At 37.5% G+C, this 72,089-nt stretch overlaps 3 protein-coding genes and 1 long non-coding RNA gene across 6 annotated transcripts in view; 1 reads left to right on the plus strand and 3 right to left on the minus strand.

Annotated features, from left to right (window-relative positions):
* Window positions 1–781: 781 nt before the first annotated feature.
* LOC581644 (KRR1 small subunit processome component homolog) lies at window positions 782–19,481 on the minus strand. 2 transcript variants are annotated; one of them, XM_030989156.1, is made up of 9 exons: window positions 19,397–19,481; window positions 8,122–8,341; window positions 7,080–7,214; window positions 6,367–6,492; window positions 5,277–5,417; window positions 4,106–4,276; window positions 3,672–3,749; window positions 2,299–2,454; window positions 782–1,136 (listed from the first exon to the last, which is right to left on the minus strand). In XM_030989156.1, the coding sequence occupies exons 2-9, from the start codon at window positions 8,296–8,298 to the stop codon at window positions 1,062–1,064; spliced, it is 1,059 nt and encodes a 352-aa protein (XP_030845016.1). In that variant the 5' UTR covers window positions 8,299–8,341; window positions 19,397–19,481; the 3' UTR covers window positions 782–1,061. The 2 variants fall into 2 exon arrangements, with proteins under 2 accessions (XP_030845016.1, XP_030845017.1); XM_030989157.1 differs by lacking the exon at window positions 19,397–19,481 and adding an exon at window positions 9,201–9,256.
* An 8,866-nt stretch (window positions 19,482–28,347) lies between these two features.
* LOC576563 (putative ammonium transporter 1) lies at window positions 28,348–45,737 on the plus strand. Its single transcript, XM_776861.5, has 11 exons — window positions 28,348–28,799; window positions 31,886–31,975; window positions 37,402–37,632; window positions 38,246–38,346; window positions 38,671–38,805; window positions 39,530–39,760; window positions 40,711–40,849; window positions 42,674–42,771; window positions 43,485–43,611; window positions 44,754–44,861; window positions 45,561–45,737. Exons 1-11 carry the CDS (start codon window positions 28,688–28,690, stop codon window positions 45,677–45,679), a joined length of 1,491 nt encoding a protein of 496 aa, XP_781954.2. The 5' UTR covers window positions 28,348–28,687; the 3' UTR covers window positions 45,680–45,737.
* A 4,878-nt stretch (window positions 45,738–50,615) lies between these two features.
* Window positions 50,616–54,380, minus strand: LOC115925406. The gene is made up of 2 exons (XR_004064693.1): window positions 54,339–54,380; window positions 50,616–50,952 (listed from the first exon to the last, which is right to left on the minus strand). It is a non-coding gene; the product is annotated as an uncharacterized LOC115925406 (long non-coding RNA).
* Window positions 54,381–58,668: 4,288 nt separating this feature from the next.
* LOC587925 (MOB kinase activator 2) overlaps window positions 58,669–72,089 on the minus strand; it is a 28,322-nt gene continuing 14,901 nt past the window's right edge. The window contains exons 1-5 of one of the 2 annotated variants that reach the window (XM_787632.4): window positions 65,575–65,682; window positions 62,954–63,123; window positions 61,465–61,564; window positions 60,718–60,842; window positions 58,669–59,360 (exon numbers count right to left, since the gene is read on the minus strand). In XM_787632.4, the coding sequence (XP_792725.2) occupies window positions 59,002–59,360; window positions 60,718–60,842; window positions 61,465–61,564; window positions 62,954–63,123; window positions 65,575–65,663 (843 nt within the window). In that variant the 5' untranslated portion in view covers window positions 65,664–65,682 and the 3' untranslated portion in view covers window positions 58,669–59,001. Of the gene's footprint in view, window positions 59,361–60,717; window positions 60,843–61,464; window positions 61,565–62,953; window positions 63,124–65,574; window positions 65,683–72,089 lie in introns of those variants that run through there. The other variant, XM_011683279.2, reaches the window with a different exon arrangement.

Consider the following 72,089-nt stretch of genomic DNA (forward strand, 5'->3'; position numbering starts at 1 on the left):
ACTCTACATACTTGATCTGTTCCATTTGCTTCCAGACAGTCTCTTGGACTATGCTATCTAATATCACCAGGGACCTGTTTCACAAAGCCTTTTTTCAATGACAAATGACATAAACCAGTAACAAATCTGCTGATAACCAATCAGAAGCAAGGATATCACTAGCTTATGACAAAAACTGTCATTTGTCACTGATGACAAGTTGTGTGAAATGGGGCCAAGAACTCAGCTGATGCCTAGGTCACATCAAAACTTTTTCATTTCAATGTCAGTTCCTTTCTAGATCTGTGAAATGCATGCGTTTCCATGCATTTCTACCCTATAATGCATTGTTGATTTCTTGGTTTTAAAGCCCCACTGAACTACTTATAGCTACTTGCACCCTCTTAGCAAACAATACCTAATCGGTGACCCTTTTTCATATGTTAATTGAGAGCTGATTTGATGAGATTACCACCTGTCAGTGACCTTGCAGGGAGGTCTAATCCCCCTGGCCAAACTAGTGCAGACAGGCTTGAAGTATGCAATTTAATTTCAATGTCACTTCCGTACCATCTTGATGCCTGTATGATGTGGAGAAAAGAATGGATACGCAGCAGCAAATTTGAAATTCAAAGATGTCCCAAACATTCAATGGCCTTTGCGTTGTTGATCCGTTTTGTAGCGTAGCTATATCAATGTCACTTTGGATCCAATTCAATTCATGTATTCCCAGAATGATGTGGGTCATTTCTCCAGGTTTCAAATCGAAATAGAAATGCATGGGCTCAGTGCATTGGGCTAATCTCATGGTGGACGAGCTGATGACTTTTCCTTCCCAAAATTCTGCTCAGAATCTTGTAATCCCTGAAAAAGACTTCTGTATCTAGGCATGTCTCCATTTCATTCTCCTTCATCTCATGGTTTCATCTTCTCTCATTCTTTCTATTGATCAGCAAAGCCAATACCTGAATGACTGAATGAGAAATGATGATAACTGTTCCTTCTCAAAATTCTTCTAAAAACAACAATAAAGTCTTATATTCCACATTATATTACAGTTTTCTGGGTCAATCTTTCAACGATCACTTTTTCTTCTTCTTTGTACTCCCTGGAGTTGTTAACGTTGACTTGGTTACTGATTGACGGAACTTCTTGGACTGTTGGAAAAAGCATAGAAAGTGCACTCATGTGTTAATTACGTACATGTGTACATTCAAACAAAATTCTCATTCCATGCAGACATGTGAATGAAAATTCAATGTATTACAAATTTAAGTTGGTTTTAATAGAAGTGGAAATGAGAGAAATGGGTCAGTGAAAGTTTGAGCAAAAACAGACTATAAATAAGAAAGTTATGAATTTTTGAAAGTGCGATCAATCTAACACAAATTTGCTCTGTACTAAAAATAATTCTAAAAATAATTGTTTTTTTCCCTAATGACAATTTTAAATCATACATGCACCCTAAATATAATTATTGCAAAATATATTATTATACAACCCCTGCATGAAATACATCTATTTCGTCATCAATAATTAAGAAAATGAAAGTTATGAAATTTCTGTACAGCACAAATTGGAGAGGATCTCGCAAGATACGTCGGTGTGTTGCCACTTTGTGTTTCAAAATGTTTAAATATTTATCCATCCTGACCAAATATGCCTTTATTGAGATCGAACTGAAAACCACAGCAAGCAACTATTTGGTGGTTTATTGGTGTCTGGTCGTATATGATCCAATGCTTTGAGAATAACCTGTGAGTGCTTGATCATCGCTTTAAACGCATTCATCCAATCATTGCTCTCTGGTTCTCAGAAAATGTATTCAAATGCTATTTAAAGTGGACTACATGAGACCGATTGATGTTTGATGAGAATACATTCATACTCTAATGCATTCTGGTTCTCATCAGATAGTATAATCAAACAATAAGCAGACTACATGAGACCGATTGATGTTTGTTTTGAATACATTCATACTATGAATGCTCTCTGCTTCTCAGAAAGTATATTCAAATGCTAAGCGAATGACATGAGACTGGCTGATGTTTTATTTGAATGCATTCATACTATGAATGCTTTCTGGTTGTCATCTGACAGCATAACAATCTAATGCTACAAGTATTACCTGTGATTGCTTGATCTTTGCTTTGAATGCATTCACGCAATCATTGCTCTCTGGTTCTCAGAAAGTGTATTCAAATGCTATTTAAAGTGGACTACATGAGACCGATTGATGTTTGATTTGAATACATTCATACTATGAATGCTTTCTGGTTGTCATCTGACAGCATAACAATCTAATGCTACGAGTATTACCTGTGATTGCTTGATCTTTGCTTTGAATGCATTCACATCAATCTTGCTGTCTGGTTTGGGTGCTGGTTTGGTCTCCGATATTGTAGGCTCCTTAGGAGGTATGAAAGGCTTCTCACGTTTGTCTTTTCTCTTCACTTCCGCCTCAGCTTGCTTTATCTGTGACAAAACAACAAAAAAGAAATCATATTCAGGATTCAAGTTTTAATGTCCATGTAAAATATAGAACCCCCCCCCCCCCTAACTAGGATTACATGCAGTGTAAATCCAAACAAATTGATGGTATACAGTAGGCTTGCGGGTGCACCATGTGTGAGAGAAGAGAGGGTTGAGGAGTCCTGAAAAGGACTCTGACTCTGTAATCTTTCTTGGGGGTGTGTGTAGTCCTGAAAAGGACTGTTTGTTATCTTTCTTGGCTTATAGTTCTAAGCAGAAATATAGCGCTTGGAGAGGATGAGTGGCTCCACGTTTCGAACAGGTTTACTATCCGTCGTCAGGAGACACTTACAAGCAGCATCCAAATTGATGATACAACTACATGTACATACTATTAGTTGACAGGCTATGTGAATATGAAGGGCACATTGCGTGGGCATGTCCACAAGATCTTACAGACCCTATCCAATGAAAGTACAACTTTATATCACTGGAAAGCTGGATAAACTTAGAATACAAATATAAAAGAATGACAAATATTGTTCCTTTCAATATTGCACAAAAGCAAATTAAAACTGCACGGGTCAAATTCACCTTTAAAGCTGAGGTGATCACTGTTCAAGTTTTAATAGTACTTCTATTAAAGACCGTCACCACTACTGGGCCAGAAGGGATTAGACCACACAGAGAGCCATCGAGGTCACTGTGACAGGTGGCTATCTCATTAACTCAGCTCTCATTTAACATAAGAAAAAGAGGATCATGGGGGACCAACATGCACCGATTTGGGAAGTTTTCTATATAGAGGGAGCAAGTAGCTACAAGTAGGACAGTGTGCCTTTAAAGCTGAGGTGATCACTGTTCAAGTTTTAATAGTACTTCTATTAAAGTGCTTAGATAAGACCCAATATGAAGTGAAATGACACATATGACGTCAATTTATGTTCAGAACTAAATTTGGTTATATATATATATGAGACTTCAGAAGAAAAAATACTGCATTACATCACCAGTAAGTTAGATATTTGGCATAGCTTTGAAGCTAGGAAAAATAAACTGTCGCTTAGAATAAACATATCTGGAAGATAACCCTAGAAAATGGTGCTTCTGGTTCTGTTTGTGACTGCAATCACATCAAACTCTCATTGGAGTTTGATTGCAATAAAAAGCAGAAGTTCATGTAGATACCTTGATGGTTCTTATCGTGGAGTTGAACTTACCCTTTTCTCTTGCCTCACTTTGGCCTTCTTTTGATTCTCTCTTAGGAAATATTCCCCTGTAGCAAGCTCCTTGTCAATCTGAAAGAGGTTTGGAAGAAGAAATAAAAGTTTGAGTTGATAAGTCAATTTATTGTACATATTGACGACAACACCAGATACATATGATTACAATTTGAACTATAAACCCCAAAATAGTTTCTGGTTGTTGTGGAGGGAATGGAGTAAAATCTTTCTTTGTCTCTGTCTCTCTTCTCCTCCTCTACTCTGTTTCCTTCTTTCTATCTTTGTTTTTATCCTTTTCTCTCCTTTTACCCCATTTCCATCCCTGCCTATCTCCCCCTCTCTTACTCTATCCCCCCCCCCCTCTCTCCCTCTCTCTCTCTCTCTCTCTTCTCTCTTTATATACATCCACCTATCTTCTCTCTTTCCATTACCTTAGTTTCTGGTTGCTGTGGAGGGAATGGTGTATACTCCTTCTTCTTTCCTATTTTCTGCGGGCGTTTCCTCTTCTTCAGGTTCTTGGTCCTGAACTTGGGGAGGAACCTATCCCACGATTCACTCTTCAGTTTATCGTCTTTCATCAGCTCTCGTTTTATCATCAGAACCTTTAAAAAAAAAGAGGAAAATTGGGATACAGTATAATCAAATAATATCCAATTACTTCTATGATATACCCTTTCCTCGCAATATGTTGCTTACCGTATTTGCCGGCGTAAAGGCCGCAGTATTTTTGGAAGAATAAAAATCAAAAAGTCTAGGTGCGGCCTTATCGCCGGCAAATACGGTAGTCCAGTACTAATAATGGGGATAAGGGAGGTCTTAACCCTATAAGTGCTAGACAAAGCTTAGTCCACTTTGTTTTCGTACTTGATTTTACCCAAATGGGCCACTCTCCACCTGGCATGCTTGAGCACTAGTTACTTTCGCAGTTTGGTTATAATCCATAAAAACAATCATTACACTTTTCTGGATTTAAATAGCATGCAATACGTTTGTAATATCTCAAAGTGGTTCACAGATACGTATACTATAATCCTGGTCATATGATTCAGGCTTGCCTACATAATGTATGCACATTCTCACTCCCTGGGTAGCATTCCAGCCAGGCACATTTTCAGAGGCGCTCACAATGCTGAACGAAGTACAAGGACTCTCGCATAATAATGTTGCAGTGCCATAAACATCACAGTGTGATGGACACAAGCGCGATTGAAGAAAAATAAGTACTTCTCATATAGCGCTTTGGCCTTAATACCTCGGTTATAGCCAAGCTGCCAACTAGCTGTAACCAGCAATCACGTATATCAGGACTCCATGTACACCTGGGTGAGGAGAGGCAAATGCAGCTTAATGCCTTGCCAAAGGACATTAGTGCTGAGCTCGGATTCAAACCCTGTATCTTGTGATCTTCAATCCGGAAACTTATCTACCAGGGCAGCACTTCACGTAACCGTCACAAGTACAAGTTAGCTGACATCCGATAGAATCATGTTTTAATTTGAATACACACGTCTTCATAGGATGTCGGCGAACTTGTGCTTTTGACAGTTTCGTGAAACACTGCCCTCAACACAAAACCTCTACTAGAAGTCATCTTTATCTTGCCTTTATATTATATATAGGATGGACATTGTTGAGTGTGTCTGTGACTATCTTGTTGACGTCCCGTAAACCTTTGTGAGGTCCGACTGCCGATACAGTGTTCCCCTGCACCATGATGTAACAGTTGGTGAGCAACTCGATCGCCTGCAATAAAAAGGAGAAGTAAAATTTGTTTAAAGCCTGTCTGCACTAGTTTGGCCAGGAGGGATTAGACCACCCGGCATGGTCACTGACAGGTGGTTATCTCATCAACTCTCCTCTCAATTAACATAAGAAAAATAGTCATGGGGGACCAACGGGCAGCGCTTAGGCATTGTTTCTAAATAGAGGGAGCAAGTAGCTATAAGTAGTGCAATGGGGCTTTAATACAACTACTACACTGTACTACTTCTAATACTAATACCACTAAGTAATGATGATGATGATGATGATGATGATGATGATGATGATGATGATGATGATGATGATGATGATGATGATGATGATGGCGATAATAACAGCAAAAACAGCAAAACTAACAACAACATCAACATTTTCTTTAAAAATCATAATTTGTTGTTGCTGATTGTTTACATGTACATGACTTTTGTGTTCTAATTTTTGTTTGGAGTTAACAGCTGAAGAAAATCCAAGGGCCTATGTTGACCCCTCCACTACATAAGTAAATAAATGTCCTTTGTTTAATTCACAACAGTAGGAGTAGTATTTTAACAGTAAATCTAAGGATGTTCCATAGTAATGTTTGAGTGCACCTAACTGCACATGGCCAGCTGATCATGTATTTGCTATGAACAATACCAGGAACTCCAGCAGTGTGCATGGTGAATACATAACCGGCTAGCTCTGCACAGCAAAGGTGCACGGTGCGCACGGACATTACTGCAGAACGACCTTAAGCACTCCCTCTTATCCACGTCATCACAGCGTTAGACATCTTGCTTTTGTCATTTATGCTCTAAAGGTCTATGTGGTTCTTTACATTGGTTATTTCTGCATGCATGGTCATTTTTTGATTGTGAAATAAAATAAAGGAATAAAGGAATGGATGAATCAATGAATAACTGAATAAATGAGTAAATGAAAACCAACACACCTTAAGTGTAGAGCCATTGGGTCCAATAAGTCTCTGTCTTCTTTTGACGAATCTCTCTCTGTTCCTCACCATACGACCGATCTTAATCACTTCTGCAGAGACGTCGTCCTCTAATATTCGCATTGCCTGAGAGAAAACAAGAATGGAAAATTTTAATAATAGGTACCATTCACTTTAAAAAAAACGAATTTGTTTACATCTACAGTGTATAAACCAATCTCAAAATCTGGACCCAAATTGTATGGGATAGGAAAGGATTAATGAGAATGAAGAAACATCAAGATGATAAGATAAGGTTCCTTCCAATTTCCACAGAGAATGTACAGCAGTGTCAATTAAGACCTTTTTTTTTTACTTGACTATTGTTCAGGTTCCATGAACTCCCCTGATTATATGATGAGATCAATGTAGGCACCATCATAATCTGTTAGCTTATTAGTATCTAAACTATCATTTCTATCAGTTCTAGATCCGTCGTAATTGTATGGGAACTAGGGCCCCATCTTACAAAGAGTTGCGATTGATCCAAATTAATCACAAATTTTGCAGTCTCCTATCTCCTATGTACATAGTTGCGATTGATATCAACTCTTTGTAAGACGGGGCCCAGAAGTGCCTTAGCCAAAAACATCCATGGGCAGTGCTGCCCTCTATGGCAAAATACCGTAGTTGAGGTAGCGAGAATTGCAAGAGGTGAAATGAGTTCTCCTTACCTGTTCAAAAGGTACACTCCTGGCTAGAAGCTTAATCATGTCCCTGGCTTTGATGATGATGAACGGATCCCACGTCTGTCTCGTTGTTTTGACCGTCATACTGCCCTCTATGAGGTCAAGGTTGGCTTTGATGCCCTACAAAAGAGTGAGATTAGATAGTGTGAATTGTCCCATATTATTCAAATGGGAGTGTTCTCATTACATTGTATGATTTAATTATGGAGAAAATAAAAAATCGCAAACATCAAAATAAACAGAGTAACGTAACTTCATTGTCTCTGCATAGTACCTCTCCTTCGTATCACATCAATCATTCATGTAGACATCCAAGTTGAAACCCAAGATCATCCATCGTGAAATGATCAACATAACAAATCGAATCAGTCTTTCTAAAAATCAAATACAGTCAAATGTCCTGCATAAAGAGTTGGGATGATGAGTGGCATTGCCAGATATAACAAGGCTTCAACAAAAATTATTTGATTTTTCTTCTAAAATTGCATGAAAATATGAACTCTCCAATCAAATTTGTACAGGCAGTGACACTTCTGTTGGCATCACATCCGCCAGCCCCGCTTCCAGCACCACGCCTATACCTCCAAATTAGAAAGATGTGATTCCAATTGCATCATATATATATAATTGTTTGGATAGCTTAACAAATGATCATAATACTAATTAAGAATAACATGTACAGTCAAACCTGCTTTAGTGACCACCTGTCTACAAGGACCACATTTTTTGTTTTCCTTGAAAATGGTTTCTCATTGAAACATGTACTAAAGGAACCTGTTTACAAAGACCACCTGTCTACAAAGACCACTTTTTGTGTTTACCTAGTGGACAGGTTTTGACTGTACTTGCATGAAAACAAAATATGTACATGCAACAGCACAAATTCCTTTTTTTTTGGGGGGGGGGGGGGGGGTTCGGGGAGGGAGGCCAGGGACGTGCAAGCTCATCACACAAGACCCTGACGATAATTGGTAGACTGGTAAAAAAGTCAAAAAGAAGAATGCAAGAAATTTGTTGGTGAACTCACATGTTCGTTTAGAGTCTTCTGGACCAACGGCCAGCATTCCTTGAGGTACTTCTCGCGATACTTTGGAAAGAGAGTGGCGAAGGAGCTCTCTCCTGCCAAGCCGTGGGGGTTATCCTCCTTGGTGAATGAATCCTTCCAATCAGGAGGCACCTCTAAATCATCCTCCTTGGTTGCCATGGTAATGGGATGCAGACTGAAGGGATTGGCTAAGACCAGTTGCCTGTGTAAATAAAAAGGACGGACATGATTTCACAATTGCAATTTTTTTTAATTAAACACATTCCTGAAAATTGAATTTAGATGAACAAATTGAAGATAAGTGGTATCACGAAGGGAAACATCATGGTCAACAGATGATCTCTCTTTGATCTCTCGTAAAATTGCATTGTAATGTACATGCATTTCACGCATTTACAGCTAAGTTAGCTGGTCATCTAGGTTAGATGGCGCTTCTAGCAATATTCGCAAGCTTTCTCCTCACACTAATATCTTATAACGTCAAGCGAATGGCAGCCAGCAATAGCCAATCAGAAGGGCCCTTGTATCCAAAAAGCGCCAGTGTTTGAAAATGAGGTCAAGATTGGTCGATCGTAAAGGCTAGAGCGCATGCCAACTGGACCAAAATTGTAGCGTGTCCGAGCGGACATGCTTTTCAGAAGCTCACTAGGAGCTTGTAGATTTCTTCTAGATTTTTGCCAATATTGTTTAAAATTGTCTCAATACCGAGGCTGCGTCTCACGAAACCGTCTTAAGTAAAAGTTGAGCGACGTCCCATTGAAATGCGTGTATTAAGTTTAACACGTGTTTCAATGGGAAGTCGCTCAACTTTTACTTATGATGGTTTCGTGAGCAGAACCCGGATATTTTGGGACTGTTTTGCTTCTTTATACTGATGAATTTAGGATTGAATTATAGTGGATTCATACAGGCCTATACTTAGGATCAGAGTCAAAAGGTAAGCAAGTCTTGTGGGCTTTACTAACACATACCGCACACTTAATTACACCGTAGACTGCACACAATTGAATTTCTCGCCCTTTTCAGGCAACCAACCAGGGCATGGCCTGGGTAACACTCACCGGCCAGGGCGAAGAAAGAGCCACCTCTTTTACAATCCAATGACGAAGATGAATTCCGAACAGTAAAACACTCCTGTAGGGAGCAGAAACCCGAGAAAAATACGCAGGCACGAAGGAAGCATTGCAATTGAAAATCTTTCAATGAGAACAGAATCTTCTTCCTCAGAAGACCAAAATACAACCCAGAACCGCCAATCGGAACTCAAAATATTAATTACCCCCATTGATAAATCAAAATCGCTAAAGAATGTGAATCCCATTACTATAGCTAGAAATATCTGTGAAGCATGTCTGAACCCTGTGGAATTTATCAAACCCACAGCCAAGGTCTCTTTATCAAATGTAAGAACCACAAACAAGTAAAAGCACTATCTCAAATTAGTAACATAGGAACCACCCCAGTAAAAGTTGCAGAAAAGTAGCAGGTTGTGAGAACCCTGGTCATATATGGAGTACCTACAGAAATGACAAATAACGAAATTCTCAATGAATTGAAACACCAAGGAGTAATTGATGTAAAAAGAATCATGAAAAGGTTGAAATTGAATGTAAAATCAATTGAAAGTGAAGAAAACAGACCTAATTTATTCCAATGAGAAGTGTTATCATCGCATTCAACCGTACAAACCTCCCCAGGAACATAACTATGTGTTATCAAATGTTTGAGGTTAAACAATACATTCCCCCCGTTTTGAGATGCTTTCAATGCCAACACTACGGCCACGGGATAGCTCAATGCAGAGCAAAAATGAGATGCGTCAGATGCGGAGAAGACCATAAATTTGAGGAATGTAACCGAAAAGATAGACCGATATGTATAAATTGTGGAGGGAACCATTCGGCAGCCTTTGACGGCTGTCTTGAAGCTAAGAAAGCCAAAAAGATACAAATAGTAAAAGTCAAAACAATCTTTCATATGTGAACAAGTTGCAAAAACACAGTTGGAGCAAGAAAAACCACAGCAGAAACCACAAGCCAACCTCCCTGAATCACATCCCTCCCGCGATGTTAACTCAGATAACCTCCCCTGTCACCCTGTCACATTAAACGTTAAGCCCAGCTGGCAAATGGAACTTTTGAAGCTTTAAAAGAATGAAAAGCCATTTGGATGCAGAACAGAACTAATGAATCATTGTGCTATCGAACCTTACACTATACAAAGTTATAGAATTAAGCAAAATAGTGAACAAACATGAAAACCCATCTTATATACATCAACGCAGTTTAGAATTGATCGGCACCAAATGGCCAATACAACTACACATCTATACAGATGGGTCAAAGGTTCCAAATCTTGGAATAAGTTCTGCTTCTTTTTATGTACCATCCTTTTCCTTTCAACAAGCCAAACGATTGGCGGATCACACATCATCTTTCAGAGCCGAACTGGCTGCAATCGTCCTTGCACTCAATTGGCTAGAGAACATTAATGTGTATGTTGGCATTGTTATTTTTTGTGACTCCGTAAGCGCCCTGCTCGCCATAAAAGATGAAAAAGATATTACATTTGTAACTGAAATTATTAATTAAAGTACAAAACTATTGTATCAAGGAAAACACTTATATTTAGAATGGATTCCTAGTCATTGTGGTGTACATGGAAATGAAATGGCAGATTTTTATGCAAAATCTACTTTACAAAATAACGTTGAAATTTGTAACAAATTATCCTTTTCTGAAATAAAGAGTATTATTACCAGCAAATATATAAAACTCTGGCAAGACAGATGGAATAATTCTTATAGTTTTCTTAGACAGATACTGCCTACAGTAAATCAACCATATGTAAGTTGAACAGATTTGAAAAATGTGTTCTCCATAGATTAAGAATAGGAGTGATAGGTTTGAACTTGATAGGATTAATCTTTAGTATTTGATAAAAACCAAACATCAAATTGGCAATGAATTGATTGTAAAGCACTCAGTAGTAGGGTTGTCACCCAAGTGCTGATTTTAGTGCACTCTGATTTTGTACAGTGGTGTTGAGAATCAATAATTCAATTCAATTCAATTCAATTTATTTTGCCAAGCAATACAAAACATACAGGGTAAAAGTAAAACAGAAGAAGCAGTATACAAAGTTTCACACAATTACAACTACTAACATAGATAAACACAGAAATACACAGAATCAATTTACAAACATGAATAATACAAAGGAAATTGCTAATGCTGGTGGCAGCCAGAAAGGAGGTGGTCCTTATATGCGGCTGACCAATTATAATCAAATATAAAAAATTAGGCTATAATAACAAGTAAAACAAATAACAATTAGTCAAGGAGGGGGGTTTCAACCACTTAATACAAAATCCTATTTTTGGAACTCTTTACTTCCTATTTATTATCATTTCTTGTTTAAATCATGAAGCAAATATTATTTAAACAAAAAAAGAATCCCAGAAAAAAAATCACGAATTGCCATGAAAACATTCATTTCAATTTCCCTGTTTCGGAGGCAGTTATCGACATAGCGAGCCAGTTTTCGACTGCATGTTCAAAGTCAATAGGAAGCGGCATGCGCCGCGCATTTCCGTGCAGATCTATAGCACTAGCGGGTGGAGCAGGTATCCCACGCCGGAGCTCCCCGGTGCTCACCATGTCGAAAACTAGCACTGCGTTGATCGGAAATTGGAATCTGAATTAGACAGATATATTGTGTGTGCGTTGCGGTGTCCGGCTGCATTGATTTAATACATGCGATGAGATACTTTTGAGCTCTAAATCTGAAAAATACTTGAAATAAAGCTCATTTTATGGTACCCATATTTCTTAAAGACACGTGTAAGATACTCGATTTTTCAGATTCGGGTAGCGCGATCGCCGATTACATCGCTAAAATGTGATATTTTAGGATATATTTTCCATTGCAAATGTGGTTCTTCAGTGACTCTGGTATGGTATGGTATGTGTGGGATATGTGATATGATATTATGCGATGTATTTTAAAGGGATTTTACCATGCATCCAACCAATCGGCCGAAAACTGGAGATGGTCGATTACCCCCTCCTTTACTCTAGACTACAAGTAAAACTAAAATATAATGAATTTAACAACGGTACAAATCTGTAGCTAATATCAATATAGGTCCGTCAAGTATTTTTTATATTTACGTTTAGTCTTTAGAACAGAACTCAGATTCAGAAGTCTAAAACTAGGGTGTCTGAACAATTTTTCAATTTTCAATTTGGGATCGTTTTTCACCATTTTTGTTTGATATTTGAATTAAAAATGTTATCAGAATAATACATTTCAAATTTCAAGTCTCACCAATGTTTCTATCAAAAGATTCAGCCCCTTCGAAACGCTGCAATATTCATAGCATTTTGATCAGAATCGACGAAAGAGACGTACACGCAGAATTATGTTGTTTAGCTAAATTTAGCCAAACAGCTGTATCACGCGATATGCAAGCATATGCATAGCGTACGCATGTTATGCGCAACTGGCAGCTTGAGCCACGTTGTCCCCGCGCTATTTGCCATTGACTAGTATGGATAGCCATTACGCACAATAATACCCGAAAGTGAATACACGTAATAGGCAATGGCAATATTGCGGAGACAACGTGCACGTTGTCTCCGCAATATTGCCATTGCCTTCAGGATCACAACAGATAAAGGTAGGCAAATTCATGCAAAAAAATATATTCAAGAAATTGACTTGAAAACACATCAGACAATTAGTCTGAACCGAGTCAGAAGCAAATTTAAAGAAATTATATTTTTAAATGTTGTAAAACCAAAGATAAAAGAAGAAAACTGACCAAGTATCTGTACTAAAAATCGTACATGTAAAATTGGTCGTAGACATTCGACAGCTGAAAATGACGCGCACGGTTGTGGTACGTGCGTTTTCGAATCCAAAATCGTATCTCACACACACACTCTCGCCATACCGCGAATGGTCCGTCGTGGGGAGCTAGCCGCCCGAGAGTTTGCCAGCGATACCAACGCACCCTCGGAGCTCCGCAGCGCACAATTTTAGCGGAACTTGAAAGGTTCGAGGTGGGAAGGTGGCGGGCTAGCTTTTTGCCAAAACCCCGCTAGAACGTCTGCTGGCAAAGTGAAAATAACTACGATCGAGAACATCGTCGGTTTCAGTGAGATAATTCTGAATTCTAATTGAGACTATATAATAAATTATATCGAGAAAGAAACCTCGGTAGATCTCTTAAAACTATACAAAAGCTTGTTTATTTCTCTTTTTTGACATTTGTTTTCGAGCCATTTTTTCGTGCGCGAGTCAATGCAAACTTTATATTACCAAACTTTCAACATGCAAGGAACGGGGAATACTCGCGGACCCCGTATCAAATTCGTTGCAAAAAAAAATTTCAAGGGTGATTTTGAAGCAGTGAAGAAAATTTGCGCTGCGATGCGCAGAAATATACTTGAAAGAAACTTTAAAAAATCACACCTGAATTTTCAGAAAATCGTATTTGCATTACCGAGCCTAGTTGTGAGTTGTTTATAACTCAGATTTTATGAAGATTTGTCGGAAAAAAATGTCATTTTTTTCCGTTTGGTGGTCATTTCTAGGCTAATATTTAAAAAGTTGCATCAGTAATGGGCCCGATGTTTCTCTTATCGTACTCGCATGTTATTTCTGCATAGATTAAACATAGGATGGTTAGGGGTAAGACCGGATAACATTATAAAAAAGATATATCCTTCCACCCTCCCATATCCAAGTTTTGGGCTGATTATTGCCGACCCACCGCAGCAAGGCCATTCAGATTTTCGTACGCTTGCGAAGCGCCCTCTAGTGCCCCATGAATGTGCCTAGACTAATAAAGGTTTGAATCTCAAATTGAAAAAAAAAAACTTGACTTTTTTTGCATGGTCGCGTAATGAACGTAGACTGCATAGGGATGCGTGCAGTCTCTATGGGAAGAATTTTAGCACACAACATCGGGTGCGCGATCAGACACCCTACTAAAACTGTTAACAAATTTCTATTCATGTACGAGGTACGGTACTCCATAAGCAAGGTCCATTATATATTACTGTACGTTTATATCAAGTTGTATGTACAAGTGGCAAGTGAAAATTCTCAGCATTTCTAGTATTCATTATAAAAGGGTGACTTTAATTCAAATTGTTAATAACACACAAAGTAATGTTGTTGAGTGGGTGATGACATAGGTCTACACAAATATTAGACCGAAAGCTTCAGTTTCTATACCGTCGGTTGTTCCACTGAGACTACGTCTGGCTCCACTAGACCTCCGGTTATAGAGACAGAACGATCGCCTATGCCAGCCTATGTTGAAGATATCACGGCTAGATTTTAGCCGTTAGGCCCCTCCCACAAACATGAACAAACTTGCCACGGCCGTATTGTTATGCCCCCAAAATCCCCCAAAATGTCATTTTACCTCGTGCATATCCAATTTTACATTAGGCCTAGGCTATAATACATCGGTTCCACTTACTAACTTGATTGAAATAATCCGTTTAATGGTCCCTTTTAAGGAAATTATGGGTCAAAATCGACATCCATGTTGAAAATCTTGCAAGCCGTGTTAAACTCTCGCTGCCGTCAATCTCATCCCTTCTAGTCTACGCCGAAGGCAAAATGATTATGAAGGAAAAACTGTGCGCCATCTACACGTTCGTAATGGCGTTATCACAGTTTTTCCTTCATAATCCTTTTTGCCTTCGGCGTAGACTAGAAGGGATGAGATTGACGGCAGCGAGAGTTTAACACGGCTTGCAAGATTTTCAACATGGATGTCGATTTTGACCCATAATTTCCTTAAAAGGGACCATTAAACGGATTATTTCAATCAAGTTAGTAGGGTCTAAGTGGAACCGATGTATTATAGCTTTTGGTGTGCACCTCTATAGGTAGCCTCTCTCATTTTGAGCTCTGTAATTTGTTTCATTTTTTACCAATTTTGGTTGGATTTAGTATTTGTATTTTCAACATTGTGTTTGATATTGGTCAAGGAACAGAGGTAATCAATTTGTAAGGTGTATTTTGGTGTGAATTTGCAGTATTTCTGTTAAGTTTAATGTTTGATGTTCTTGTTCAATTTTACTGTACAGGCATGTGCATTAAGCTTTACTGGTACTTTGCTTGTATACCATTTGAATGTACTGACATTCACAATAGTCTCTTTTGTATGCTCCTTTTGTGTAAGCTATTCCTGCTTGTACAATGGATGGAAAGCCATTGAAAGTGTTGTTTTCTATAGGGCTTGTTTTTTCTATTCTGTACACTTTGAATCAGCCCTATATAACCAAGGAATGTTTCACTTGTACTGGCTCACACATGAAGAGCCTCCACTGTAAACATCTCAAATATTGTAGTCAACCTATACTATATTACTGTAATTCGACAGCTACATTTCGATGTCTCCTTAATTCTGGAGATATCCAGCCCAATCCTGGTCCAGTGAATTGCACTGAGAATGTTTCCAATATTGGCCATACCAACTCACCTCCTTATTCAGCTGATTGTACAGCTTTACATATTTCATACAACTTGAATGATCTCCATCAGATTAATAACCAGCCGCTTAATTTACTACCCATGAATGTTTGGAGCAGGATCTGCGATCTTGGCATCGGTCGCCGACGTCGAACTCATCGCGGACGTGGGCGGCGTACGATGCCAAGGCCGGATTTCCCTCCACCAATGTCGGTATCATCCAATAGCCTCAAACTTGGCCTTTGGAATGCACGTTCCATGACCAATAAAACACACGCAATTACTGATTTGATTGTTGAACATGATCTAGATGTTCTAGTCATCACCGAGTCGTGGCTCTCTGGAGACAGTAAGAGGGATGGTCTCATATTAGCTGATCTAAGATCTGGTTTGCCTAATTATGATTTCACCCATCGACCCCGGTTATCTTCCAAGGGCGGTGGGATTTTGCTTCTCTATAGATCCACGGCTCGCTGTACCTTGAACAACAACAATGATTTTGCATCTTTTGAATTACTGGATGTCACACTCAATCTGACACCTTCATCTGCTGTAAGGTTGTACTGTATTTATCGACCACCCCCGTCTGCCAATAATAATCTCTCCAACGGCACATTCTTGGATGAATTTCCAACTCTCCTTGAAGGTGCTGTTGACTTGTAGATGATCATTTTCCTCTATTATTGGGTGATTTCAACATACATGTTGATGATCCCAATGATAATTTTGCAAAATCTGTTATGACATGTGTTGATTCGTTAGGGTTCAAGCAACATGTTCGTGAACCAACCCATCGCGCAGGTCACACTCTAGATTTGATTTTCACAAGGAATTCGGATGATGTCTGCAACGTGAACTCGCTATCTTCCATGCCTTCCGACCATTGTGCACTTGTCACCACTGTCAATATCGCAAGGCCGAAGAATCCCAAGAAAGAGGTTTCCTTCAGGAAATATCGCAGCATTGACAAGGACTCTCTACGCAACTCTATTGACACAATGTTCCATTCACTTCCTGATCTATCTTGTCCATCTGCTTCCGCGGAGCATTACAACTCATCTTTGCGGACGTTGATTGATGAGCACGCTCCAATCCAGGTCAAGACTGTATCAATCAGACCTGATGCGCCATGGTTTACCGATGATATCCAGGAAGCCAAGAGGCGAAGGCGTCGTGCGGAACGTCGTTCGATCAAGTCTGGACTTTTTGTTGATAGAGAGCTGTACCGCCGTGAATGCGATTCATATTATGAGTGCATCTTCAATGCGAAGTCAGCGTATCTCAAAGATCTCATCAAGAATGCTGACACTAAAGAACTGTTTCGTCTTGTGAAGACACTCTCAACGCCCACTCAATCTTCACCTCTTCCAGATCATTCTTCTGATAGTGAACTCGCCAACAGATTTGCTACATTCTTCAGGGAAAAAGTCGCCAAAGTTGTATCCTCTTTCCCTAATGTAGTACCAGCACCAGCTTCAAGATCTTTTGCTCCAGGCCCTCGTCATGAACTCTCTGATTTCTGCCTTGTATCCCTCTCACAAGTCAGGAAGCTCATCACTTCACTTCCTTCTAAACACTGTAAGCTAGATCCGATTCCTACCTGGCTTCTAAAGGAAGTCCTCGATGAACTCCTTCCTCACATAACCAAACAGTTCAATCTCTCGTTATCATCCGGAATAGTTCCAGAGTCTTTTAAGACTTCTCTGCTTCTTCCCCTCCTAAAGAAGCCGAGTCTCGACACGAATGGACTTAAGAACTACAGGCCCATCGCAAACCTGCCATTCCTTGGGAAGGTTTTGGAACGTATTGTGTCACTACAGCTGAAAGCCCACATTGACAATCTCGGTTTGTTTCCAATCCACCAATCTGCCTATCGGAATCATCATTCTACTGAGACTGCAACTGTCAAGGTCCTAAATGACCTACTTCTAGCTGTAGATAAGGGTAATGAAGCTGTCCTCATCTTGCTTGATTACACTGCCGCATTTGACACTATCAACCACGACCTGTTACTCCATCGCTTAGAGAACGACTTCTCCATCACCGGCACCGTACTTCAGTGGATTCGCTCCTATCTCATGCACCGAACTCAGAAGGTGATCATCAATGACACCAACTCGGAATCATTTCCCCTCATCTGCGGCGTTCCTCAGGGTTCCGTGGTCGGCCCCCTCCTGTTTATTCTTTACACCAGCCCTCTCTCAAATGTTATTAACCTTCATCAGAATATTCAACACACTATGTATGCAGACGACACCCAGATTTATGTAACTCTTCACCCAAACAGCAGGACAGTAGCCGCGAACAAACTCACCAGTTGCCTCAATGAAATCAAAACCTGGTCTTTTCAAAACTGTCTCTGCCTTAATGATTCCAAATCTGAAATGATTCATATTACTTCTAAATTTCGGAACTCAGACCCCTTTCCTGATCTTGTTATGAGTGATGGCTCTCTCAGTTGTTGTGCTTCTGTGCGTGACCTTGGTTTAAATATTGACAGCAATCTTACTTTCAAACAACACATTAGTAATATTTGTAAGTCTGCTTCCCTTTGGTATATATAAGATCAGTAGAATCAGGAGGCTACTTGACCGACCCACAACTTCAAAATTAGTGCATGCTTTTGTCTCGACCCATATCGATTACTGTAATTCTTCTCTTTCTGGCCTCCCTCAGTCACATCTAGTTCCACTTCAAAGGGTACAGAATAGCGCTGCTCGGCTTGTGACTCTCTCGCGTAAATCAGAGCACATAACTCCAATATTGAACTCACTACATTGGCTTAAAATTCACCACCGCATATCCTTCAAAATTCTTCTCCTGTGCTACAAAGCTATCAATGGCTTAGCCCCCTCTTACCTTTCCGATCTCATATCCTTACGTTCCCGTACGTCGTCACGAACACTTCGTTCATCTTCCACATTACTGTTAACACCTGGACCCCGCACTAACACCCGGTATGGTGACCGCGCCTTTTCAGTTATTGCCCCCGCTCTCTGGAACAAACTGCCCGCCTTTATTCACTGCGCCCCCTCTGTATCTCAATTCAAATCTCTACTCAAAACCTATCTTTTCAAATTGTAAATTGCAGTTGTGCGTCGGTCAATGGAGGTGCGCACCATATTTGTCTTTATTTAGTTGATTGCCACTGTTTTTCTTACCTTATCTATGTTACTTTTGTATCTTTGCTTTTTCTTCTAATTTAATTCTACGGGTTATAGTCTTCTCTTAATCAGAACACTGTGCGCTTAGAAACATCAGTATTAAGCGCCTAATAAATGTTATGTATTATCATTATTATTATTATAGCCTAGATCTAGGCCTAATGTAAAATTGGATATGCACGAGGTACTAAAATGACATTTGGGGGGATTTTGGGGGCATAAGACAATACGGCCGTGGCAAGTTTGTTCATGTTTGTGGGAGGGGCCTAACGGCTAAAATCTAGCCGTGATATCTTCAACATAGGCTGGCATAGGCGATCGTTCAGTCTCTATAACCGGAGGTCTAGTGGAGCCAGACGTAGTCTCAGTGGAACAACCGACGGTATAGAGACTGAAGCTTTCGGTCTACACAAATATATGCAGATGGGACCGTTGACAATTCCCCTCAGTCACTCATGACACGATTTGTAATTCACGTTTTACATCAAGCCAGTACAAATTCACACTCATAAAATGAACAATCCCAAACGCATATCACAAAATATATCCATCTTATACATCAAATCCATGAAACAAATGAATAATATCAAACTTACACAAATAATTGACGGGTGAAGCAGACTCATATAGCTCATGCACGTGTGAAAATAAAGCGCCCTCTTTCTATATGTCGGTTCCAGGGCAACAACCACTGAACTCATCCAACTTGCACGAATTTCCGTCAAGTCGGGAATTCAGTTGCGCTAAAATTCTTTGAGTTGCGCTTGAAGTTTGAACGCAATTATTTTTTTTAATACAAGAGCACCCTCAGAGGCGGCGCTGGGGGGGGGGGGGGGGTCGCATCCCCCCCCTACTCTTCCTAGTAGGCCTACCCCAAAAGTACCCCTTTACTTTGACAAGTGCCCCTTTTCCTTCGAAAAGTGCCCCTTTTCCTTTGCATAAGTGCCCTGGTTAATATGGTATGGTATATTTCATTTATTCACGGTTAAAAACATAATACAAATTTGCCCGCATTCAGCAAAAGCTGTTTTTCAGCGAGGCCGTGATTATATATAACAGAATATAAAACAATGAAAATATTTACAAACAAATATGCAAGTTATAATAAGTGAACATATTTACAGAAATTTAAGTACAAAATAGAATCATAGTGATAAAGTGAGGGGGAAAAAAATTATCTACGAGTTGAAAGAAGTGAGCAAATATCTTGAATTTTACTTATCTCAATGTTGTAAGATTTCAAAAACATTTATTATTCTGATATCGTTGGGTAGGTATAAAACAGTTTTGATGCATGGTATAATGGACTATGTTGAAGAAAATTTGTGTGAGGTCTTGGAAGGGGGATTTGTGAATTTGCATAACGGAACATATATAGCCTACTTTAGTATTAAATTGGATCAATGAAGATAAAACAGGTGGACCAAGATTATGTAACAACTTAAATACAATAAAAGCCTGTTTGACCCATTATTCTTTTAGCATGTCAATTTCAAGGGTTTTATAGAGAATTTCAGTGTGATATCTACTATTCACTCCAAGTACAGATCTCAAACACCTATTTTGTAGAGTTTGAAGTTGTTTTAACCGAGTTTCTCTACCGTTCATCCAAATCGTGCTGCAATAAGCGAAATGAGGCTGAATTAAGGTTTTGTACAGTATTAATGCTCTTTTCATCTGTGAATTGTCTCATTCGCTTTAGTGCAAAAGACGTCTTTAAAACCTTTTTCTTTATATGGTCTATTTGTGGGTTCAATGAGAAATTGCAATAAAAAAAACCCCAAGATATTTGCATTCCATTACTCTAAGTAATTCTTTGTTATTCAGATGAATATCAACATTACAGAAACGACTCAAATTGGACTTTGAGCCGGTTAACATGACCTGGCATTTGTCAACATTAAGCAACAATTTATTATTCATTATTTGACATTTGTCAACATTAAGCAACAATTCATTAATCTCTAGCCGTGCCCCTTTTTATGTACGAGAAACGCCCCTTTCGCGTTTTGATAAGCACCCATTTCACCTCCGATAATTGCCCTATTCAAATCTGAGAGGTGCCCCCTTTTGCTTTGACAAGTGCCCCTTCCCCTTTTAATATCTAACCCTTTCTAACTCGGATAAGCGCACCTTATATTTTCACATGTGCCACAATTCCTTTCTAATAAGTGCCCCTTTTCCTCACGGTTATTGTAAATGACCCTATTCAATTTTGAGAGATACTCGTTTTTCTTTGACAAGTGCTCCTTCCCCTCCTGATAAGTGCTCTTTTCATCTCTACTAAATGCCCCTTTTATTTTGACACTTCCCCTTTTCCTTCTAAATAAATGTTCTTTTTTCTTTTTATAAGTTCTCCCTCCCCTTCTCATAATTACCCCTTTTCATCTCTGATAAGTGCCCCTTTATTTTAGCATGCGCCTCTCTTTCTTTCTAATAAAAGCAATTCCCTCTTCTCATAAAAGCCCTATTTCACCGTAATCACCTCCGATAAATACCCCTATTAAAATCTGATCGGTGCCCATTTTCTTTCAACAAACATTTCCCTTTATTATGAGTGCCCCTTTTTTATTCTCATAAGTGCCTCTTTTCATAATATTGCAGTGCACTTTTCACCTCTGATAATACCCTTTTAACAATGATTCGTGCCCCTTTTCTTGCTAATAAGGAACCTACCCTTGAGCGCTAAGGGGGGGGGGGGGCATCTCCAATGTGTTTTCCTCCTTTTTTGCCCGGGTCCCCCCCCCCCTGGATCCGCCACTGCCTACGTGTGTGGCGTTTTTCTTCTCTCGCTCTCTCCTATTTATAAAGCTCCTATATAGTTTCCATTCATGAGTGTAAGATTTTTCTATATTCATTCTATTAATTTATAATGCAGTTCAAGTATAAATCAAACCGGAAAAAGAAAAGTCACTTTTTTGTTTAAATATATTGTCTTCGTTTATGTTGTTATAATACAGTCAAATCTACTTTAGTGACCACCTGTCCACAAAGACCACATTTTTTGTTTCCCTTGAACGTGATTTCTCATTGAAACATATTGTGCTAAAGGAAGCTGTCTACAAAGACCACTTTGTGTGGTTCGCTTGGGCGGTCGCTATAGACAGGTTTCACTGTATCGGATTTGTTGAATTTACTGTGTTGGGTTAAATTAGTGATCACATATATGAATTTTTTTAATTTTTGGTATTGTTATCATTATCACAACTCTTTGTTGAATATATATGTACCTATTGATATGTACAACTCGTGAATAAAGGAACATAAAACACCTTGTAATACAAAAAATAAAAAATGATATTCATGATCATGCTTTGCTAATTCCCATCCAAACAACAGGTTCGAGGCAGAGACACAAAAGCTTTCGGCCGTGATGACGATCGTTATATAAACCTCATATTCCTGCTTTCAAATTATTTGCTCTTTTTCATTGAAGTAGTCGAAGGCCGCATCTCCAACTAATAATAATAACAATAATAACATGAATCAAATCAAATAATGGAATTAACGGATGGAAATTCGAGTCAACTTTCACCTTTGATATGGCAATTAATAGAAAGCCAAAATAAACTATTTCTGCCCCACCCCCCCCCCCCCTCCTGCACAGTCTCCTTTTGGGTGTCGATTCATTCGTTTCTCTGACTTTTCGTTTGATTTTTGTTCTGAAATGAAGAAAAAAAGAAGAAAATTTGTCTGACATCAAGCCATGTAACTTGGAAACAAATACCAGTAATAAAATGCCTTCCAACTTGTTATGCACCTCTGGGGTACATGTAAAAATGTAATTAAATCAAATTTATTTTTGTTCTGAAATGAAAAAACAACAGATTTGTCTGACATCAAGCCATGTAACTTGTAAACAAATACCATTAATAAAATGCCTTCCAACTTGTTATGCACCTCTGGGGTACATGTAAAAATGTAAGTTCAATCAAGAACATGTATTATCTTATAATAGTAGGAAAAATATCAAATATCAACTAACATGGCCCCTCCCTATTACACAAAAAATAGACGATGTATGAAGAATCGATTACACAAAAATGAATGAATAGAAAGAAGGAAAAAAAAGTAAGAGCTTCTCAGTCACGTCGAGCAGTAACTGGTACAGATTAGCACGACATTTCTTTTCATTCACTTTTTATTCAGTGATGAAGATTACATACAGTCGGATTGTTGTTCTCTGGTCGAACGATGATTGACATTGAAAAGAAAATGACACAACTAAAATCTTGACACGAAGGATAGCGACGACAGTTGTAAGCGTTTTCCTTTTCTTTCTTTTGGACGGAGGATATAGCAATGAGAGTAGAATTTCCTTTCTGAGTTCTGACCTGTCAAAGGAATTAAACTGCAGAAATATAATAGCACAAAATAACTACGAAGGATATAGGGCGGGTTGGACGATTCTTTTATTCATTTCTTTTCTTGTTTTTTATTTTTATTCAACGATGAAGATTATGAAAGATTTTATTCTCTTACAAATGTAATATGGTATGTAATGAATGATAAGCTTTGCGCAAAGTAGTATACAAGGTCAACATTACTCTTGTTTAACTCTTTTTTTCTTTTCTTTGTATTTCAGGAAGAAGATTGTGATCCTCGTACCGGTTTAAAAAGAAAAAGAAAAAAAAAACGGCACAAATATTTGTGATGATACAACCGAGTTCAAATTACAACCTTTATTGACTGAAAAGGTTTGATGGCCTTCGTATATGACTGAACTGCTTACATAATTCGTATATCAAACAGAAACCTCAGGTCTTCCCAAAAGTCTCTCCTTAATATCCCTTGGATAAAAACAAGTTGTGTGGGTCACGCTCTTTTCATGTTGCATAAGCAGAGCTTTTGAATAAATTGCCAGAACAAAATATAAAAATGTGAGTGTGGGCAACTGTAAAATACGGCTTAAAGCCAGTCGCTGAATAAGCGGGGGGGGGGGGGGGGGGAGGGGAGTGGGTGAAGAGGACATATTTTATTTTATTTTTTTGTCACGAAATTTGTAATTTGACATTTTGCTCCGTTGGGGGGGGGGGGGGGGGGGGGGGGGGGGGGTAAGGAGGTCACCTTTTTAGGTCAGCCATTGGCATATTTTTTTTTAATAAACAATTTTATTTATTTTTTTGGCCGGGGGGAGGGCACATTCCTGTTTTCAGTACATTTTGGGCGAATTTAGGGCTGATTTTAACATCTCTTTTTTTGGCGGGGGAGGGGGGCAACCACTGTTAAACGCTTTTGTTGGTAGCCTAGTCGGGAGTCTGGATTTGGGAATACTTTAAAGCCCCACTGTACTAATAGCTACTTTCTCCCTCTATAGAAAATAATGCCTAATCGGTGCCTGTTGGTCCCCTGTGATCCCTTATTCTTATGTTAATTGTGAGCTGCGTTGATAAGATAGCCACCTGTCAGTGACCTCGCTGGGTGGTCTAATCCCTCCTGTCCACACTAGACAGTCTTTAAGTTTTTTAGTCAGCTGTTGAGCGAAGGTAGAATCCTCTCTGATCTTGACCTTCTCACCGTATGTTTGTCAAAATTATAACAATGCACATTGAGTATATAGCGAGGTTTAAAAAAGAAAGACTTCGGTAAATATTGGATACAAATCCGATGGGACATAAAATGTTTATTAACCTCATAAGCTTTTGTGTGGCTTTTGTAGGGGAAACCCCGGTGTAGTGGTCCACCTGCACACCCCCAGTATAGTACGATAATACTTTGTAAAGAGGTCTGTACTCAAAAGGAAGAAGAAGAAGGGCCCTTGGGGTGTTTCACAAAGTTCCTAAGCTGAACTTATCTCCAAGTTGGAGTAACAATTATGGAAAGCCGTTAGCATCTATGAACATATTTTATACAAGTTATTTATTTTAAAAGGCATGAAATGTTGATTAAAATCATTCATATTTTCATTATCAAGGACAAGGAGATTTCATGTTCATTAATAGAAAGCCTACAATACTTAAGGTTTCGCTTTTGAATATATTTTATTTTATAGCTACACAATAATTAATGGCTCTCCATAATCTTGAAGTCCAGCTTAGAGTTAAGTTTGACTTCGGATCTTTGTGAAACACCCCCCAGTTCAAACACCTCCCTGGTTACATGCTTGCTGCATGAGCATGACTGATCACGCCAAGAGCACGTGGTTCTTACTTAGATCCTCACTTAGATCAGCATTGTTGGAACAAGGTGATTTATCGACCATGCTTTAGACCGATCATGACACTCACGACTCAGCCATGCGTTAGCTCCATGGTTCAGCTAACAATGAACAAAACAAAAACATGAAGGCCCAGTCACACCGGAAGGAACTTTTAGGTTTACACGCCGACATAGTGGACTGCTACGTGTGACATCCTTTTAAGGCACTGCCTGGCACTGCCAGTACCTTAATAAAATGACGTCACGTTGACATTGCCCACACAGCAGTCCCCCGGTGGGACACTCACCCGCAGACGGTGACACGTATGACCGTTACCACAAATGCAAATAACCCCCTTTTGCGGTCAATTTCAAGGACATTTTGTGGAATTTAACCCCCTTTTTTACGTCAAAACAAAGACAAAATCGTACTTTGGAATACCCCTATTTATAAGATTGTAAGGACACTTTCGCAAATTTACCCCTATTTTACCATATTTCAAGGACAAGACTCGGCTCCGAGAATTTTTCTTCACGGTTTTCTCTTTTCCCTTTTCCTGACCCCTGTTCATCAATTTCGAGGACACCTGTGCACCCCTATTTTCTATATTTCGAGGAATATTTTGTCCGCGGACATTGCTTAAAGCTTATCTGCCATAGTTTACAGGAGGGATTACACCGCCCTGCAAGGTCAATGGACAGGTGGTTATCTCATCAACTCAGCTCTCAGTTAACATGAGAAAAAGAGGATCATGGGGGACCAATGGTCACCGATTAGGCATTGTTTGTTATATAGAGGGCGCAAGTAGCTACAAGTAGTGCAGTGGGCCTTTAAAATTGACCCCTATTTCCGCGATTTTGGTAACGGTCATGCGGTCCGGAAGTCACATCGAGGCAAGTCCCTAAAGAGCTAGCTAGAACAACAACACCGTCGATAGACAGAACATAAGAATGCTTTAGGCCCAATCCCCACGCATAGCCAATGTTTTGTTGGTTATCGCCCGGTGTAGCTAGAGTCGGTCTGGCGATGTGACTGAGGTTTTATGGAAAAGTTCAAACGACAAACATCAAACTTCTCCTGCGCTGGTCCACAAGATGGTCAATACTAGAGCACCAGATTACGTTCAGGAGTGTCTTGAGGAGTGTCTTGTGCAACGCTCTCCTGTACGTAGACCTATGGCGTCCTCGATCGTCGATCTTTTAATTTTATCATCATTTATGTTTTACAATATCACGTGATTTTATGTAAGATACACACTGTCATGTCTACAATGGTGAAGTGAATTGACTAATTTCTTTTGCTGACCATTGCATGAAGTATGGACTTGAACTTTCAAGTACATTTTGATGTTACCGCAAGAAATATATCACAGACCATTTCGAATGAGGCTTGCCGGACTATAGATTAGGAAACAAATTAGCCAATATATGTTTTTTTAGATTTCCAATGGAGGTTAAACATTTTTATTCCGACAGCAAAAAGAAAAACAGGCTAGGAGATAGAGAGAGAGAGAGAGAGAGAGAGAGAGAGAGAGAGAGAGAGAGAGAGAGAAGTGCTGGAGAGAAGGAGAAAAATGATGGTAATGATAGTTGCTATAATAATAATAAACAGAATAATGATGATAACAATAATGATAATAATGTTAATAATAATTATAACGATGATGATAATGATTAAAGAAATAATACTAACAATAATGAAATTAAGAGGAAGAAGAACATGACGAAGAAGAAGTTCAGTTTTTGCGATTTGTGGATGAGGCTGAGGAAAGATAATACTACTATGTACGTTGCCTATGAAGCGCATATCATTAACATGGAGAAAGACCTTACGCGCTTAAAGAAAGGAGAAAAGGGGCAAGAATATGCGCCTGGTACATGGGTACAATATCAAATAATTAAATTACCATTTCAGATTTATAAAATAAATATAATAATCATTCATAAGCATGTTTGAATTAATTAGTTTTACACAATAAAGAGATTAATAAATGTAGTATTAGTATTATCATAATATACTGATAGACAGTAGCAAATATTTCAATTTTATAACGCTAGATGGAATTATCAAGAGGCATGGATTGCAACTCTTTTGACGGATTAATTCGAGAGAGAGAAAGACAGAAGCTTCTTGAAAGGAATCATTAATTCTCGTTAAGAATAGAATGAATGGTCCTGTGTCGGAGCAAATCAGCTTTACCAGATCCCGGATCTTACAAAACTTTTTTCTTTTTCTTTTGAAGACAAGTAAAAAGTAAGGTCCGGCATTGCGTCATATTTAATACCCATGTGTATACATGTGTCCTTATTAAGAAGTGCTTTGTACAAAATCCAGTGGGTATTGTCTGATAAGTAAAAGAAATTGTTAATGTTATCTTGAGTTCTAATTGCAATTTTGTAGGTTAAGTCTAACGTTTTAAAATGTATACAGTCATTACGCCCTAGACCCGGTCCCCCACTCAGTGTTATTTAGGGTACGCATATGCGTGTTCCAACCGACCCCCCCCCCCTTTTCAGCAAAAGTCCGGTGTGTTAAGTCAATACGGCTCGACCTTTTTCTTTTGTATACGAGCCTTTTTCAGCACCCCCCCCCCCCCCTTTCAGCAAAAGTCCGGTGTGTAAAGTCAATACGGGTCGACCTTTTTCTTTCGTTACGAAAAGGACATTTTGGCAACACGCATGGGGTCCGTCCGTTCTCGGAGTGGGGGGGGGGGGGGGCCCTAGATAACAATTATTGCCATCATTGAAGAGTGGCTCCAAGAAAGCGATAATTGATGAATGTTAATTATTGTATTTCGATAATCATTTTATTTCTTTTCTAATGAGGACAAATAGAGAATCTCTCTCTCTCTCTCTCTCTCTCTATCCCTTTCCTTTTTTCTTTAAGCATTCTTTTAAGAGGTTATTAAGCATCAACAAAATATCACTTACACACACACGCGCGCACACAATACTACTAATAATGATAATAATAACAAACAATTAGCCTAAATGGACATTATACCAAATGATACGTATACGAAATTATTATATTAGACCTAGTGGATAGTAGACGGGCTGGGTGTTAGAACATAGGAGATTAGACCACTTGGGTAGTCGACGAACTGGTTGAAGACCAGTCAGTTCACGGTTGCAGTCTGAGCATCATAGCAGATAAAGATCATTGCAGAACAAATTTTGAAATACACGGAGACGAAATACTGGATACGTGCTCATAAAAGTTATGTATCATTATTCATTCATGCACATTCAGTGCACTCCAGCATGATACACAGCTGGAAGTATTCTTTGAAAAGGGGAAATAAAGGCTGTTCATGTAGCACCTCCATCGCTGTAGGAGTGATTCTTTCAAAATGTACTGCATGTTTTGAAGATCTGTGGATATTCGTGGTCATCGCACTGCACTGCACTTCCCTTGCACGTGTTCCTGCGACCGCGCACCTTTTTTCTGCACAAAGTACGAAAATACTCTTTTAGAGAGACGTACTACATTGGAAGAAGAAGAAGAAGAAGAATGTGAAAACCGTGAACTGGTCTATTCACCAGTAAAACTCTTCTACCCGTGACCTTGTGAACACGCAGAGAGCAGCAATACGCACGCACAGTTCGGGAGAAGGTGTACGGTCTGGCGTTTTGTTCGTACCGCCAGAAGCGAACGAGGCGCCAAACGTTGCGCATGGTATATACACGTTAATTATTCGGACTCACAATATTTGTTTTTGGTCCTAGATTTGAGGAACAAAATTAAAATGGCGTCGAATGAAAGTGATCTTGTCCTGATGCAGCTTCAGGCTGAATTCGACTATCTCAAGGAAAACACGGACCACTTTTTCCTCGTCGTGATGTCCTGCATTATCTTTTGTGAGTACCCACTTTGTTGTAGGTGAGAGAGAGAGAGAGAGAGAGAGAGAGAGAGTAAACGCGAAAGAAAGATATATATTTTCAAATCTTATTAAATTTTTCTTTTTTTATTTGCATTAATATCTTCTAAGAGTATCAACCTTGTGTAGGTATGTGCATGAGAGAGAGAGAGAGAGAGAGAGAAAGTAGGTAGTTGGGTAGAAAGAAAAGTGCGAGAGATACAGAGTGGGTGAGAAGAGAAAGAAAGAAAAGAACAAGATCGTTAGAGAGAAAAAATGAGAGAGTGATAGGAAGAGATCTGTTTTTTAATATTATATTAGTCTTCGTTAAAACAAAAAATTAATGTTTTTCTTTTATACTTTTGAACTGCAATATATAGAGAAAAATAAATAACAAAGAGACGTAGAAGAAAAAATATATACTACGTTGTAAAAAGAAGGAGAGAGAGGGTGCGTGTGACAGAAAGGAGACACAAATGATAGAATGAATACCCTCTACTTTTAAGTAAGCAGACACGATTTTGTAAGAAAGCCCTATAATATTGCAACAAGGCGTAATAAACGACATTTTGTGTGAGTATGATAAGTGGAAAGGGAGCAAAGGTGTTAGCCGCGAACCTGAGGCATGCTATCGAAAATTAGGATTATGCATCAAAACGTAATGTCCTATTTTTTGTAATGATATTTGTACAAATTTCATAATTATATTGTGTTCGTGAAAATGGCTAGAATAGCAGAGATATATCTGATATTACAGTCTTTATAAATGGTGTTTAAAAATAATTAACTTCTGAAGAAAGAAAGGTAGACATCTGTTACTGGAATATAAATGCAGGTGTGAAATACAAATATGACTGAGTAAGGTCCTCACTGAAATCAGAGTTCGATTAATTAAAAAAATCTACCTGATAACCAGAAATAAAATGAATGAAAGTGTCAAATTTTCCCTACTATATCAAGTGAATATGGATTGGGAAACTTGAGAAAAAGGCGTTTGAAATGAGTGACGGTATGTTTATCCGTTTTCTTTATATTAATCCAGAAAACTCAAGTTATACATCTCATACTGATGCTATAGAACAAATACAATTTTGACGTAGCTTCAAAAATGAGATTGGGGTAATGTTTTTAAATGGGAGATTTCAAAGGTTATACAAATACTATACATTTAGATCAGACTAATGCGATTTGCAATGATAATTCGGATACAGATGATCTTTTCAAGATTTTCGAGAAAATTAATCAAATTTTCCGGGGAGAAGAAATCTATATATAACGCTTCAAATAATGGAGGAAAGGATATATTATAGAACTTAGTAAAATGTGTGACCTTGGCATTTTAAATGGTCGTAAACTAGGAGATAGTATAGGTAACTTTACATTAAGTACAAAACGGTTTAACACCAAGTGATATTAATGAAGCAGTAGCTGACAGTGAATGATCAGATTACTTGTTGTCATGTATTACCTCTTAATATGTACTCAGACCATTGCCCTACACTGCACAGAGTTAAAGATAAAGGCAATGTACTATCGTGATGATGGATATATTGAAAAGGAGGGAATATCATTGAGACTATCGAACGCCGCCTTTAGATGGCAAGGGCTTGTTAGTAAGCAACAGTTTGAAAGGACATTAAATCAGCCTCAAAATAAGGACAAGATACAGTTTCTTTTGTATGAGGATTATCCACTTGATGACAGTAGAATTGATTGTGCGGTAGAGGGGATTAGTGAGTTCAATTAAATTGTGGGTAAGACAGCTAGAATACCCAAGAAATTGTATAGGAAAAAGACCGTCACAAGTACAAGTTCAGCGGCATCCCAACGCGTGTTAAACTTAATACACGCATTTCAATGCGCTGTAGCTAAATAAATACTTATGATGGTTTCGTGAGACGCAGCCCTGGAAGAAAGAAACAAAACAGAATGCACTGTGATAGAGAGACTGAGGCAACAGGGAAAAGAGTCAAGAAGCTATGCCAAGCGGTTTGCAGGAAGCTATTCGATATGAATTTAAGAAAGTTGTGTTACACATGAAGAAAACTATAGAAAAATGTAAAGATAATGAAAGAGAAAAAGGATTGGCAAGTTAGAAAATTTGCAAAGTACGAATTCACGTGACTGGTGGAATATAATTGTTGCATTTAATGGACTACATTATTATGGAAAAGGACACATTTCTGAAAAAAGTACCTCAAATAGTATGGTATGATTATTTTGGAATTCGTAGATTAATTCATAACGGAAAACGTTTTAATTAATAATGCTTATTTTATTAAAAAAACTTTGTACATGTGAAGAAAAGAACAAGAACTGCTATGATTACATTTGGTTTGTTAATTATCTGTAACAAAACGTCATTTTGCCTTGTGACGATGTTATTTGAATAACTTCAAGTTCAATATAATATCTCCCTCTTTCTCTCTCTCTCTCTCTCTTTCTTTCTTTCTCTCTCTTTCTATGAACAAATATTATATCTATGTTCTATCCATACAGAGAGAGAGAGATAGAGAGAGAGAGATAGAAGGGGGAAAGAGAGAAGGAGACAGAGAGAGATAAAATATCTCCGGCTATTGCTAGGGGGCAATTCCACGGTAACGGAAGGACACTCAGACAAGATTTTTGAACTTCAGGTTCATACTAAAAGAAATGTTTTATAGTATGTATTAAACTATGGGGAACAAAATGTGTTTCAGTCAATTGGGAAGCTTCATCACCTTCACAAAGTTTGGATAAACACTAATTAACTGGAAAAACCATGTCCATTTTTATGTCCTTCCGTTACCGAGATAATTAATATGCACATTCTTAAACTACTTAACTATAATGACAATTTTTTGTGTGAAAATTAAAGGCACTTATATAGGTATTATATCTGTACTGTTTCACATCTTATACTAATAAAACAGTTCTTTTAGTATGAACCTGAAGTTCAAAAATCTTGTCTGAGTGTCCTTCCGTTACCGTGGAATTGCCCTAGGGGAAAAATAACATAACTACTCGTACTTACTCATGAAGAGGTTGAACGTAATTCGTGATTTGTTCAATTAACTTTCATTTCCTCAATTATTTTTTAACACGTAGTGATGCAGTTGGGGTTCGCCTTCTTGGAAGCGGGATCGGTACGGTCCAAAAACACCACCAACATCCTTTTGAAGAATATGCTTGATGTCTGTAAGTATTACCTTTCATGTTTTACTTAAAAGTTTATCAAACTTATTTCCTTCTGTCATTAAAAAAAATAAATCATAAGCATCTCTCTTCGTTCCGCATGTTCCATGCTCACCTCTCCGACAGGCCTCAATTTGTTAAATTGGGGCTGTTCAAAAATTATGTTAAACCAATAGCTCCCTTACCTAACAAATCAATGATAATCTAAATAAAATGAACAAAACACCGACGATTTAATACCTCAACATCAATGTGAAATTTACTTGCTCCATCAAGATGCGGAAATCCGCTGAACTTTGAAAATAATACTTATCTCCAAATTCATGAAAATTCCAACCCCACCCCCAAAATCCGCCACAGAACAACAACAGATATCTGCAAAAAGAAAACAGAATGCAACAACGAAAGCTCGGAAGAAATAAATCGAACCAAAAATGCTCATCCATTATAGTAACAGGAATACTGCCAAAGCGAGAAGGAAAAAAAATCACGGAGAGGAAGTTATGAGAGAAGTGATATATGGACCCAATTTTCTTTTTTCACGAATTGACTTATTGATATTTCCCCCCCTCCATTTTCTGTCCCTAAATGTGAGGGGCTTGCGAGACAAACTGCAACGAAACAAGATATTTTTGTGGTTAAATTACCAAAAATGTGACGTTGTAGTTCTACAGGAGACATTTTGTTCATCCGATCTAGAGTTAACTAGAGTTTCTGAATGGAGTGGTAAATGTATTTAATCATGGATCAAAACACGCAAAGGGTGTTTTTAATTTGCTTAGCAAAAATACAATTTTAAGTTATTGGAAACATATACTAAAAATGATTGAAGAGTAATCGCTATGATAGTTGTATACAAAGATGAATCATTTCAGGGCTGAATGTATACGCTCCTACTAGACGGACAGAAAAGCATTTCTATCAAATTAGCTAGATTTCTTCAACAACAAAAAACAACTGAAAACTTACCTGTACAACTGCTCTTAAATTGTTGATAGTCTAAGAGACAGCGCCTTGTATCCTTTGGAAAAGGCGTTATATAAATCCAATTATTATTATTTATTATTATTATTATTATTAGATCTTAACCCTTACTGTACTGGGGGGGGGGGGGGGATCTCTTTGACCGTGGGAGAGCTAAGTGGAAAATAAATTGATTGAAAGACTGGAAACAGAAAATATTAACGTTTAATGGTAAAGTAGTTGTTATCAAAGCCTTTATCAATTCACAAATCTTTTTTTCCTCTTATCCTCAAGCGAGGTTTTTATTTCCATAATAGCAATACATATTTACATTAATAACTCAATGATTGAGTGAAACATAACATAGGTTAAAAATTAGAGTATATTCAACAATTCTTCCAGCTTAGTATTATTTTCTTTGCTAACACATTCATATCTTAAAAATTATCTTAGCAACGACAAATCTTTTATACGCCAACTGTTGTACCTGTTCCAAAATTTGTTATTAAATAATTGAATAGAATCATTTATGCTTTTCTTTGGAGTTCAAAAAGAGAAATAGTGAAAAGAAATGTCTGTATAAAATACAAAGTTAGTTGATGGTTTTGATCAGATTGACGTTAAATCGAGAAAAAAAATATTTGTACTTATCTTTGATAAGCAAGATATTATATGAATACATTTGTAGACGGAAACCATTATTCAAATATTGGATTGAAATAATTGGGACCTTTCCAGATATCTCTAGATTTAATTTAAATAAGAAAGATTTTTATGAAAATGTTGTGTAAACAAAATAGTCTGCCAGAGTTTTATCAAAATCTTCTTAAAGGTACTATGTCCCTTTTGCAGCCAACCTCAAATTCTGTAGAACTTTGCAAGAATTGTGAATATGTCATGTATGTCTTATCACTGTCAGACACTATTGAGTGACTGACTGGCTTTTTTTCTTCTTTGGTAATAACAAACATAAAATGAGGTGTAAAGGGTACATGAGCATTTGTCTACACCAATAACCCACTTCTTGTGATGGCCCAAATTAAATTTATTGAATCTTTGCGCAGCATAAAATATGACCATTCGGTACAATGGTCTGAAAATCAAGACTATTTCTTATTGGCTCTATAGCTCCTAAGTCGATTCGACAACTAATAGTCTTTATTTTCCCACTTGGAGACATTTTCAAGCCCCACCTTTTTTAGGGAAGTTCTAAACTAGTATTATCTTTCAAATGCCGTTGGAATTTAACCTTTTCATTTTTTTTGGCCTGCAAATGGGACATAGTACCTTTAATGCATGGTCAGATTGTAAATATCGAGGTTTAGTTGAGGTAACGGAAATAGAAGAGGAGATATTATGGAGAAATATTCATATAATATTTTAAAATTCTACATTATTGTTTGTAAAATGATATGTAGCTTGAATGTGTAAGGTAAAGCACGTGAAAAAAAAATGGTGGAATGATTCGATTATGTTGAATAGTAAAGTTAGTATCCATCAATTCGTTCCTGTTTTCACGAAGTGACGGTAGTGAGGAAAATCCGCATTCACATTGTATGCGATTTTCATTCACTACCGTCACTTCGTGAAAATAGGGACGAATTATTATTGGAGTTCGAATACGCCAAATTAAAAAAAAAAAAGGTTTTCCAAGCTATTGGTTAAATAAAGTATGTATTCGAAAGAATGTTCCATTGAGTAGTAAACAAATCAATTCAAATTTGATAGAAGTAACTTCAGGAAATGTTGTTGATATTTAGTTTGAAGGCGAAACATTATTATATCCCTCCTTAAACACAAACTTCAGAAACTAATTGTAACACGTTACTCGAAAATTATATGAATTTACTTTTTTTTTGAATTGGGGGGGGGGGGGGGGGGGGGGGTTAAGCGGACACTTTTTTTTTTTTTTTTTTGAGTCCAAAAAATAATCGCAACGACTCAACCAGCCGAAAAGTCGCTCAGGGGGGGGGGGGGGGGGGGGGGGTGTTAGTGAGCACATGTTTTGTTTTTTTTGGTCCTCGAAAATTTTAAAATTTGCACCCCCCCCCCTTGAGCGCAAGGTAAAAATCGCGTGATTTTACATGATTTTTTTCTCAAGAGGGGGGGGGGGGGGGGGGGGGGGCGGGCCCCTCCCCTGGATCCGCCACTGACTCCTTCTTCCCACAATTTTCCCTGTCAAAGCAAGATTCTCTAGGCCTTCTTTACGTGTAATGTGACCCATGAACTTCAACTGCCTAATCAACATCTCACGTATCATTTTCCTTTGTACTCCAGCTCGTGTAAGAACTTCCTCATTACTAACTTTGTCAGTCCAGGGGGGTGTTTCATTAAGCTATTCGTAAAGTTACGCATGACTTTACGAACGACTTGTATATGAAAAGCCAATGGGATGCTCAATCATTCTTGATTATTATTTATTAACCTGATCTGTGCAGATGTAGATTAACCTTCTTATTATAACAAACTTTTTAATGCAAAGTTTATTTTTTGCCATAATTTAATTGAGGTTATTGGAAATATAAAAAAAAACTTTGGGCATCTTCTCTGGCACTTCATAATAAGTCGTTCGTAAAGTCATGCGTAACTTTACGAACTCTTTATGAAACACCCCCTGGGGATTTTCATCATTCTTCTTAAAACCACATTTCGCAACTTTCCAAACGCTTTTTAGTATCAGAGGCTAAAGTCCACGTTTCACTACCATACATAAGTACTGGGTAGATGTAACAATTCAATACTCTTATTCTGGTCCTCATACTCATTGCATATGGAAACGTTGTATCATCTGCTCAATCTGACTTGCGTGCATAGAACACATAAGCATTTTTCCATGAAAAAGTGAAGTTTTCTAAAATGTGCGTTTCTTTCCAGCATTGGGGCGCCCGGGAGTCACTCGGGTAACATTTCATTAAGTACAATATAAAAAGACCATATGCAAATTTTCTGTACTTTTGTCGGAAAAAATACATTTATCCAGCACAATGTCGTCCCTTTTTGCGTTGGAGAAGAGCAAATAGCGAGTTTCAATCACACTTTGGCCGCTCTCGTAAGCTCTCACTCGTTTCACTGTGGTCAAGCGACTTTGGGGCAAGCGGTTAATGAAAATACTAATCATTAGCTCTCTTCTAGTATTAAACTTGTTTTGATTGATTGTATAATTTTGTCGGAATAAAGGAAACAAAAAGACTTGACCAATAACTTATTAGGGTCTGAATTGACCTTTTGACCTTGAATTCCCTGATGCAAGCGCATAAATGACGTCATCTTCGCTAAATCGGTGTCTTTTATCGTAAAATGCTACACTTTCACAATGTTTATACATCTTTTTTTAATTATTAGTAAGATATAACATATTTTGTCTGATATCACTGAAGTTTGGGGTTTTATTTAATAAGAGCCATTTTATTGTTTTAATTTACTGGATCGTACCATTAAAGTCGCAAGGTAGAAAGATGCATTTTCCAACCGCGCCAAATTTAATTTACGTTCCGACATTCTGTTAAATGGGTTCGTGTTGTTAAGAATCCACTGCTTTCTGCTCCAACAAACGTTCACATGCGGAGTCGTTTATCAACTAAATTATTCAAATTTATGGATGCTTCCTTCCCAGGTGTTTGTGTTGTTGAAGCATTTCATTCACCTGCTATCATTCTTTGTACTCCAATTGCCAGAACGCAAATTACATTTTGGTTTTATTGTTTCATGGCGGAGTCGTTTATCAACTAATTATTCAAATTTATGAATGCTTCCTCCCCAGGTGTTTGTAGTGTTTATGCATTTCATTCACCTGTTATTTGTTGTACTTATATTGTTAGAATACAAAATGCATTTTGGTTTTATAGTTTCATGCAATAAGTAAGTCAATAAAAGAGTATGTTCTGCACAATAAAAACAATGTGTGTCCCTATTGTAAAATGTAATATGTGTCCCCTCATTTTGTAATAGTTAATTTACCCATTCACATAATAGAACTACCTGCCTGGTGAAGCCACTGGTCCGTGACCCCTGAGCACTCAACACCGTCTGGGAGTCAGTTTGTGTTCAACTTCTTTTATGAGACAAATAGAAGCAAACGTTTCCATATGTCGATTTGTCAGAATTTTGCCTAACTTTGAAAATGCAGATTTAGCGAGAGCTATCCTATTGAAAGAGTATAATAGTAAAAGTCTGTGTATCAATTTCAATTAAAAACTACTATATCATATAAGAAATAAGTAAAGCGTTTTATTAACGAAACACACAACGAATTATTTAAGACACGTAAGGTTATAACCATGCATTTACTTACTTTTGTCTTTTATCTTATGTTTCAAATGTACAATAATGTAAATATATATGATGATCAGTATGTGAGATAAAACAACTCGTTAAGAGGATAAGAGAGAATTTTGTTTCCATATTCAATATAACTAAAAAAGCAAATTCGTACGTTGTCACTTTATGTTTTATATTTCTATCCACAGGCATAGGGGCGGTAGCCTACTGGGGTGTTGGATATGCCTTCGCTTTCGGAAAATCATCCAATCCTTTCATCGGCTATAGGAATTTCTTTTTCGAAGACATGGTTCCATCCGACTATTCGCATTTCTTCTTCCATTTCGTGTTCGCCGCTACGGCTGCCACTATCGTCTCCGGCGCGATGGCGGAGCGAACCGAGTTCGCAGCCTACTTCATGTATTCGTCACTAATAACGGGTATACAGTCGTAACTATGTGTGTGTGTAATATCTTAATTTGTATATCATTTAAGGCCCACCGTACCACACACTATACAATCTTCCTGCTATCCGATTTTGAAGGGGAAAATGACAATTTTATTACATAATATATAACAAACATCATCTCCCTGATGGAGGTTGATATTGATGAGAATGCTATTAAAAAAAGAATATTTTAGTGCATTGAAGCCTAACTTCTTGTCAGAATAAAAGATGTATGGGCTTCAAATCGTAGACGATCTTGATCATAATACAATACACATTGGAAATCCTTCTTTGGTAACAGGACACCGCTAGTTAGCAATACTCCTAAAATAATTTTCCCTTAATAAATGTTAATCACTTTTGTCATGATTGTTGATACTTTCATGGATTTTCATTATGTTTCTTTACTTGCTAAGCCAAATCGACTCCACACTAATTCAAACTGACCAATTCAGTGTCATTTTTCGGTAATCAAATTTTTGTTTGTCGGCCTTTTTGGTATGAATTAACATGTGAAGAAAATATTTTGAATTTACTGTCCTTAATCAAACGTACTAAGGTGTTCAAAACTTGAAGTACGTGGTCTGTTTTATTTTTGCCTTCAGGATTCATCTACCCGGTGGTGACTCACTGGGCGTGGTCATCCGATGGTTGGCTTGGCAACAGTGGAATAGAGATCGCCGATGGAACTTATTTGGCTTTTAAGGTAAAGTGATCGCTGGAGAAACTTCAATAGACCCATTTGAAGCTATTTTTACTTGGTTATTATATTTTTAAGCATACTACCACTACTATTGACATCATTGTGGTCTTGGAACTGTTTCGGTTACTGTCAGTTTCTTGTAATTTTGTTAAATATCTTACCAAATCTTTAATTTTATTCTTACAGGACTTTGCATCCTTGCACCATCTTGAAACCTTGTTTGGTCCTCTATAATGATTTCGTATGTTCCTACAATTATTGACGCTCACATTAGGAAATTATTCCTTGCCATTTTGTAAATTTCTCAATAATTCTTTATTTATTTAGGATTTCGCAGGAAGCGGCGTCGTTCACTGTGTCGGAGGCACAGCTGCTTTGGTCGGAGCGACCATCTTGGGTCCTCGTATCGGGCGCTACGACGCGAATGGGAAACTGGTCGTTATTGCCGGGCATACTGTACCGGTACGTTTAGAATTATCTATCATATCATATTCTTACTTTTCATTTATGTACACACTCAGTCTGATTATGATAATATACTGAGGGAGCTTTTCAACCCACAAGATTCTGGTTTTTTCCCCCTTTTTTTTAAAACTTATCTATTATGTTACTGTATATGAATTGTATTTGATGTAAAATTTTTAATGATTTGGAGAAATAAAATTATTGAATTGAATTGAATTGAACTGATAAATCATTTTCAAATACTCTCGAAAAGCAGAGGAGAGGAAATTCTTCTACTTTTTTTCTTCTCTCCTACTTTCTCTTTGTATTGTTATTGCTCTTTCTATTCTTGCTGTTATCACTCTAAGTCATCTTCTTCTTTTACTTCATTTTCGCCTTCATCTCCATCTGGTTTTCGTTTCCTTTTCTTCTTCTCCTATTCCCTTTTCTTCGTCTTCGTTGGCATAACTATCAGACGCCATTTCCAAGTACTCTCTTAATGCGGAGCAGTGGATATTTATTCTTTTTAGGGGTCATGATTGGTATAATCTCTTAAATCCACCAACACTTTTAAGAGTGGATTATTAATTATAACGAATTTTCATTCCAAACCAAGTGATCCATCTTAATGACTGCTCAAGAGGTGCATTTACAATCCAGTTTTAGACAGCATATTCAAATACTCGCCAACGCTTATAGTAATGGCCATATTTATTTAATGCTTCTTTCCATGTCAATTTAGATGGTTTCACTTGGCGGTTTTATTCTATTCTTTGGCTTCTTCGCGTTCAACGGCGGCTCTCAAGGAAGGATATCTGGCGAAGGAGACGGGGAGGTGGTTGCCCTTGCCATCGTCAATACTATCATTTCTGGCGCTTTTGCCGCCCTCACGGCTATGATTTGCCGCCGCGTTGGTTTCAGCGGGAGCTACTGGTCGTTGCTAACAACCATCAACGGTGGTCTTACTGGAATGGTCAGTGCAAAACAAGCTATCAAGTACAATAAAAACGTTACTTATAAAGCGCTTACTGCCGAAGTCTCTAAGCGCTATAACACACAAAATAGACTGATATACGATTACATCTTATACAAAACTAAAAATGCAAATAAACCTACAAATTACAATACATATGGAATACACATCGAAGTGAACAGAGTTAATTAATCATCGAACGCAATTTTGAATAAATGTGTCTTAAGACTAGTTTTGAATAGGTTAACGGTTTGACAGTTTTTGACATTTAAAGGTAATCTGTTCCAAAGTATGAAGTATGAAGTAGTAAGCTGAGTTTTTTTAACCAACGTAAAAATGGATTGGCAACTACTATAACAACGAAAGTCTTACGTGTATTCACTGAACTCTGTGTTGTAAGAAAATATAATAAAATATTATCGAGAAAATAAAAGCATATAATAATTCATAGCGTATTGAGAGTAATAGTTGTGACACGCCCTACTACGCGTAACCGAGATGGGTTATAGGATGAACCATGTTGCTCCAAATAGTGCCATCCCTCGTATAATCTCTATGAGAACTTTTTTAGGGCTTCATGTCACTATGAATATGACGGACAAAGAAAGAGGACAAAATATACAGTTCCTCAGGTAGACAAAGGAACATCCCTTCGCTGCTATTATGTAAAAATGTGTAGAACAGGTGTCACATGATATTCACCTGTTCTACCAATTTTACATAATTATATAGCAGTGAAGGGATGTTCCATTGTCTACCTGAGGAACTGTATATTTTGTCCTCTTTTTTTGTCCGTCATATTTATAGTGTGTAATGCCTGATTAATCAGAAGCAACTTCCGATGACGAAACTATATCTCTCAAGTAGCTTTGATAATAATCCGTGTGAAACTTATCCATGTCTGGAAATGGATTTTCATAATCATTTCGCTGCGTTCTTCCCCTTTTCAGGTGGCCATATGTGCAGGATGTAATGTGGTTTATGCTTGGGGAGCAGCGGTCATAGGAACGATAGCTGGTGTTACTTATATTCTCTGGAGTTCAGCAGTCATCCGGATGCGAATAGATGATCCACTGGACGCAGTAGCCGGTAACAAAAAATAAAGAAGGCAGTTGTTTCTTCCTTTTCTTCTTCGTCCTTCTTCTATACTTCCTTCTTCTTTTCTTCTCCTTGTTGTTTTTCCTCTTCTTCTTTTATTATTCCATTCCTCCTTTTATTGATCATTCTTCTTCTTCATCTTCTTTTTGTTTTTCCTCTTCTTCTTTTTATTCATCCATTCCTCCTTTTACTTATTCTTCTGCTTCCTGTTACTGAATTTGTTCTTCTACTACTACTCCTACTTCTGCTACTACGCCAACTACTTCTCCTGTAATCAGGCGCGCCGGAAGCAGTTTGGGATGGGGGGGGGGGGGCAAACATTCCAGGGGGCTCACCTTCCAGGGGCAGTGACATAATGAGCAAAAAACTTTGGAAGGGGGGGGCAGAAGAATAATCTGCATAACCACCACTCTTACACGTTACATGCAGGCCGCACGGAGCATTTTTCAAAGTGGGGTATTAACGATCAGGTAGACCGTAAATTGGCGTGGGGTCCAGGGCCTGAGCCTCGGCAGGGGGTCCGCTGAGCCCCCAGAAGCTCAGGGTTTTTAGGCATTAAATTACGGTCAGATAAGCATATTCAGACGCCTTATGTGTGACACTGGCAGGCCACTAATTGGCGGAGAGTCCATGGAGCAGAGCCCCCGGAAGCTCAGGGGTTTTAGGTATTTAATTACGGTTAGATGAGCATCCAGGGGCCCTCTTTAAGGCCATTGATGTGGTCCAGGGGGCGGAGCCCCCGTAAGCTCTGGGGTTTAAGGCATTTAATTACTATCAGATGAGCATATTTTGATACCTCATTTGTGACATTGGCAGGTCACTTTTTTTCTCTCTCTCTCTCTTCCTTTCCTCTTCTCTGTAACATACTTTTTCAAAAAGTGAGGGGGGCTCGAGCCCCCGAGCCCAGCCGTTTTGCAGACCATGACATAAAGGGTTCTAAATAAGCATATTTTTCGCCCGACTGTAAATTTGGAAATTTCTAATTTTCCAACAAACGTCTAAAAAGGTATGACTTATAAAAAGAGTTGAGAAAAATACCGGAAAATCGTGTCATTTCAGCAACATTTGTAAATCACTGGTATCGAATAAGACATACCCCCCCCCCCCTCCTCCCCCCACCAGTACACCAGCGTTCAGGGGCTCATGTTTCCTCACCCCTACAACAACAAAAAACAGACACGCTTTTCCATTCTCTCACAATACGTCAACGATATGCGCGTGTCGCTATTAAAAAACCTCCATTGATAAATATAGGTGGCATGCGCAATGTTTAGGAAATTTTCTTCCAGTTAAGTTTCCTTTTCTTTGTATGGACATTTATATGTGAATTAATTCAGGTTTTATTATTGTTATGTTCTTTTGGGTTAAAAATACAAACCATCTGTACTCCTTTACTGCTTTTTTTTTTTTTGGAGAGGGGGGGGGGGGGGGCGGGGGGCGTTTTACCCCCCTTTTTTTTTACTGCCCCCCCCCCCACTTCTGGCGCCTATGCCTGTAATATAATTAATTCTTCTACTTTTTTTTAAAGAACCAGTAGGCCTACTGTACTTCAGTCTTGTTATTTTCTTCTTCTCCTCCTCTTCTTCTTCTTCTTCTTCTTTTTCTTCTACTTCATCATCACCTTCTTCCTCTTTTTCTTCTTCTTTTACCTATGCTCTTTCCTATTTTCATTTCCAATTCATCATTATTCTTGTCAACAAAAACTGGACATCATTGTGTAACATGAAAAGTGAAAGATGAAAATAATCCGAACTTTGAACCTTAAACTTTGAACCTTAAACTTTGAACCTTAAACTTTGAACCTTGTCTTTGCAGTTCACCTAGGAGGTGGTTTCTGGGGAGTTTTAGCGGTCCCTATCTTTGACATGAATGATGGAATCCTCTTCAACATCACAAGCAGGGTGCCATGGATGGTAGGTGGATGTTATTTCTTTTTCTTCTTCTTCTTCCTCTTCTTCTTCTTCTTCTTCTCCTTCTTCTCCTTCTTCTTCTCCTTCTTCTTCTTCTTCTTCTTGTACTAATACTTATTCTTCTTCTTCTTCTTCTACTTCTCCTACTCTTTCTTCTTCTTCCTCTTCTTCTTCATCTTCTTCTTCTCCTCCTTCTTCACTTTCTGCTTCATTTTCTTCTTCTACTTCTTCTTCTACTTCTTCTTCTTCGTCTTCTTCTTCTTCTTCTTCTTCTTCTTCGTCTTCTTCTTCTTCTTCGTCTTCTTCTACTTCTTCTTCCTCTTCTTCTTCTTCTTCTTCTTCTTCTTCTTGTACTACTACTTATTCTTCTTCTTCTTCCTTCTCTCTTTTTCCCGCTTCTCGCTTTAGATTATTTATTTATTCACTTGTTATAAATTGTATCATTATTGTTCTATTTATTTGTTATTTTGATTAAATATAATTATTGTTACACGTATTATTTTTTTTAATTGTTATTATTGTCATTATAACTGTTATTAGACTTATTATTATAATTTTTATTATAATTCATATCATTATTATCATTTTTATAAATATTTTAATTTATCATCAATAACATTTGTATTATTGAATATAGGAATAGTTATATTTAGTTCAAAAAGCAATGTAGATAGCTCACATCAATTTTGTGATTTCCATATTTTTTATCTTTGTAGCATTTTGCTTGGAATCTCCTCGGAGTCGTGGCGATATTCGTGTGGACCGCTCTTCTCTCCTTCTTCATGTTTGGAATCTTTAGATGTCTGAAAATTCTCCGAGTTGACCCCGAGATAGAGAAGAAAGGTAAGATCACACCTGGGACCCGTTTCACAAAGCTTTTTTTCAATGACAAATGACAAAAATCAGTGACAAATCTGCTGATAACCAATCAGAAGCAAGGATTTGATCAGTAGCTTCTAACAAAAACTGTCATTTATCACTGATGACAAGTTTTGTGAAACACCCCCAGGCCTATGTTTGTAAAGACTCCGCATTAAACCGGGAAAGAAAGAAAGAAAGGGTCGTACACACTTAGCTTATAATAGCTAGAGTGATTTTTTTTGTCAATACTCAGGATTGAACATTTTGATACCAGAGAGAAATAAAGAATCGTTCACAGTTTTGTAGTTTTTTTCTTCTAATTGTGAAGAGAATGTTTGTCAATACTCAGGGTTAATTTAAGATAGAAAAGAAAGATTCTTTCAAATTTTAATAGTTTTGCTAATAGAGAAAATGTCTGTCAATACTCGGGGTTATCCGAGTCAGAAAGAAAGATTCCTAGTCACTTAGTTTGTCTAATTATGGAAATAATGTTTGTCAATTCTCAGGGTTGGTTCGAAAGAGAAAGGATAACAAAATTCGTTTCAACTTTATAGATTTGTGTTCTTCAATGCTCAGGGTTGATCGATATAGGGTCGATCCGAAATAGAATAAGTTAGGTGAGATGTGTTGGCTTAAGAATTATTCTTAAAGGCATCGTTTAACAATGTTAAATCTGAGATGCATGGCCCTACGTGGTATCAGTGTCTTTGATATGGTGTAATATTGAAGCCCTGAACAATTGCGCTTCAAAATGATCCCGAAGTGCCTCAAAAAAGTAAAAATCTTTGAGTGACCGGTTTTTACCATACTCGTTTCCCCCAATAGACTGTACTGTTATGAAAACCGTTAGGAAAACGAAAAATGAAATTTCGATTTCAATCATAAATATCTTGATAATCAGACAGGCGATCGGATTCCTGATTGACCTAAATGTTTATAATTATTGCAGCATGAACTAAATCCATGATTTAGTTTCAGAATCTGAGACAAAGTTACTCAATCCCTATAAGTAAAAAAAAGTCTAACAAAAAATGCATAACTCAAATCAAATCTCATCAAACTAAAACTGATAAAATAGGATGAATTATATTGATTTGTTTCAAATGTTATATATATAATATTAGGTTTGGATATTCCGAAGCATGGCGAGCCGGCCTATCCTCTGGCAAGCTACGGTAACGGCTGGGAGGATGAATCGGTCATCGACGCTTCTCCAGTACGACCACCACCTAGTAAGTATTTTTTTTTTTAAATCTTTAAATCTTTTAATCTTTTAATCAGGAGCGGTCCTAGATTTGTTGTTGTTGATGGGGGGGGGGGGCGCTTGGGGAAGAGGAGCTTGCATTTATTTTCTCAATGTGCCTCACTGAAATTAATTTATAATCTTTATTTATAATTTTTTCTCTGATGGAAGAGGCAGCTTGAAAATAAAAAAAATCTTGAGGGGGAGGGGTTTTGCGACCCCCATAAACCCGCTATAAAACCGTTACTGCCCAAAATCATTAGGGGAAAATGAACAGTGGGAGTCTATAAAAGGCATCCGATTTCTAGCAAAAATATCATACATTAACTTAGTAAACTTGTTGAAATATACAATTATAATAATGATATGATAGTTCATATAACATTGTCTTTAGTTTGATAAGTTGATCATGAATATGCGACTACGGATGACTAACCAGTTAGCACTATAATTTAAAAAAAAATAATTTTCCCAAGTTTTTGATAAAATAGTGTTCAGTTGTTTTCTTCAAGCGTGGGTGCATGGAAAATATATTACGTTGACCACCAATTTCATTCGAAATTTGGGCAGAGATAAATTTACGCAGTTTAGTATAATTTAAATACATAATTTATGTCTGGTAATTGCGGAATATAAGTTATCAAGTATCATTTTAATTTAATTATCACATTTTTTTTTATCATTTCAGGCTACAAGATGAACGGTAATAGCCATGATAACAAGGCTTATAGCCTCGGTGAAACGCAGAACTCTGTTGATCATGAACACATCCAAATCGACGATACTCCAAGGGTCCAGTTTGATTAGACCATTTTCGTAATTTAAAGGGATAGTTGAGTTTTGTTGCAGAGGGCGCTACACAAAATAATTTTTGTTGTGAGGTAATGAAAAACTGAGTGTCAAATTTGAAAGAACATATTCAAAATGACAAAATAATCTTTGTTTGATCATAATCGGTTCAGAGACGGCTGAAATATCCATAAATATAACGATTTCTAATTTTGTTAAGTCCATGTGACAAAATATTCTATTCTCCTGTTACGAATAATTGTATGTCAATAGTCGGAATGCGAGTTGCGTACATTAATTATTACTAGGTAGGACCAACATTATGGCTTGTCCTATCTAACAGCATGGAACATATGCCTTCTCATTCTGACTATTGTTACATGACTTTTGTGGATGAAATAACGTGTAACATGGCACCGATATTTATGCACTAAACATGAGTAAAATGGCCTATTCATCTAGAAGCTAAAACTTGAAATCACTAGAGGCTATTTTTGTATTACGTATGATTGGAAGACCATTAACTATGCACTTTGTTTTGAAAGACTTAAAGTTCAATAAGTCAGTGTTTAAAGATACTATGTCCCTTTTGCAGCCAGCATCAAATTCTGGAGAACTTTGCGGGAATAATGAATATGTCATGTTGTCCTATCTGTGAAATTTAAACGTTAACAGTGTCCTAATATTCAAATTATGCAAGGAAACCCGTTTACTTGCTAAACTTCACTCTCAGACACTATTGAGTGACTGACTTTTTTTTCTTCTTTGATAATAACGTACATAAAATGAGCTGTAACGGGTACATGAGCATTTTTCTACATCAATAACCCACTTCTTGTAATGGCCAAAATTAAACTGATTATATCTTTGCGCAGCATGAAACGTACGACCATTCGGTACAATAGTCTGAAAATCAGACTATTACTTACTGGCTCTATAGCTCTTAAGTCGATTCGACAACTAATAGTCGTTATTTTCCCACTACATTAGTATTATCTTTCGAATGCCGTTGGAATTTAACCTTTTCATTTTTTGGGCCTGCAAAAGGGACATAGTACCTTCAAGTATAATTTCTTTTGTTTAAATTGGTTCTGCATATTCTGAAGTTGACTTGTGTAAGGCATAATTTCTATTTCGATGCCCGCATCTCAAGAGTGTTTTGGCTATAGCCATAAACATAACATTATTTCTAATTTCCTTAAAAATAATCCAATGTAGTAGTAAAACTAGTAATTTCAAGCAATAAGGGAGTTTACAGATAGCACATGGTTAATGATCCCAAATATCCACAGATCTTTTACACATGGAGAAGTTCCACTCTGAGCATATTAGAATAATAACTGCCAAAGTCCTAGATGTGCTTCATTAATACCTTTTATTTGCCCTCTTGAAAAGAATACTTCCACCTGCGTATCATAGAATGTACCGTTGGTGCATTGCATAAATGAATAATGTTACATAACTTTCATGAGCGCATATCCAGTATTCATCTCTGTGGGTTTTACCTTTTTGGTACAAATGACCTTTATCTGCCCATGCGCAGATTGTATCTGTAAACTCCCTTATTACAGCAGTTCAAAAGTGACAGAATGAGTGTTCTACGAGTTATAATAGACCGGTTTGCTGACATATTATTCATATTCTAGGCATACTTTTTCTTGATAACCTAAACACTTGCCCGATGATTGCTTAACATGGTATGGTATGGTATTTATTTCATTCTTCATAAAAAAACATATACAATACATACAGAGTATTAAAAAAAAATTATAAATACATGTAGAAGGGTAACATTACTGATAATATGAATACAATAAAATTAACAAGGAAACTAGTTAAGAAAGCAAATTTATGTCGAATGAGGGGTCAACAAATAAGAGCATTTAGCCTTGTTAAACGTTGACCCCTAAACAAGTACGTAATTAACATAAAATTATGAAGAAAAAGAAAGCAGGTAGAAATAGTAAAACGGAAAAGGAAAACATTATACAAAAAAAATAACATATATATATATATATATATATATATATATATATATATATATATATACTATGATATTCAGGTTGTTGAGAACAAATTTGATAAAAACAATCAAAAGGAACGTTTAAAACTACTTAAGGAAGGTTGATTCTTTAGATGTTTTGGAATCGTGTTCCATAATGATCGCTTAACATAGCAATACGTACTGTATGCAGTCTGAATTCCAAATATAATAGTTTATTCATGTATAATAGGTTAATGCGGGAAAAGCTCGTCACCAGGTGCCAAGGAAATATTCACCCTTGAATTCAAACATATTTATGCAGCTGTCTATAGTATTCTTATAACAACAACTGAGAAGTTCTGTTTTAACATTCGAGCTATATATATATATATATATATATATATATATATATATATATATATAAAACGCTCTGTCTTTTTATGTATGGATAACTAGTGGTTTCTCAGTTGGGAAAAAGATGTTTCCTGACTAAAACTAAAAGTGACACTGGTTTTTATTTCAAGTAATATCAAATATGTGCATTAGGAAACGTTTATACATTTGTTATGCATGTATATTTTGCTTTTATCTGATGCTTTAACATTGTACTACACAGTCATCGATCATAGTTTACTATGGCTATATATATATATATATATATATATATATATATATATATATATATATATAATATATAACACTGTATTTTTATTTATGGGGAACTAGTGGATTCTCAGTTGCGCAAAAGATGTTTCCTGACTAAAACTAAAAGGGACACTGGTTTTTATTTCAAGTAGGCCTAATATCAAATATGTGCATTAGAAATTGTTCTATACATTTGTTCTGCTTGTTTATATCGCTTTTATATGGTGCTTTGACATTATGCTACAATTTCATCATAGTTTACTAAAGCTATATAAATTATATATCACATTGTATTTTTATTGATGGGTAACTAGTGGATTCTCAGTTGCAAAAAAGATATTTCCTGACTAAATCTAAAAGTGATACTGGTTTTTATTTCAAATATAGGCCTAATATCAAATATGTGCATTAGAAAATGTTCTATTCATTTGTTCTGCATGTTTATATCGCTTTCATAATGGTGCTTTGACATTATGCTACAATTTCATTATAGTTTACTAAGGCCTTTCATAAATCGACATTATTTTTATTTGTGTATATACGCCGACCACATTATGAAGCTTGCCGTAGTCTGTGTGATTTTTAACGTTACTTCTGTGATTCTTAGCAAATGTTAATAATGCGAGAATGCACTTTGTTTATTGACTCTCGTGATGCAAGTATATTTGCCGGTTAGAAAATTGAAATATGTTTTGTGTATTAGCTGGTAATATTAAATGAATAACAGGTAATATTAGATAGCTTAGACGTATACCGAGATATGATTGGTCCATGCAGAGCTCGTCACGTGATATCAGTTCCCTCCCTCAGCGCTGCGCGCTTCTGGAAATATCCACTTGAGAAAATAGAACTCCCTTCAGCGGTCCAAGAATGATATACTGAATGTCTTAATATTACATTTCCCATATCACATTGTACTATTTGTAATAATTGTATGTATTCTATATGTAGCATTTTTATTTGTAAATTCAAGATATATCATCTTTTAGCTGTTGACTGTGACTTCTTATCAATAAAAGTTCCCTTATAAAAATTTGTTATCATGGTACACGGTATTTTGGCCACGGTACATATATCGTGGTACTACATGTACCATGGTAGTACCAGGCAATACTGTCTATATCATGGTAATACCATGGTAACACCATGGTAATATTAAAACCAGGGTAGTACCATTTTTTTTATAAGGGTTGTCAAACTTAACCTAATTGTCAAAGTTTATTTCCTGACTAAAAAAAAGTCTGATTGTTCAATAAAAACCACGACGTAATAACCATGCAATTCGCAGCATTGTTTGGAAGAATCCATCACATTCTTGCTGAAATATCGTGGCTGCCTACAAAAATGTTAGTGTAATAAAGCACAATTTGTTGCCGTTCAACCAGTGCATTAGTTGCTATGATTGATTTGTTTAAAGTAGTCACCCGAAGAAAATTCACAACCGATAATTATTGACAAATCATAAATAGATGGAAAGATTTTCTCGTGTAAAACACAAATAATTGGCTGAAAAAAAAAATCATTTGGATATCATGGAAAGGCGTAAATGCTACGTGGCTAGCTGTGTCTCGTATGTGACGTCACGAATCATGACGCACTACGGAGGACCGCTGAAGGCAGAAAATCTGGATCTCAAAATCAACATTTTGAGAGACAATTACTGCGGGCCCCAAACATAATTTGGAGAGGAAAGTTGTGATATTTGATTAATAAGGCTTCCCCTTTGCAATGATATGAATTTTGCATCAATTTATAACACTTTTGATTCTTCGGGTTTGCGAAACGTAGCCTACACACCTGCAGAAAAGGATACCTTTCACTATAGTTCATTTTCGTAATGTAATCAAATTTAATGCACAAATCTTTATTAAGTGCCTCGCTAGAAATTATTTCATAATTCTCCTGTTCAAATAATTTAGTTCAATTGTCAGAATGCGAATTGCACTTGTTAGTTATGACAAACGATAATGTTTGTCCTGCCTAGCAACAATTAACGTATGCAAGTCGCATTCTGACTATCGAAGTACAATTATTTTTACGAGGGGAATGAAATAATTTGTAACGAGGCACATAACAAAGGCTTATGCATTAAATTTGATTATACTACTGAGGATAAATTTCTTATTTTAATCGGAGGTTGATCAAACTTTCCCTGAACTGTTCCCCTCAAATTTTCTGCTTTTGTATATCAGAGTGGACTTCCCCTTTAAGTAAGCATTTTACACTTCCAATACTAAGGCATTTAATGAAGATGAGCTTACTACATGAATCCAATAAACACACATGTAATACAAATAATACAAAAACAGAGAAAGACACAAAGCATGTTTTTATAACATACCATTTCAAGATATTTATTTGATAATCATACAAATATTAATTTGTCCAGTCTATGGTATAACCTCTGTGTCTATATACAATTCACAAGATAAATACAGATTTCCATTACATTGTATCAATTTTACCCAATTAAGTACGTTTAGCTATTTCTATCCATATGCAGGCTTTCAATCAAAATATTTTAAACATTCCAAATTAAAGCTACACTGAAGGCCTACTAGAGGTACTACCACAAAATCAGCTCAGGTAAGCTGTAGCAGTATGGTCCCATAACTTTCTGCGCTTCTAATCCTCTATGAAGCAGAATTAGGTACAGTCAAACCTGGACAGGTGGTCTTTGTAGATAGGTTCCTTTAGTACATGATTCAATGAGAAACCATTTTCAAGGGAAACAACAAATGTGGCCTTTGTAGACAGGTGGTCTTTGTAGACAGGTTCCTTTAGTACATGATTCAATGAGAAACCATTTTCAAGGGAAACAACACATGTGGTCTTTGTAGACAGGTGGTCACTAAAGCAGGTTTGACTGTATTGGGTTACGCACTATTGTTGGCAAGTTGACCAAGAGATGGTGCTGTGCAATGAACAGTGTACCAGCAGTATCAGTATACGTTCAGTATCGCTTTAACATGCGGAACTAAATAAAACAGTGAACTAAACATTCAAGGCTAGTTAAATAATATAGGAATGAAAAATATCTAATCAAAAGCAATATCATCATAAATGAGAACAGAAATGCGTTAATTATATATTTCGTCTGTTTGGAGACAGAAGGGGGTTGTCTCATATATATAACACTAAGTAAATGCCCTCCTGGCTCTGAACAGACGATATACTGTATTATCAGGACTGTAGGCCACTGATCGGTCAAAACTGCAGCTGAAAGATTCACTGCTGGGGGGCGTTTCACAAAGACTAAGATCAAGTTAAAGTCGGACTTAACTCTGGCAGGCCATTCATGCCACTGGTTGGTTTCTCCATTGGTCTCTCAATTATAATCTTTAGCGATAAAATTTTCCTTCAATAATGAACTTTCGAAACATGAAAATTCTGTAGATTTGTGACCATGATTGGTACGTCCCTCGAGAAACCAATGCCAGTAAATGATGAGAGAAAATAGTGGCATGGACGGCCTGCCATAGTTAAGTCCAACTTTAAGTCATTCTTAGTCTTTGTGAAACACCCCCTGGTTCATTAGATCACTGCCCAGGCAATAGTGAAAACACTCTCTGGACTGCAGGTCTTTTAGCACATGATTCATAAGGATGCAATAAATGAGCATTATATATGAAGTCAATACCTGACATGCACAATAAGACACAAGCTGTACCAAAATATTTGAATTCGTAATTTAAATAATTATTCCTCCAACGGACATAGGTTACAATTTTATTTTATTTGTAGCTTTAGAAACCAATGTCATTTTTTAATTTTTTTTTTTTTTTTGGGGGGGGGGGGGTGGGGAATGGGGTCATGATTTAAACTATAGCCCTCATGATTGCAAAACTATGTCCCTATAATCTAAAGGAATCCGTTGTTGCAGTGCCTAGATTGCAGCTGATATTTGCTATATTATTATTATCATCATTATTATTTATACTTATCATTATTATTGTTAGTATTATTATCATCGTCATTATTACCAAAAGAAATCCAACTGTTGAGTGCCTTGATTGCCTGCTTGCAGCCAATACTCTCCCTAAAAAATATTTTTGTTACCATGTAATGAAGCCACAGTACTTAACAGAGTACCTCCCGGATCAAAAGTTCATGAAGCAAATGTCCAACCCCTTTGAAAAAAGCACACAATTTTGTAAGGCACCGACATAAAAAACATTAAGTAAATTGCAGGAACTAACAAATTGAACTCTCTATACTTTTTTCTTAAGATGGGTAATTTACAACTACAAAAGGACGTTTAAAACTTTTTACCCAGGCCTAACATGTGTGCATCAAATTACTTATACATACTAATAATTCCACAAGTAATGTAGCAAGTAGTAGCAGTTTACTTTAAATGTACAAATTGTAAGGACTACATTAAACCTAAAATTTTACATTTCATTTATTTGAAAATTAAATCTTACATTTCATTGGTTAGTCTTTTAGATCATTGTAACACGCAGTTTAATTTGAATGAAGAGTTTGCTTCGATCTGTAATTGGAAACTTACATTACTCATCTAATCTAATCTAACACAATTGCAACTACTTCAAATAATCAACTCACATGCTATTTCAATACCTTATTGTATGTCTCATAGAGAGCATGTTCGAATGACGAAATACATCTTTGTATTGTAATGTTCGCATATTTCTATAAGTGATGTACTAGGCTATTGAAATTGCATTAGGTTGATTTTTTGAAAGTAGCTGCGTTTCCTAAACTTAGTCTGTGTCCAAGCATGCTTACGACTAGAATACAATGTGCTTACTGTTGCTATGTCAGGACCTAGTTTAGGCAAGATAAACATATCTCCAAGTTTTACAGAATGATATTTCCAAAAAAAATTCTATTCTCAATAATATTATAGATATTTTAATAACCATCTAAAATACAATATTTTATGAAATGGATGAATGGTTGAGAAGTGCTCAACTGTTGTGAAAGTTATATTCAGTTTCCATTTACATCATTACTTTGTATTTCTTTTACAGTGTCCATAATATTTTTTCAAAATTGAAACTTCTCTGAAAATGTTATTCATAATGCTTGGAACTGACCAAAACACAATCTCCCAATGGCTTGTTGGTGCCCCGATGCAGCTATAAATGTTTGCAAAGTGCAAAAAATAAAGTAGTTTGCAAAATTACCAAGTTCTGGGGGGTGTTTTACAAAGATCCCAAGTTGAACTTAACTCTAAGTTGGACTTTAATAATATGGAGAGTCATTTGTAGCCTTAACATAAAATATATTAAAAAGCAAAAATTGAAGTATTTTAGACTTTTCATAAATTCCACATCAAGAACATAAAATCCCCTTGATAATAGAAAATATGGATGATTTGAAACAACATTTATGCATTCTAAAATAACTTTTACAAAATATTTTCAATGATGCTGACGGCTTTCCATAATTATCAAGTCCAACTTAGAGATAAGTTCAACTTAGGATCTTTGTGAAACAACCATCCTGTTCTTGATTAGCTCCATGACAACCCTTTTAATACCAGTATACATTAATCTTGCACTGGTAACATTTAAATAATCTTGAAGCCTTTGGTACATTTATTCCATGATACATACCATGTGATGTGCACATGGAGATTATTTATGTGGCATATAAAGAGTTTAAAGAACTGGTACCGAAGAAAGTTACGAAATGCAACAAAGAAACTGCCAAATGGTATGTGAACATAGTGGTTGTAATTCTAAATGCATTGAAAACTTGAAGATCCAAATGCTTCTATAACCATTCTTATCCAAAGGAAAGGAAATTTATGATTCAGTGATTCTTTTTACCTTCATGTTATGTATTGTATATAATTCATTGTATTCAACATAAAGAATAAAGAGACTATACAAAAGAAGGTAGCTTACAAAAAAAAAAGTGGCCTGAAAAAACACATCCAGAACACAAAAAGCATAATAGCTGGTGCTGTTTCTTTTTTTGTTATATATCTATCTGAACAAAAATGTAGCTAACATTATAAAGCCTAATGGAGAAAGTACCTTTTTTCCAGCTCCATAGTTCTACTAAAAGCCAAACCTGTCTATAGCGACCGCCAAGGCAAACACTAAAAGTGATCTTTGTAGACAGGTTCCTTTAGTACATGTTTCAATGAGAAACCATTTTCAAGGGAGACAAAAATGTGGTCTTTGCAGACAGTCGGTCACTAAAGCAGGTTTGACTGTATTTGATAAAATTGTGATTTACAGCAATGATGCGTTTTGAATTCTGGATGCATCTTTTTGCGCCACTGCATTTTCGCTATGCTATCCTGGCGTTTATTTAGAAATTTACGCATGGCAGCTGTAAACTTGAAAATAAATCTGCAACAACTTAAGATGAAGTAAAGTCAAAAGAGCTACAGTTTGAGACTAGACTTCTAACAGTTTCAATATTTAGACCATAGCTCAGCTAGATCAAAAGGTGTTATGAATTCTAGCAACACCACAAAAATAAATACATAACATGACCTACATGTACTACATCGTCTCCTTGAATATATAAATCAGAATTCAATCTTTACAGTTACAGGGCCACTTGCAGATCTATAGCAACGACATCTTACAGAAAAACCCCAACAGTCTAGAAGAGTACCAAACATCAAAATGTGTGTATAGTTAAAGCACTCAGAAGACTACCTGTAGTCCTATGGTATACTGGTTAAAGAGTTTGAAGAAGTTAAAGAGGTTAACATCAAACCTCACAAGTTGCAGGCATGCCCAAATTTAATGCAAACTAGTAAGAGTGCGTCAACTCGCCCTACTCGCAAGTGCATTGACAGAGATATAGAAACTTGCAATATCTCTTTTATAGAAGTACTATTTGAAGCTTTTATAAATGTAATGCTTCCTGGGAGAAATTTCAATGATGTAAACATATTTGTGGCTTACACCCAGTAAATAAGATCGATTGATCGATCTGTATTGAAAAACAAGTCAGAAAAAATCTTGGAACCAGCGGGACTTGAGTCAGAATGAATCAGGAGAGCTTGGGTATTTGTTCTAGTTCATCGTGACTGTGCCATGGACCAGTGATGGCCTGGTGGTAGAGTCGCTGCCCGGCAAGCAGTAGATGCAGGTTCAAGTCCCACTGGTTCCAAGATTTTTTCTGACTTGTTTTTCAATACAGATCGATCAATCAACCATATTTACTGGGTGTAAGCCACAAATATGTTTAAATCATATTTGAAGCTTGTATGTAGAATATACATGTGCAGTCAATTCTGCGTTAAGCCCAACCACGGGGAACATATAAGGTAACCACTGTAAACAGCTAGCCTTTCTAGACAGGTTACGCAACATACGTTTCCATCTATAGCAGGCCTTCTCAACTAGTTTATTAGAAGCGCCAAAACAAAAATGTATTGAGGTTGAAGTGCCAACCTGTATGTTTGGTGACTGTGTGGCGAGGGAGCGTAGCGACCGAGCCGATTCCGGGTGGGGTCCAGGGGTCGAAGCCCCCGGAAGCTAGTGGGTTTTAGGGCTTTTTTAAAGGCCCAGATGTGGCATTTCTAACACCTTTTTGTTCCATAAAACATCAATCATAATTTCATATTGATGTGAAATAATTAGTACAATTCCTGGCTAAAATCTACACTTGAAGTTAATTTATATGTAGTAATTTTGGTGCAATAAACACGGAACATGTCAAAATGAAGTGAAAATCACAAACAAAATGGCTTGCTTACACTTTGGGTTCAACTTTGACTGCAACTTTTTTTTATTTTGCTGAGTTTTTTTTATTTTAAAATATAATTTTTTAATTTTTTCTTTCTTTAATTTTTAATTTTTAATTTTAGTTTATTTTTATTAGTTTTTTGGAACAGCCGCGCGCCACTCTGACTGACCGCAAGCGCCACGAGTGGCGCGTGCGCCGCCAGTTGAGAAGGCCTGATCTATAGGGAGGCAAAATGGGTGCAGGGAAAAAAAATACACGGGGGCTCGGGGCAAATTAGCCCCCGAAATGCCCAAAAGAGCCCCCAAAAGTCATGAAAGAGCCCCAAAATTTTGCACAGAGTTCAATGCAAAACAAATTAAAGAGTGTTATTTTCATGCAAGCAAGCTTGAAAAGTAGCCCCTGTAATATGTTAAGTAATTTTTCCCTGTAAGGATGACCACTATAGACAGGTGGTCTTTATAGAGAGGTCAGGTGGCCACTAAGACAGGTTTGATTGTAGTTTAATGACATGAAAGTTACCCCTAACATACACAGCAAACTATTTTAGGTGATTGGTACACTTTTAAAGGCAGGGTATACTACCGATATCGCTTCTACTGCTCTCATGTATTTTCAATGTACGGCATCTTTCGGTGAAGGCGATTTCCGGTTCCCGTAGCCAAGCATCATCATGTATGTGTCCTAAAGTTGGTGATGCATTGTGGGACTTTGCTGTCAACACATTGTGACATTGTGAGCAGCAGATGGCAGTACATGTAAACCTGAGGTAGCGTCGGTAGAATGCCCTGTCTTTAAAGTTGCTCAAGCTTGGGTATATAGAGGGCAGCACACTGAGCCAACGGGTCTTACGCTCCCTGCGTACTAGTGATCCTTTAAGCGTACGTCGGCCGTACGGGAGCGTAATACCCATTGGCTTAGTCTTCACCACGTTGCGTACTTCACGAACAACCCAAACTTGAGCATCTTTAATACAAATTCATTCAGGAGTTGCATTTCGATTTTTGGAGCTCCGTTTTGATAACAATCGTGCCTCTTTCTGCAAGTGGCCCCGATCGGGAGGTGAGGAGATACCCCCTTGATTCTGAGTAAAATGGTTAAATAAATAAATAGAAGAATATATGGAGGTGATATAACACACATATACACACACTATATCACCCAGCTATTGCAGAGAAAGGGTAGTCAGGGATTGACGTGTTCGTGAGAAGGATGTCTCTTTGGACTCAATAGAGGGCGTATGCTCACAATGCAGCGTAAACATACACGGGAGCTGCGAGCGATTTAGCTCTGGTGAACTTAAACAGAGCACTGGGCCCCGTCTTACAAAGAGTTGCGATTGATCCAAATCGATCAGAAGTCCTCCAATCAATCGCAAGTTTGCAGTCTCCTATATCTTATGTACATACTTGCGATTGATATCAATTGCAAATAAGTTGCGGTTGATATCAACTCTTTGTAAGACGGGCCCTGGGCATATCAAAATAACATACTTAAATATCATTGTGAGAAAAAACACACGCTGAATCCTTAAAGAGCTCCTGCAAACGGGGGGTCTTTCATAAAGCTGTTCGTAAAGTTACGCATGACTTTACGAACGACTTGAATGTATAAAGTACCAGATAGGATGCCCAAAGTTTATCCTGATGTTTTGACAAAATGTGACTATAATTCCAATAACCTCAATTAAATTATGGCCAAAAATATAGTACTTTGCATTAAAAATGTTTGTTATAATAAGAATGTTAATCTACATCTGCACAGTTCAATTTTAGGTGATGCAGTTAAAAATGATTCAGCATCCCATTTGGCTTTTCATACTGATATAAGTCGTTCGTAAATTCATAAGTAACTTTACGGACAGCTTTATAAAACACCTGGATGGTAACACAACAAACTGTACCAATGCAGTGTAGTGTGAGCATTTCAAGTAATAAATGCACACAGGCCCATGCAGTTTTATCAGAACTAGCCAGATTTTTGAAGACATATTCAGTACACGGGAGGTGGTAATCCGTTCAGATACGACGCGGTAAATCGCCGAAAGAAACGTCCAGTTTTTTTTATGTATGAATAATTGGCAACTAAAGTCCCGCACATATTCACTGAGCTCTGTCTTATGAGATACAGAAATAAGAGGTGTTTTACATTTTGCGTCATCCCCCCAAAACAAGATTTGCGGCGTCAGACCTGAACGAGGCTAAGATTTTGTGCCTGGGACTTGTGGTCAAAAGAGACTGTGCCACCCTCCACTGCTAGTTCTCACAATTAGCTCAAACGTCGCTGATTATTTAAAATGTATTTTGTATGAAAGAGCCAAATTACAGGTAACAACTTTTAGCAAGATAAATTGCAATGTAGATGTAGCGCACATTACCTACCCAACAGTTTAAACAGTATATATTCAACTGCGGGAGAGAGATACCCGAAAGGCAACGGTACATACTGTATGTGTACCGACACCCTGTACACGCAGTCACTGCTCATAGAACTGCATGCTACATGTATCACCTGCAGAGCAGGCGGAGTGGGAGCCTAGTACTCCTAATTGACTCGCTAGCACAAGGACTATTGCCAAGTAAAGCGCCAAACAGCAACAAATCCTGCGATGCTACGTAGGTGCACCTGTACCTACGTGCCCTCTCTGCTCAAATGCTGGATGATATCGCATGTTTGAGGTGACGTAGTATAGTGGTTCCTTCACTTGGCTCTCAACCCTAAGGTTGAGCATTCCAATCAGGGGCCGCCGGCACTCACGTCTAATGGCAAGACATCAATCCACAACTGCCACTCTCCACCCAGGTGTAGATGGGTACCTGGCGACTGCTGGGATAACAAAAGTTGCAAGACCCTCAGAAAGAACAGCACTGACGCAGACGAGGCCTCTCGGGTAAAAAATTATTCAATATACTATAAACTTGGCTAGCTGGCACGGTGACTCTCGCCAAGTAAGCGCTAAACCACATAAGAGACATCCTCCCCAACGAACAACAAATCACCCCTTACACCCTATGAATCGTCATCTTCGTCATGGATTCGTGTTCAAGTTCGACGACGACGACTGTGAATTGGACGCCGTTGTCATGGTCGTCGATGAGGATGTCGACGAGGAGGTGGAGGAGGCTGGATTGGAGGAGGAGGAGAGGGAGAGGCTGATGTGGAGCGCTTCCTTGAGGTCTTCGAGGGACCCGGAGATCTCCTTCTGTTCCAGGAGCTTGAACTCCTGCGCGTAGAGCACCATGTGGGTGAAGATGGTGTTGAGGTGGTGGTGGAGGTCTAGCCTCGTCATCTGCTCATAGTGCGCAAAGTAGATGTGCTCCAGCACCTGGAACATGAGCCGCAGGATACGCTGGATCACAGACTCAAAATCAGAAGGGAAGACTTTACCTGCAGGGTGGGAGAGGCAAAATAATAATAATAATAATAATTTAAATTTAAAGTCCACTCCAAATTTTATTAAGTTAAACCGAAAATGGAAATTCTTTTGGCCCAATTGATCCTGAGCCTGGCAGCCACCGAGCAGCACCAGATCGACGTTGCTCTATCCCCTTATTGTTGAACGCCAAACAAGGTAGCAGCAACTTCCCTCCTTTATCGTCTTTTGGTATGACGCGGCCGGGATCGAACCCACGACCTCCTGGTTGTGAGGCGGACGCTCTACTGACTGAGCCTGTCTGTACTAGTTTGGCTAGAAGGGTTTAGACCACCCAGCAAGGTCACTGACAGGTGGCTATCTCATCAACTCAGCTCTCAACTAACATAAGAAAAAGAGGATTATAGGGGGACCAACGGGCACCGCTTTGGCATTGTTTCTATATAGAGGAAGTAAGTAGCTACAAGTAGTACTGTGAGGATTTAAAGGAAAAGACGAGTTCTGAGTCCTAAAAAAAGGCTGCCACTCTTAGCAAGACTGGGTCGATTTCTTATCTTCTGGATTATTAAACAACCGCACAGTATACACCAATACTTATTTGATATGATTTGATTTTGCATTCATATATGTAAATATTTTTTCGATAACAATAGTAATATAAAATACAATAAGCATTTTTCAGACAGTGAATCATAAATAAAAAAATATATATAACAATCTTTATTTTCAAAAACGAAATGATAAACTGTCATTAATACTAAATTTCATTAAACATTATAAAATCATTTGCGGAAGAAGGACTGTCATTGTAAGCAGATTGCTTGAAAAATAGACAGCCTCAAACAAAACTCATGAAATAGATTTACACATTTATTACGCAGAATGGAAAAGTAATTGAAAATAGAAATAATAAGGATGGTGATATTGTCAATGCAGATGAGGATGATGATTATGAAAACGATGATTCAAATGAAGGAAGAGATGACATTATGATAAAGATTGAAAAGTTGACACAGAAATTTTACCTTGAATATTCTGATAATAACATTGTTTTAACTTCAGCCTTAAATGAGTAAATGGAGCAACATGATTTAATAGATGTTGGGAGAGAGTTCCATAGGTCTGGACCATGGTGTTGGACGGATCTATGGGCAATAAGTAATTTACAGGTTGACTAGATGAAAATTTGAGGAATTACGGGTAGGGTAAGAGTGAATGGCTTTATTTATAGTGTAAGAGTTTTGAAATGAAAGACGGAGAATATTATTTAAATATTTATAACATGAGCAGTAAACTTTGTAGCGAATTTCAGTTGAATACTGTGCTGAACGATCAACCTTTCCGGTCGATATCTCTGCCCGGAACACTCACCATATTTGGTAGGGAATATAGTCTCGTCATCTATATGTTTCTGCGCATTCACCATGGCAAACTCAATGTACTGAGGCGCTGAGCATTTCATCTTCTTCCCCTTGTCATCATGCCATTGGTATATTCTAAAGAGAAAGAAAAGAAAAGCATTACTATAAACTCATAGGCCGTATTATGAAAACCCCATTATATTTTACGTCAAGGAAAATGATGTTAAAGGGGAAGTCCACCCTGATATTAAGTTGGTTTAAATAGATGCAGAAAAATGAGAGGAATAGTTCTTCTTCCTTTTTAGAGTACAGACCTCTTTACAGAGTATTATCGTACTATACTGGGGTGTGTGCAGGTGGACCACTACACCGGGGTTCCCCCTACTCTTCTACGAATAGTGCAAAGGTAGTGACTCTTCTCTACACAGGGCCTCCATTTAACGTCCTATCCGAGGGACGGAGTGTTTTCCACTTAACATAACCTGCGTCTATGAACAAGGAAAGGGGCACGTTAACACACAACGCAGACTTCAGTCATCCGCCTGGGTGGGACTCGAAACCGTGATCTTTGGTTCGACAGGCGGACGCTTTACCGACTGAGCCAACTTGCCTCCTTAGTTCAGTGATAATTTGAGCTAATTCTGATTGAAAATAAGAAAGTTATGAATGTTTGAAGTTGCAAGTCCCACTTTTTTGCCTCTTAATGTATTGAGAACTGAAAATGTATAAATGAACAAATAAAAAAAACTGTACTTACACATTGCCGGGAGCCATCATACTCTGGCATGTATCATTGGTGCAGAACTGTCCTGCTAACACACCATATAGTAGATTCACATTGTTGAAGAAAGAGAGGGCTGCATTAAAGAAAGAGAGGAAAGATTATGATCACCAGGGGGGCTGTTTCTCAAAACCGTACTAAGTCTAACTTCTTGGACATCCCATTGAAACCTGAGCTACTAATATAGAATTAACACACCTTTCTATTGGATGTCCTCGAACTTAGACTTATGACGGTTTGGAGAAACAAGCCCCTTACTTTGCTTGCTTACTACGCCTCTCTGCATGGTTGCTTGTTTGCCATACATGTACTTTTGCATAAAACAATAGGCAAGAGTTGATGGAAGGATAGCTACGTGCAACACAATGGCTTTACAACATTACCCATTTCCGGTCTTGATTATAATGAAGCCTATCTGTACTAGTTTGGCCAGGAGGGATTAGACCTCCCTGCATGGTCACTGGCAGGTGTTTATCTCATCAAATCAGCTCTCAATTAACAGGGACCATGGGGGATCAAAGGGCACAAGTAGCTACAAGTAGTGCAGTCCCGCTTTACATACATGTACATATCCCATCATGAATACCATGTGGCACAGGAAGATTATTCATGTGGCATACAAGGAGTTAAGGGACAGATGCTCTGAAACAATGCACACAAATAATAGTAACCGATGGTGAAAGTTTGAACCAAATCGGACAAACAATAAGAAATTCAGATCTCTCCATATCGAGGAATCAGTGACATAAAGACTTAACTCCATTTTGGCCATTTTGAGAAAAAGTAGTTTATGTGTCACTGAGCACTTGAGCACTAAAGGGTTAATGGAAAGGGGCTCTGAGACAGTGCACACAATTAATAGTAACCGATGGTGAAAGTTTGAACCAAGTCGGACAAACGATAAGAAAGTCATGGACTTTTGAAAATTGAGATCTCTCCATATCGAGGGAACAGTGACATAAAGACGTTTGACTTTTGACTTTGTTAGCCATTGACTTCCTTAAGTAGAGGTGTCGTGGACGAGTGGTTACGTCGCCAGACTATCAATCACAAGGTCTGCGGTACTAATGTCCTTTGGCAAGACATTGATCTACAATTGCCGCACTCCACCCAGGTGAAGTAAATGGGTACCGGTAGGAAGGAATTCCTTGAATGCTATGAGCACCGAAATTGGTAGCCTAGCAGAGCCGGGGTAATATTGAAGCGCTTTGAGCAACTTGCAGGAAGGTTATGTGCGCTACATAAATATCCAATATTATTGTTATTATTATTATTCAATGGGGTGTTGGGTGGAGTTAAGTCTTTGTGTTTCCTGGAAAGCCCACATTTTTCTGAACATTTTGATATCAAATACTCATTTTGGCAAAATATGAAAATATGGAGTTACGTCTTTGTGTCACTCAACCCTCGATATGGGGTTTTTCAAATTGGCAATGCCAATGCCAATGTGAAAACAAGGACTTACTTTTTGTACAGAGCCATTCATTTTGATCAAGTCCGTGGGGTAACCTTACTATCTCTCGTATGTCAAACTCAATGATATTGGCCTTCACGTTTTGCGCATCCAGGTACAGCTTGGGTTCTTCCGTCGGACTCGGGGCTGGCTTGCTTTTTTCTTTGCTACGGCCTGCTTTCCTGCAAAGCAAATGAGAAATGAAACATTTGACTGAATGTTACAACCATTTGGGAATCATTTAGGTTGCTAAAGTGATTGCTTAGGTGTGATTTGAATAAAGACAATTCACTTAGGTAAGCAAAATGCTAAGTAAAATACTGATTGAGTGAAACCTCATAATAAAAATATCTGATATAATCTTTTGTAAAGAGGTGATTTTACTGGTCCCAGCTCTTTACATTCTTTTGATAGTTATCCTGATATAACAAGGTTATTTACATGGTTGGAAGGACCTCATTATAATGAGGTTCCACTGTAAAAGACTAGAGATTTTGTTCCCCCTCTTTCTTCTCCCCCCTCCCCTCAATCATTATTCTTATTTGTACTGTAAATACATGTTATTCAATGTCATTAGCATTAGAGATTGTTGATGTTATACAAAAGTTTGGATAAAAAAATACATTTAGAAAACAAAAAAGACAAGATAAATACTATGCACAAGCACATGGATACCATTGGCCTACATTGACACGTCCGACACTGACACTGACAGAAAAGGGGCCATGTGTCACTGAGAGGCGACAACTCATATACAATGGAAGCGTCTCATAAAAGAATTTTTGATTGGCACATCAGAGTTCTATTGTTAGCAGGTGGACATTATTATGTACACTGATCTAATTTTTAAAATATGTCTGGACAGAGAATGATAACGGCTGCGACATACCGGTATGATAACATGTACATGTACATGTACGGTGGGAATGATCGCACCTGTCAGTGCAGACTTCCCAGGCAGCTCTTTTCAATATCTTCTTCTCAGCATGTATACAACAGTATATTCTTCTCGTACATGAACAGTAGGTACAGTGAAACCTTAATATACAGTGTAAAGACCACTCAAGGGAGACAAGAAAGATGGTCTTTCTAGGCAGGTGGTCTTTATGTACAGGTTCCTTTTAATAGTACTTGTACGTTTCAATGAGAAACCATTTTCAAACCATCACTGCGCACGCACGCCGTGTAGCCGAGAAGCCTGTTTCAAATCGGGGCAAAGCTAGTTTTCCATGCAACCGAAACCGGGCTGACCAGATTAAACTTATAAATAAGGGAAACGCTCTTGGTGGTCTTGCCTGTATAACGCAATTCAATATGATAAACCAGAACGTCAACGACGTAGCGCTCATCCGCATCTCGCAACAATAAATATCGTAAATGTTATATGGTACACTCTTGAACTGGTCAAAAAATAAAAATTTGATGCCCTGGAAGGGACATAATTTCATTTCATTTGCATAAAGTACCATAAATAATCAATGGAGCAAAATCTCACAATTCTGTGTAGAAGTTTAGTGTTCCAAAATTAGCTCTACCAGATAAGGCAAACCAAATCAAAATCGGTCAAGAAATTAGGGAAAAGAAGCAATTCTTGTTATTTTGGGAATAAATTTGCATAAATTACCATAATTAATTAATGGAGAACAATTTCAAAATTCTGTGTAGAAGTTTAGTGTACCAAAGTTAGCTCTAGGATATAAAGCAAACCAAATCAAAATCGGTCGAGAAATGAAGGAGAAGAAGCCTCTTTTGTGATTTCGAATAAATTTGCATAAATTAGCATAGATAATGAATTTCACGATTCTGTGTAGAAATTTTAAATCCCCCTCCTAGCCCTATCATATGAAATAATCAGAATCAGAATCAAAATCGGTTGAAAAATAACGAAGAAGATGCATTTTGGAAATCTTGATGTGGATGCCACAACAAAGTCTAAGTTTGTTGACCTTAAATGACCTTTGACCTTAACTTAGTGACCTGAAATTCTACTCACATGATTGGGGAGACTTGATAACCCTATAGTCCAAGTTTCATTGACTAAGAATTTATACTTTAAAAATTATATCAAAAATTCAAAAACTTAACCTTAGGTTAAGTTTTTGATGTTGACGCCGTCGCCGTCACCGGAAAAGCGGCGCCTACAATGTATGTCTCGCTTTTTGCTACGCAGGTGAGACAAAAAGCAGAAACATGAAGTTGCAAACCATCCAGAGACTCCTAATAAACTGTGTTACTGACTAATTAATTATGTCATTACAAATCTTTATTCTCAGTTTTCTTATGTAGACCTCTATAACTGATTTTCTTATAAAACTGAAGATATGGCGTATATATTCAATACTGAATGAACGCCATTAAACTCTTACCAACAACAACAACAACCATTTTCAAAGAAGAAAAAAATGTAGTCTTTGTAGACAGGTGGTCACTAAAGCAGGTTTGACTGTACTACCGGTATGTTGAAATATTTAAACATCAATTTCAGGAACAAGTCACATATGCTCATGAACAATTGTAATTCGGAGCATTCTTGATCAAAAGATAAAAACACAACATCACTAAAAGGTGACGCTCAACTGCAATGGGCTAAGAGTGTTCTTAGTATACAGGTTACTGTGTACATGAACATGTACCTGTTGAGGATGACTTGTAGAATTGTAGCTATAACACCGTTGCTCCTGCCTGCCTTCTTCTCTCCGAACATAGTCATCACCTGTTTCATCAGTTTATATTTGAACGAATCAGTAAGTCACATCTACATGCCTGGACAAAGGGCACCAACTGTACCTGGGCAAATCTTCCAGGAACACATACATGTACGCACAACACGTGTATGCAGACTGTACATGTATGCCTTCTAGATTTGTAGGACACTAAAGATTCCGAGCAGACACATGTAGGAACCTAACAAGAAGTCCAGAAGACGCTCCTGTGAAATTTTGTAGCATCAAAGACTCAACGAATCCTTTGGTTTAAGAATACATCAAGAGTATATACTGTATAGACGATTCTATCAGATCAACTGATACAGTAGGAATCTAATAGGAAAATGTCCTGAAGTCACTCCTGCAAAATATTTCTAGCATGAAAGACTCAACAAATCCTTCGGCTTTTAGAATACATCAACACGATTATATTATTATTATTACATATAGACGATTCTATCAGATTAACCGATACATGTAGGAATCAAATCAGATAATTTCCAGAAGACACTCCCGCAAAATGTTCCTGGAGTCTAATCCTTTGGCTTAAGAATACATCAAGAGTATATATTGTATAGACGATTCTATCAGATCAACTGACACATGTAGGAATATGAAACAAAAATGTCCTGAAGTCACTCCTGCAAATATTTCTAGCATGAAAGACTCAACGAATCCTTTGGCTTAAGAATACATCAAGAATACATAATGACTGTCCGATCAGATCAACTCCAACAAGCACCTGTGACAAATCTGACCATGTAATCACATGTGATTTGGACAAAGCATAATCTGATCACATCACAGGTACATTTAATACATGCATGTCCATGAGCTCATACTGCAAATGATCTAGCTATGAAACTATTTCTTCGTCCTATGAAGTCAAACACGGCTTTGTTTGCCGACAAGTTTGATTTTGCCATTGATTATTTCCGTATAAACACTTCAGCCGGATAAGTTCCTTTCTAGATAAGACCGGGGTCCAAAGTCTACGGGAGCTCCACCAATATCTAGGATATCAATTTTGTAATAGTTTACTTTTTGATTTCTTCCCATTTTCAAAAGAAATATTAAGTAAGATTAATAGCTAATAATTGATGACGCTCATTATCTGCAATTTATAAGGCAGCTGGCCTTGCTTCCAAGGTTCTGGTACTTGTATCTCTATAGGGAGCTAATCGCATACCTGTACATCTGCATCGTAAAATAAAAGCAAATATTGTACAGGTAATAAGTTGTGAACTCAACCCCTCCTCCCTATAAATAAATAAATAAAAAATAAATGAATAAATAAATAAACGTCTGGGTAGGCAATTACAGAGTATGAAGAGGAAAAAAGGAAAACATTAAACAGAAACATTTTGCATTACACATACAAATACATACAGATTCAACAATAGGTGTTGAACAATTTCAGCCATAGATAATACATGCAGTCAAATTTAGGTCACTACAGAAACTTTGGCCAAGTATTGATGTACCGGTATATACGGTACATGTTTTTTTTTTTTTTTTTTTTTTTTGGGGGGGGGGGGGGGGGGCATTGATGTACTGACAGGGTTCTTGGGAACAAACTGTTACAGACTATATTAGCCAGTTCGTACTGTAGGTCGATCTGCACACGGTCAGATGAAGGTTATTTGTACCATTATCGTAAAACCCAATTGAAACGATTACTGGATTTATGCTCATGAAAGTACTGTACATGTGATCAATAATCATTTATTCACTCACAGCACATTCTCTGATTCACAGGTAGAAGTGTTCTTCTCAAAAGAGCAAAAAAAAAAGAAGGTATTCATGAAGCACCTCCATCACTTTTGCAGTGATTATTCTCAAATGCACAAAGTGGGACGTCTCCAAGTGTCAAAGATCTGTGGATATTTCTGCGTCATTTATACCAACGCTAACTACGAACTGGTCTATAGACAGTACTTATTAGGCAATGCAATATATATCTAGAAGGAACTGATGCACTATATATATGCAACCTTGCATTCATCCATCAAGTGATTGCATTGCTGGTCTAGAACAAAATATGTCACCACACATCGTGATGTGTTCACACAAGTATCATAATTATAGCATTTGAAAACGGGCTGTACATACATGTATTTAAAGAGAAGGTTGAGTCCTGGGAAGAGGTGAAAAATAATTTGTGAGCGTTATCATTCTTATTATGCAAGTGTGGAAGAACATCAGATAAGACATGTTCCCTGAAAAGCATGGCTCTTCAAATGCCTTTATATTCTAAATATGTCATGTAACTCGTAAAACTCGGGGGGTAGGTTTTTTACACCACGTGTTCGTGTAGTCCCATATACATCTTTTTGTGTACAGTGTTAACTGTTTGTAACTTTACCAAGGCTTGGCCAAATTTCTTATCATTTTGATGATTCCAGAACCTTGCAATACACACAAATTCTTATATGCTAGATGATCAACCTTTTCTGGTCGATTTCACCCCGTTTCTTTCACAATGCAATCGTATGACCAGAACTCAACTTCATCTTTAAGCCTTCATGCATGTAATCTAGTACCTCACCGCACATCTCTATACGTTCATACAATTATCACAATAAAGTTTGAAAATGGTGTATACAGGTGAGCCATCCATTTTGTATTCATCAAGTTACTTTGTTACTGGCCTACATATCCAATCCATATCACCACACGTCTTTGTGCATTCATTCATGTACAACTATCACAGTGACGATTGAAAATGGTATGTGTGTTGCACTCATCCATCAAGTTTTAAAGAGAAGGTTGAGTTCTGGGAAGAAGTGAAAAATATTTTGTGAGCATTATCTTTGTATTATGCAAGTCCTGAAGAACATCAGATTAAAAATGTTCCCTGAAAAGCATGACTCTTCAAATGCCTTATATTCTAAATATGGCATGTAACAGCATAAAAAATCGGGACAGATTTTTTCGGCACGTGTTCGTGTAGTCCCATATACATATTTATGTGTACAGTGCTTGTAACTTTACCAAGACTAGGCCAAATTTCTTTATCATTGTGATGATTCCAGAACCTTGTAATACACACAAATACTTATATGCTAGATGATAAACCTTTTCTGATTGATTCCACACCGTTTCTTTCACAATGCAATGGCATGACCATAACTGGTCTTTATCTTTAAAGATTAATTTGAGTTCTGGTCAAATTTTGTAAAAGAAGCTGGGTTGAACTGTGGAAGCGAGTGCAAAGGTTGATGTATACATGTACAAGTAGCACATACATTTGTAAGTATTATACTGTGAGGTTTTGGAATTATGAAAATGATAAGAATTTGGCCCAGTTTTGCTAAAGGTCACATGCACAAACATGTGGCATGAAAGTTGTGGTCTCCAACCTTCAGCTACAGTGTATTACTTGTCATATTTGGCATACTGTATGGCAGCATCTGAAGGACCATCCTTTTCAGCGGAAATTTGTATCTACTGTATGTCACTCTTCCACATACATATACAGTGAAACCTGTCTATAAAGACCACCCAAGGGAGACAAGAAAAGTGGTCTTTATGGGCAGGTGGTCTTTGTATACAAGATCCTTTAGTACATGTTTAAAAAAGAAACCATTTCCAAGGGAAACAAAGAAAGTGGTCTTTGTAGACAGGTGGTCTTTCTATAAAGGTGATCGTTACAGCAGGTTTGACTGGACATGGAATGAGGATGAAAAATTCACAATTGATGTTCTTCACCATTCCCAGAACTTGATCCACCTTCAAATATTGCAGGGCTTTCTAATCTAATTCATCTAACCACACACTTTTTGTGTTCACATTAGGCGCGTCTTCACATTAGGCGCGTCTTCATCATCTCGAGATTGCCAAATAGCCCGCTATTTCTGATTTGGGAAATATTCCCGAAGTTACAAATCGCGTCTTCATCCACTCGAGATTCGACCTCGAAACTTAAAACTCGACCTTGAGAAATTAGCTCGAGATATTTTGCTCAGCGTTAGCACGTGGTGCGAGTCTTCGGTCTGGTGAAGACGCACCGGACAAAAAGCTGGATATTTTGCCAAATAGTGGGATATTTTGCAAACTATCCCAAGATATCTTGGGATGACAATCCCGACCAAATATCCCGCTAATTGCTACTTCGGTCTGATGAAGACGCAAATTAGCTGGATAGTTTGCGATCGGGATAGTTCAAATAGCTGGATATTCTGCAATCTGGAGATAGTGATGACAGGCCTACATGTATAAACTACAGTACATGTACCACATTCAAGATCGAAAACCGTATGCAGGCCTAAAGGTTATTGATCAAAATGGTTCATCCATGAGGCTAGTAGGCCACTTCCATTATTCCAGGGTTTTCTTACCAAGGATAAGACAACATTCATCATCAATGAGTATTGAGTAACCCCCTAAAATACATGAAGATTATTTGTCTGGAAATTATTGTGAGATATGAGCTGCATATTTACACTGTAAGCTAATTATTTTGTTCACACATTCTAGTGCTCTGTCCAAAGCTGCTATAAAGCAACTACTGCGTACATGACCACAAAAAAATCCCCAAATCCACCTCTGGAACATGCTTTTTTAAACACCTGCAGAAATTTCATTGATTTTCAGAGAATGATTCTGGTTTTTGGTCCCGAGTATTACAGGTTTTTCCAGTACATGTTTTATGTAGTGTAAAAAGCAGTCCAAATTTTTTTAATGATTATTCAAAATGGTGGTTGCCTAGTTGGGCTGTGTACATGTGAAAATGGGCCTTTAATAGTTGCGTGAAATAAAGGATTCATAACCTCAATATGATATTAAGCCATTTCATAGATAACTAGATGGAATTTTGACTGCGCGCAGTCGAAAATGATGCCTCCGCCATAGAGCAATTTAAACAAGTTTGGAGTTTAAATCTCCAGTGGTTCTTGAGATATCATGATAACAATCTCAATGTATGGAATTTCATAAGTTGACCTCTGTGACCCTTGACCTTTGACCTACGTGCTCCAAAATCTAATCAGATTGTCTTCCTATGGTGATACACACTATCATTAAGTTTGAAGTGAAAATTCTCCAGTGGTTCTTGAGATATCGCGATAACGATCTCAATGTATGGAATTTCATAAGTTGACCTCTGTGACCCTTGACCTTTGACCTACGTGCTCCAAAATCTAATCAGATTGTCTTCCTATGGTGATACACGCTATCATTAAGTTTGAAGTTTACATCTCCAGTGGTTCTTGAGATATCATGATAACAATCTCAATGTATGGAATTTCATAAGTTGACCTCTATGACCCTTGACCTTTGACCTACGTGCTCCAAAATGTAATCAGATTGTTTTCCTATAGTGATACACATTATCACTAAGTTTAAAGTTTAAATCTCCAGTGGTTCTTGAGATATCATGATAACAATCTCAATGTATGGAATTTCATAAGTTGACCTCTGTGACCCTTGACCTTTGACATACGTGCTCCAAAATCTAATCAGATCGTCTTCCTATGGTGATACATACTATCCTTAAGTTTGAAGTTTAAATCTCAAATGGTTCTTGAGATATCGCGCTAACAAACTCAATACAAGGAATTTCATAAGTTGACCTCTGTGACCTGTGACCTTTGACCTACGTACTCCAAAATCTAATCAGATCGTCTTCCTATGGTGATAAATACTATTCCCGAGTCTTAAGTTTAAATCTTAAATGGTTCTTGAGATATTGTGATAACGGTCAAACGGGACGGACGGACGGACGTACGGACGGACGTACGGACGGACGGACGTACGGACGGACGTACGGACGGACGTACGGACGGACAACCCGAAAACATGATGCCTCCGGCACCACCTTCGGTGGCGGAGGCATAAAAATTGCGCATGGGTAGACAAAGGTCATTTGTATTGAGAGTGACACAAATACTGGATTTATGCTCGTGAAAGTTGTAAGATTCATTATTCATTTATTCACCCAAATGAATGTAATCATACAAAATTCATTTATTCACCAATGGCACATTTTTTGATGGAAGTATAATTCTCAAGAGGGCAAACAAAGGTACCCATGAGGCACCTCCATCTCTTAATAACCAGTGATTATTCTAAAATGCACAAAGTGGGATGTGTCTCAGATCTGTGGATATTTGGGTGCCATTTGTACCAAAGCTTAAATACAAACTGTCTACAACTTGAGTGAATGGCTTTGTGCCATCTTCGTTCTGTTCTGAACTCTGATATTTCTGCTGCTTTTCAGCCTCAGCACACATCAATGGGTTCTGGAAGACCATTCACACAATCAGAGCAATCGTCGTTTTCCAGCATTGTGAATAAGAACTTCCTTTTATTCCTTTTGGTACCAGACAAACAGCCTTTTCACACACAGCTAAAATTCTATAAACATGATTAGTATAAACGTGTTTGAAACGTGTTTAAACTAATCATGAGCCTTTCACACACAGAAATTTCGGTGCGATCGT

This window comes from Strongylocentrotus purpuratus, unplaced genomic scaffold, assembly GCF_000002235.5.
Source record: "Strongylocentrotus purpuratus isolate Spur 01 unplaced genomic scaffold, Spur_5.0 spur5_scaffold_18, whole genome shotgun sequence".
NCBI lineage: Eukaryota > Metazoa > Echinodermata > Echinoidea > Camarodonta > Strongylocentrotidae > Strongylocentrotus > Strongylocentrotus purpuratus.

Excerpts from the sequence above, each read along its gene's own strand:
- LOC581644 (XM_030989156.1), bottom strand. The coding sequence starts at position 8,298 with ATGGCAACCAAGGAGGATGATTTAGAGGTGCCTCCTGATTGGAAGGAT. Across the intron at positions 6,493-7,079 it reads GGAGTGTACCTTTTGAACAG|GCAATGCGAATATTAGAGGA; the intron begins GTAAGGAGAACT and ends GTTTTCTCTCAG. Across the intron at positions 3,750-4,105 it reads CACAGCAACCAGAAACTAAG|ATTGACAAGGAGCTTGCTAC; the intron begins GTAATGGAAAGA and ends AACCTCTTTCAG.
- LOC576563 (XM_776861.5), top strand. The coding sequence starts at position 28,688 with ATGGCGTCGAATGAAAGTGATCTTGTCCTGATGCAGCTTCAGGCTGAA. Across the intron at positions 38,347-38,670 it reads GAACTTATTTGGCTTTTAAG|GATTTCGCAGGAAGCGGCGT; the intron begins GTAAAGTGATCG and ends TTATTTATTTAG. Across the intron at positions 40,850-42,673 it reads TCCACTGGACGCAGTAGCCG|TTCACCTAGGAGGTGGTTTC; the intron begins GTAACAAAAAAT and ends TTGTCTTTGCAG.